This window comes from Ursus arctos, unplaced genomic scaffold (genome assembly GCF_023065955.2).
Source record: "Ursus arctos isolate Adak ecotype North America unplaced genomic scaffold, UrsArc2.0 scaffold_16, whole genome shotgun sequence".
Classification (NCBI taxonomy): domain Eukaryota; kingdom Metazoa; phylum Chordata; class Mammalia; order Carnivora; family Ursidae; genus Ursus; species Ursus arctos.
This window is the reverse complement of record NW_026622830.1, coordinates 26518051-26588233: the sequence shown is the minus strand read 5'-3', so window position 1 is coordinate 26588233 and position 70183 is coordinate 26518051. Positions and strand designations below refer to the sequence as shown.

The 70183-nt window shown below is 49.3% G+C and overlaps 3 protein-coding genes across 3 annotated transcripts; 1 reads left to right on the top strand and 2 right to left on the bottom strand.

Moving 5' to 3' along the window:
* Positions 1 to 4177: 4177 nt before the first annotated feature.
* SOX12 (SRY-box transcription factor 12) lies at positions 4178 to 9072 on the bottom strand. Its single transcript, XM_026503214.4, has one exon. The coding sequence runs from the start codon at positions 8687 to 8689 to the stop codon at positions 7745 to 7747; it is 945 nt and encodes a 314-aa protein (XP_026358999.1). The 5' UTR covers positions 8690 to 9072; the 3' UTR covers positions 4178 to 7744.
* Positions 9073 to 30151: 21079 nt separating this feature from the next.
* On the bottom strand, positions 30152 to 32965 carry ZCCHC3 (zinc finger CCHC-type containing 3). The gene has a single exon (XM_026503215.4). The coding sequence runs from the start codon at positions 32868 to 32870 to the stop codon at positions 31653 to 31655; it is 1218 nt and encodes a 405-aa protein (XP_026359000.1). The 5' UTR covers positions 32871 to 32965; the 3' UTR covers positions 30152 to 31652.
* Positions 32966 to 32991: 26 nt separating this feature from the next.
* CUNH20orf96 (chromosome unknown C20orf96 homolog) lies at positions 32992 to 58513 on the top strand. Its single transcript, XM_048222355.2, has 11 exons — positions 32992 to 38896; positions 39165 to 39213; positions 39796 to 39913; positions 48476 to 48588; positions 51917 to 52075; positions 54283 to 54382; positions 55236 to 55393; positions 55473 to 55574; positions 55736 to 55822; positions 56517 to 56635; positions 58161 to 58513. Exons 1-11 carry the CDS (start codon positions 38877 to 38879, stop codon positions 58219 to 58221), a joined length of 1086 nt encoding a protein of 361 aa, XP_048078312.1. The 5' UTR covers positions 32992 to 38876; the 3' UTR covers positions 58222 to 58513.
* Positions 58514 to 70183: the final 11670 nt, after the last annotated feature.

Below are 70183 nucleotides of genomic sequence, written 5' to 3'. Positions count from 1 at the left end.
CACTGAAAGGTTTTTAGAGGTAGTCACGTTTGTTTTCTTTTTCTTTCTTCCTTTTTTTTTTCTTTTAAGATTTATTTATTTATTTTTAGAGAGGGAGTGGGTGGAGGGGCAGAGGGAGAGTATCCTAAGCAGACTCCCCTCTGAGGGCAGAGTCAGACACCAGGGCTCGATCTCTCGATCCTGAGCTCATGACTTGAGCTGAAACCAAGAGTCAGGGGCTTAACCAGCTGAGCCACCCAGGAGTCCCAGTTGCATTTGTTTTCAAAAGACCTCTCAGGCTTGGGGGCGCCTGGTGGCACAGTCCACTAAGAGCCAGACTCTTGGTTTCAGCTCAGGTCGTGATCTCAGGGTCATGAGATCCAGCCCTGTCCCAGCTCCAGGCTCAAGCTCCGAGTGTGCCTGAGTTTCTCTTTCCCTCCTCCTCTGCCCCTCCCCCACACGAGCGCCCACACATGCCTACGAGCTCTCTCGAACTCTCTCTCTTTATCTTTATTAAAGACAAATAAATCTGGGGCACCTGGGTGGCTCAGTCAGTTGAGTGTCTGCCTTCGGCTCAGGTCATGATCCTGGAGTCTCGGGATATAGTCCTGTATGGGCCTCCCTGCTCAGCGGGGAGCCTGCTTCTCCCTCTGCCCTTCACCCCACTCTCTCTTGCTCTCTCTCTCAAATAAATAAAATAAAATGATTAGTAAATCTTTAAAAAGAGCCCACAGGCTGCAGTGCGGAGACTCAGAACAAAGTCCCAATGCCCACCAGGCCCTTCCTGTTCTTGCCAGTCTCTGTGCTCTCTCCCCACCACCCCCTCCAGCCACAGCCAACTCCCTTCCATGCCCTCTTCTCCTGCAGAATCTTCCCACTTGCCGTGACTGGTGTCTGGAAAGCTTTTCCCTTCATCTGAGTCGGCTTAGTCTTATTGTTCTAGTAATAACTGCTGCCTAACAACAAACTGCCCCAAAACTCAGTAGTGTGAATGACCACTAGAATCACCTGGAGGCTGCTTTCTCATGTGGCTGGCACCCGAACAGGGGCCTGCATCCCCTGGAGCACTACGTGGAGTCTCTCCACGTTTTGGGCTTCCTCAGTGCACGATGATCTTGGGAGTGCTGGACGTCTTACTTGGTGGTTCGATGTAGAAACCTATGGCACTTTTCTGCTACATTCTTTTGGTTACAAGTGGATCATGAAGGTCAGCCCAGACTCAAGAGGAAGGAAATTTATGGAAAGAATGTCAAAGAACCTGTAGCCGTGTTCTGAAACCTCAACAACCTACTGAGGTCTCGGTCACAGCTTAAACATCCACTTCTCCACGAAGTGATCTGACCATGCCCTGTTCCATGTCTGGATTAAGTGCCTCCTCTGTGTGCCCCCCAGCCCCACTGTCCATCTCCATCAATGCATTTCTATCCCTCTGTTTATGTGTCTTTCTCCTCCTCAGGAGTGTGAGTTCAGTGCGGACAGGCCATGTCTCTCTTTTTCACCCTTGTATACCAGCACCGAGCACAGAGCCTGGCAAAAGCAGACCCTTCATAAATGTTTGTTGAATGGGTGAGTGAACGAGTGATTGGATGAGCTAAGGCGAGGTGTCCCATGTAGAAGCCATTCCTTCCTTGTGAAGCTGACATACTAATTAGAGAGAGAGATACAAAATTAAAACTGTATATGATGAATATCACAGTGATAAGTGCTATTAAGAAAAATAGAGCAAAGGGGCGCCTGGGTGGCACAGCGGTTAAGCGTCTGCCTTCGGCTCAGGGCGTGATCCCGGCGTTATGGGATCGAGCCCCACATCAGGCTCCTCCGCTATGAGCCTGCTTCTTCCTCTCCCACTCCCCCTGCTTGTGTTCCCTCTCTCGCTGGCTGTCTCTCTGTGTCAAATAAATAAATAAAATCTTAAAAAAAAAAAAAAAGAAAAATAGAGCAAAGCAAAGGGATAGTGTAAGGGTGTGTGTGTGTGATACTTTATAAGAATGATCAGGGAAGACCTTTTTGAGGTAGTGACGCTGGAGCCAAGACCCGAAGAAGGGAGGGACTAAGCCGTGTGGGTAGCTGGCCGAAGAGCACTTCCAGCAGAGTGAACAGCAAAGGGCTGGCTGTTCAAAAGGGCTGAAGTGGGCATGTGCTTGGTGGTTTTAGGGAACAGCAAGGAAGCCAGTGTGGCTACAGTATGGCAAGGGAAGGAAAAAGCAGGAGATGAATCCTGCGGGGGCCACAACCCATATCACATAGGATTTTACAGGCCATGCTGAGGACTTTGGCTTTTCGTCTGAATGAGATGGGCACCAGGGGGAGGGTTTTGAGCAGAGGTGGGACGTAGTCTGATTTCTAGTCTAACCAGATCCCTCTGGCTGCTGTGGACAAGACTGATTGAGGCAAAGGAGAAAGCAAGGAGTCCAATGAGGAGGCTGGGTCAGGATACCAGGCAAGAGATGGGGGGGGGGGGGCAGGAGCACCAGGAGGGGGCCATTGAAAAGGTGATAAGTGATAGGACACAGGACACATTTTGAAAGTAGAGCCAACAGGGATAAGGGATATGAAGCTATGGGGGAAAAGAGGAGCGAAGGAGGACCAACAGGTGGGGTGGGGATCAGACTTGGAAGCACCGTGGAAACAAGAATTCATGTTTAGGCATGCCAAGTTTGGGATGCCAATTAGACATCCCAGTGGAGATGACAAGGAGGCAGCTCAACATAAGAGTCTGGCAACATCAGGATGGAGATACAGACTTGCGAATCCACAGCTCTGTCAAGCAGAATTCTAAGACAGCCCCAAGATTCCCCCCCACCCCACCCTCTCAGTGTGCATGCCCAACATAACCTGTCCTCTGTGTGGGTGAGGCCAGTGAGTATGATGGTGTCATTCTTGTGATTAGGTTACATTATATGGCAAAGGTGAAGGGACGTTGCAGCTGTGATCAACGTCCCAAATTAGTTGAGTTTTAGTTAATTAAAAGGGAGACTTTCCTGGGTGGGGCTGATCTAATCAAGTGAGCCCTTTAAAAGAGACCCTTCCCTGGGGCGCCTGGCTGGCTTAGTCGGTAGAGCAAGGGACTCTTGACCTTGGGGTCAGGAGTTCCAGCCCCATGTTGGGCACAGAGACGAATGAATGAATGAATGAATGAATGAATGAATGAATGAATGAAAGCCTAAGGTGCCCCTCTGTGAGAGAGCCTGGGAACACAGACACTGGGAGTGGCCCTCAGGATTCAAGAGCGGTACCAGCTGACAGCCGGGAAGAACACAGGGATCTTGACCCCAAGGAACTGAATTCTGCCCACCACCACGTGACTTTGGAGGAGGACGCTGAGCTCCAGAAAGGAATGCAGTCCGGCCAACACCTTGCTGCAGCCCTGTGAGCTCCTGAGCAGAGAAGCCGGCTAAGGCATGCCTGAATTCCTGGCCCACAGAGACTGAAACAATAAACACGTGTTACTTTAGGCAGATGTATTTGTGGCAATTTGTTACCGAGCAATAAATAACCAACACCTCAGTGTATAGGTGTTTTTAGAGCCTTGGAACCAAGATGGTTCAAATAGCCCAGGTCTGGGATCCCACAGGGATGAGTCCATGACTGCGGGAAGCCAGCGAGATTGGAGTGGGACACACCCCACCCCCGCCCCCACCCTCAAATGCTTCCTATTCCTTCCAGCCTCTAGATGTCCCCAGAGTCCACATAAGCAAGTCTCTCCCCACCTTTTCCAGGTCAGAATCCATTTCCTTCTGAAATGGGAACAACCAAGTAACAATAAATGGTCTCTCTTCTGTTCCTACTTTCCCCTCCCAAACTTTACATATGGGGAAACTGGGGCCTGCAAAGGAGCCCTGCCCTAGGTGCCACAGCCATCTAGGACTATCCCCAGCCAGGCACTTCACCCTCCCACGGCATTCTGAAGGGCAGGAAGACTGGCAACCTCCCTCTCTTCACCTTTGACCAGGGGAGGAATCTGCAGTCACTGGTAGGCTGAGGCTGCGGTTTTGAATTGATCCCCACTGGAAAGGATGCAGCCATGAGGCGGGGCTGCCAGCCTGTGTGAAGGGAAGAGACCCCCCCACCCCGGAGGTCAGGGGCCATCAGAAGTGCCCAGCTGTGGGTACAGGGCCAGTGACCCAGTTCCCTCTGTCCGCCCCCTCGCCCCCTCCGTTGGAGACTGAGTTCCCCAAAAACTGACGCTGAGACGGAGTCTGGGTGGAAGATATTTATTAGGTATAAACACCTGTGAAAAGAAGAGGGAGGAAGCAGGATTGGGTACAGGGGGCCAAACTGCACTGCAGGCCTGGCAGAGCCTTGGCCACCCTGGAGGGGCCCTGGGTGAGTGTCCGCAGCGGGAGGTGAGGGCCCCCACCCTGAATCAAAACGGCCAGGCATTTGTTTATACATCCGATCTCCCTGGGACACCAGATGCAGCTGCCCTGGGTCAAGGGGCTCTCAGCAGCTGGAGGCTATCCACTGACCATACTTGTCACAGCCGGGGAAGTCCTTCCTTCAAGGGGGTTCTGGTGGCACCTATCTATGTCTTTCTCACCTTCTCAATTCTTTGCTAGAGGATTTTGGGGGGGGGGGGAATCTTGCTTTCAATCAGAGGCCGAGAGAGAACGGTCACTGTAATTCTTACACCTCCTTCAACCAGACCCCCTTTCTGTAGGCACCCAACCCTCCCAAACCTGCTAGTCTTCTTCTAAATTGTCTATGGGTATCCCAGTCCCCAAATACCCTCTCTGAATGAGGTCTGCACACTTGGCCTTGGTGCTTACTGGGGAAACAGGCTCTGTTCAACCGTAGGAATTTACTGGATCTGGCAGGTGGAGGAATTAGGGGCTGGGGGGCTGGGGGACAAAGAGTTTTGAAAAGGCCTTCCTCTGTTTTCAAAACATGCTGGGAAGAATCTCAAGGACACAATCGCTGTGGCTGCTGTTGCCCTTTCTCAGTTATTCTACAAATCTACACTGCGGGCCAGTTTTGTGCCCGACACTGGGACCGACCCCACCGCTCCAGGCCCTGACAGCCTAACCCCACCTGCGATTCATACAGGGAAGGAGAAGCAGCGCCCTGACGTTACACTCCATAAGGAGAGAGAACCAAAATGTGGGGCCCTGCCTCTGACCTTGGCTGCTTGCAGGCCCTCCCACAGGCTGCTTTGCCACCCTGATCCTGTTTCCTCCTCTGGACAATGGAGTAATACACTTTAGGGAGCATCTTATTAAATGCTTCTCACCTCAAACTTCATTTCACCCTGAAGCAGGTACTGTTACCATCCTCATGTTACTCCTATGAAAAGAAGAGTCAGGGTGAAGTGAATTTGCTCAAGGTCACACAGGTTCTCAGTGGTGGTGGTACGGGGGCTTCTGAGGCCAGACAATGTGGCCCGACCCTTCTTACTTCTCATTAAGGGCAGGGTCAAACTGGCCCCCTTGGACCAGGTAGGGATGCCTGCACACTTGTCTCCTTCGGTCCACAAGGATTTAAAAATATTTGAGTCAACTTTCATTTCACAATTGAGAAACATCCAGATTTCTACCTTCTCTTGAACATCTGGCCACCGTGGGCTGCATTCTCACAAGGTCACAACTGGCATGAAGGGAGCTGCTGCCCCCGTTGAGGTCAGTCACGAAGCCAGTGTCTACCCAGACTCTCTCATTTATGTCACATGCCTGGCCCTGCGGGGATGAGTTTGTCATCCTTAATGAAGACCGGGGAGTCCTGAGATAGAGGGAGACAGAGGACCCCCGCTCTTCCTGCACGGTGCTAAGTCACATGGACTTCCCCCTGGCAAACTGTCTGGGGGAGGGTTGAGGAAAGGCACAGACATGTAGAACCACAGGGCAAGGTCGGGGCAAATACACTTTATTCAGTCCTGGCATCAGACTGGCAGAAGTCCTGCTGTGGGTGCCAGTGCCCCAGATCAGAGGGACCCCTCCCCTCAGCTACTAGACTAGTTCTCCAAGACCACAGACAGTGACATCTCTTCACTCACATGACGTTTTCTGGGTTTTTTCATTGTCTTTTTGTTGTTGTTATTTTTCTTAAAAAAAAAAAAAAGAAAGAAAGAAAAGAGAGAGAAAGAGAGAAAGAGAAAGAGAGACAGAGAGAGACAGAGAGAGCGCGAGAAAGGCCCAGAGCCGGAGCACCAAGCTTAAAGGAGGCAGCTGGTGGCTTTGTCAGCGACGGGAACGCGTGGGGCAGAGACCTGCGGAGACCCTGGGCAGGGGTCCAGGAGGACTCTGGGACCGTTTGTTCCTGAGATTTGTGTGTGTGTGAATGAGAGTGTGTGCACACCCGGGAGGGTGAACACACGCCGGTGAGATACAGGTAGTGAGGGCAGAAGGGGGCGTGGGGAGGCCGGAGGGGCGGGACTTGAGCGGAGACTTGGGGAATAAGAGGGGCAGGGTTCCCGAGGGCACCCCGGAACTGAACACAACCTCCTCCGACAGCAGCGCTATCCCGAGTTTTCACATGGAAACATAGGCGCAAACGGCACACCTCCACTACTCTGACCGTCCCTTCAGTCTCACAGGCCCAGTCGATAGTCTCTCTTAAGCCAGCTGTTTAAAAGTGGGGCTCTTCTTGCCACACCGGCTGCTATCATGCCTCAGTCTCAACACCCACCCTGTACCAACGTGACTCAGTTTCTCCCACTGAATACTGTCACCGTGGGCACAGCACTTGAATGATAGAAAGGAGTGGTGGGTGTAGGGAGGAGCCCAGGCTAGGACTGTGCCTTGACGTGATGGGGCACTTGGAAAGGGTGTGGGGTGCAGCAAGAACCCTGTCCCCAAATAGACTGATAAACGCCTTAGTTCGGAGTTTTCTTGGGCAGTCTTCTCGTGGTGCGGTTCCAGATGAAGGCCCTATTCCCAGTTCCCAGGTGGGGGAAAGACAAGGGAGGTTTCTGGCACCAAGGTAGACTGTAGAAGCAGTCTAGCTGTGTGTGTTTAGGCGGGGGAGGAGGGGGGAGTGGAGTGGAGAAGGAGGTGCGCGTCAGTCTGGGCAATCCCGCAAGGAAAAGGGGCTATGCCACCAGAGAGTTCCAAGCTCCAAACCAAACCCTTCCGGGCCAGCTAGTCTTTCTCCCCCTTCCTACTGCTCCTCCCATTAAGGCAGTGACGCCCCGTCGGGTTGAAAGGAAGCCGCGGCTCCCGGATCAAAAGATTTCTCAGGATCGCTCAATACCCGCCCCACTTCTTCCCGGAGCGGGCCACAGAGGCGTGCGGTTCGACTGGGACCGGCCCCCTCCTCCCAAGAAGCATCAAGCATGCGCGAGAAGGGGGCGGGCCCCTGCGCTCGCGGAGGGGGAAGAGGGGGGCATGGGAGGAGCGCGCGGTGCCGCCCAGCCGCAGCGCCCCCCTGAACAAGAGAGGAGGCGGGCTAGGCGAAGGCGGAGGGATTCAGGAGCAAGGGCAGGGGCGTGTCCTCCGGCCACGAGGAGGGGCGTGTGCGAGGTGGGGGAGGGGTGCAGGTCTGTAGGAGTGGACGGGAGGTGCAAAGGAGGGGGGCTGGCTGCTGGTGGCTGTGCGGGAGGGGGCAAGACGGGGCGGGGCTTGGATGTCAGGGAAAGAATGGGGGTTGGGCTGCCTTGGGGTGTGTCTGCGGGGGAGGGGCATGTCTGGATTTGAGGGGGATGGGCACGTCTAGGAGGGGGGAGGCTGCGCGGGAGATGGGGTGCCAGCCTCGGCCTCCGAGGGGCCCCAATACCTGATTCCTGTATGTAAACAGCTGGTTTGGGGGCGTGCGCGCCCCGCTGACGGTGGGCTCAGTAGGTGAAAACCAGGTCGGCGATGCTAGACGGGCGCCAATCCCCCGCGATCATCTCGGTAACCTCGGGGGTGCAGTAGTCCGGGAACTCGAAATGCGACGTGCCCGAGGGGGGCGGCAGGTCCGGGTCGCGGTCCAGGGCGCTGCAGTCCAGGCCAGCGGGGCCGGGGGGCAGTCTGGACAGAAAGCCCAGCGGCTCCTCCCCCGACGCCACCGTCTCCTCTTCGCCTTCCTCCGCCGCTGCCGCCTCCTCCTCCTCTTCCTCTGGCTCCTCGTCCTCCGACGGAGTGGGGGAAGCGGCGGTGACAGCCGCCCCCTCGCCCGACGGCCCCTGGGCGCGCTCCGCTGGTCCCCGGGCAGCCCGCCCCGCCGGGACCATCCTCCACAGCTCCCTCCCGGGGGTCTCGACCAGGCGCACTTCCAGCAGCTCCTCGTCGTCGTCCTCGTCGTCGTCCTCGGGCGCCGCCGCGCTGCCCCCCAAAGGCCCGCCTGCTGCTCGGCGGCCCCCGCGGCCAGGCAGCTGCGGCCCGGGCTTGAGCCGGCTGCCGCCACCGCCACCGCCGGGGGGGCGGGGCCGCGCCTTGGCGGGCGCCCCCTTGCTCTTTTTGCGCGGCCGGTACTTGTAGTCCGGGTAATCCGCCATGTGCTTAAGGCGCAGCCGCTCCGCCTCCCGCACAAACGGGATCTTCTCCGAGTCCTGCAGCAGCTGCCAGCGGCGGCCCAGGCGCTTGGAGATCTCGGCGTTGTGCATGTCGGGCCACTGGTCCATGATCTTCCGCCGCTCGTGCTGCGACCACACCATGAATGCGTTCATCGGTCTCTTAATGTGGCCGCTCGGCGTCTTGCACCAGCCAGGCTCACGCGCCCCCTCCTCGGCCGGCCCGGGCCCCGGGGGCGGCGGCCCGCCGTCCCGCTTGGCCCTCGCGCCCCGCTGCTGCACCATCGCGCCTGGGCCCGGGGCCGCTAGACGCCGCCGGGGACCGTCCGCATCCTCCGCGGCTGGGGGTGGGGGAGGAGGCAGCAGCGACGGAGGGGCGGCCCCGCCCCGCAGCTCGGCCCGGCCCCCGCGAGCTGGGGAGCGAGGAGCTGGGCGCTCGGGCCCAACGGACGGCGGGGGGAGAAGGTCAGCGGCGCGGTCTCAGGCGGGCTCGGCGCGCCCCCGCCGCCTCCGGCAAGTTGCGCCCTGCCGCACGCTGCACATTGTTTTGCGGGGGCGGAGGAATCGCACCCTCCGGCCACCGCGGGCTCTCCTCGCAGCCTCCTGCTCCGCCGCGGCCCGCGCGCGCCGCTCCCCGCCCCGCCGCCTTCCAGTGTCTTTCTCCCCGCGCGGCCCCGCCGGCGCGCGCGCCACCCCTCCCCCTCACCGTCTGCGGGCCGCTGCGGCGCGCGCGGGGCCGCCCCGTGTAAACACCGAGGTGCCCGCTTGGGCTGCGGCCGGGCCACGCCTCGCGCTCGGGCGGCGCGTCACCCGTTGCTGGGCAGAGAAGCTAGTATTTGCATCTCCCAATCGCTGGCTGCCGGGGCGGGGCGTGGCTCGGGCTGCGGGGCTGGGCGGTCTCGGGGCTGGGTTGGAGGGTGTCGGATGAGGTCGGTTTCTTTTCTTAGGCTGGGGACTGGAAGGAGGGTGGGGGAACGCGGAGCGTGCTTCCCATCTGCCTCCAAAAGCTGGTCCCGCCCCACGTTGCCTTTGAAATTTTAGCTTATTCAGGGACACCTGCCGCCAGGTGGGACCTCCGCCCCTTCTTCTTTTGGAGGCGTCTTTCTGGACCATCCCAGAACAGAATGTGGTGGGGACTCAGGATCGGGAAAGCTCTTCAAGGGGGCAGACTCGTTTCATAGATGTAGCCCTCGCCTAGTACACACAGGGTCCAGCCACACAGGGGCTCGACAAATGCTTTTGTCACAAACCCAGTGAATATGTCTTTAAGTCTCGTTTGAGGTGCCACAAGAGTCCTGAGAAAGAAGGGAATATGACGCCCATTTGCCGAATTCGGAACAAGGGAGACAAGCAGACGGGCTCGAATCCCAGGCTTGTGGTCCCAGCTCTCTTCGCAGCTCAGCGCATCTTGCTGGGGCATCTCGCCTAACAACCAAGGGTCCTGGGTAGGGCTGACTTCCCGCTTTTCAGTCCTCAGGCGAGGTTCGAGGATGCGGGAGTGTCCCATCCCAGGTCCCACCCCACACCGCGACCAGCCCGTTGCGGGACTAGGGCGCGACGTCCCTCCCGAGTCCGGAGAAGCGTGCGCGGGCACGGGGGCGGAGCCAGGCCAAGGGGCGTGTCCGCGACGCATGCTCGAGGCGCGTGGCGGGGAGGGGCTGCGCGCTCCCCGCTCACCACGTGTGAGCCCGCTCGGGTACCGCGGGCCGTGTGCTGCCCCCGGGGGAGGTCACCTTCACGGCGCCATGGGCATGGGCGATGGGAGGGGGCGATGAGGCCTCGCCCCTAGGAATCAGGAGCTCGGAGGGGTCGGGATCAGGGTCTCTAAACTGGCATTCTATTGAGGTGTCGTGGGCACTGTGCGGGGCGGAGGGCGGACGGTGAGAGCCTGGAGGCAGACCTCACCCACCACCGGGCGGGTGGGGGCAGAGAGACCAGTCAGAGGGTGTGGGGCGGGGAGAAAGGGCTGAGGTGCGGCTCTGCAGACACGGGGGGCGGGGTGATGCTCTGGGTGCCCGGGAGGGAAATTGGAGCGTGGCGGGCGGGAGGGGGCGACTCTTAAAGGTACAGGGCTCTCGGAAGGAGAAGGCCCTGCTTCTGACCAAATGGTTCTTCCGCAGATTTATTGGACGCTGAGATTTGGAGATCCCCCAGGTTTGAACCTTCAAAACGGGAGCTTGGCCTGTTCAGTCCTCCATGGAGTCAGAATTATTGTATTCGTATCCCAGTATCTCCCTTTCCTTCTCCTTGAAATGGGAAAAAGCAGTTTCTCCCTCATATGGTGGTTTTACAAGTTAAATGGGATAATGGCTGTGAACAAATCCCTGACACCTAGTAAATGTTCAATAAATATTAGTTATCTGGGACTCTGAGCACCAACAACGTAGAGAAAACAACATAATAAAAATAAAATTGACGGGGTGGGGATGTACTTATTTCAAAAAAGGTATCAAAAGTAATCATGGGAAAATTAAAGCTTTTTTAAAAATGTTGTAACACTTTCATACATTTCCCATTTAAGATGCGTTTTATTTTAAATGACATGTGAGGGCATGGCCGTCTTTTCAGTGCTTAAGAACTCTCAGAGGTCTTAACTCTGGCCCTGTGGCTGCTGCTATTATTCTAAAGGTTTCAAGGGCCTGGCCTCCTGGCTGTTGCTCAAGCACAGAAGGCTTGAGCCCGCCTTAGGGCCTTAGTACATGCTATCTCCTTTGCCTGGAAACATTTTCACCCCCATCCCCAAACGGCTAACTCATCTCATTCTAGCCTCGGCTTGGGTGGATTCTCTGGAGAGGTCTGGCTTGGGTGGATTCTCTGGAGAGGTCTGCCCTGACCACTCTCTGCCGTAGCCCACCCAGTCCCCTACACCTCAGGTGCACAGAATTGCTTGTCTGTGGCACATTTTCATCATTGTCCATATTTAACTCATTTATGTTTGTTTGTATTTATTTACACATAATATAATAAAAACCAGTTAAGGGGCACCTGGCTGGCTCAGTCAGCTAGCAGCTGCCTTCAGCTCAGATCATGACCTCAAGGTCCTGGGACCAAGCCCCTTTTCCGGCTCCTTGCTCAACCAGAAGTCTGCTTGTTGCTCTACATCTCTGTCTGCCCCTCCAACACTTGTGCTCCCTCTCTGTCTCTCAGATACATAAATAAAGTCTTAAAAGAAAAGAAAAGAAAAGAAAAAAGTTAAATCAGCAACCAACACAAGAACTGGAACATTGACAATAACCTACCTTCTATGAACTCCTTTCCCAACCCATCCCCTCCTTTGCCTTGCCTGAGGTAATGTCTATCCAGAAACTTCTTTTACATGAAAAAAAAGAAGAAGAAGAAAAAGGGGCTCCTGTGTGGCTCAGAAGGTTAAGCCTCTGCCTTCGGCTCAGGTCATGATCTCTAGGTCCTGGGATTAAGCCCCACATGGAGCCCCATGTTTCACCCCATGGTGGGCTCCCAGCTCAGCAGGGGAAGTCTGCTTCTGCCTCTCCCCCTGCTTGTGTTCTGTCTCTCTCTCAAATGAATAAATAAAATTAAAAAAAAAACTTAACAGGTTTATCGAGATATAATTCACAGACCATACTATTCAGTCACTTAAAGTGGGTGACGCAATGGCGTACGCACAGCGTTGTGCACCCCTCACCTCAATCAGTTTTAGACTATTTTCATCAGCCCCCAAAGAAACTGTGCTTGTTATCCATCTCTCCCCCATCTCTACCTCTGCTCTAACCCCCGGCTCTAAGCAACCATTTCGTCTACTTTCTGTCTCAGTGCATTTGCTGCACCGTTTTACATCGCCACCGGCAGTGTGCGAGGGTTGCGATTTCTCCTTTCTCTTACTTTTTGAAAATATATTTTCTTAAAAATATATTCTCTCGCCTTTACCTTTGTCAAAAAGGTATCATGTTGCATGTAATATTCTGGTATTTACTTTCTCACTCAGTATTATCGTGCTAAGATTCCCCTAAAGTATTGCACCTGTGTGGGGTTGGTTCATTTTCCACTGTGGGAATATACTACAGTTTTCCTATCTGTTGTCTCATCCATGGACAATTGGATTAATGCCAGGTTTTTGCTCTTATGAAGTCTGTTACCATTGCCAATCCTAACTGTGTCCCTGGAGCTCAAGGGCAGGGTCTCCAGAGTAGATCATGGAAACTGTGATGGCTACATCTGAGGACATGTGAATGCTTTACAAGGTAATGTCAAACTTCCAAGTTACACCAATTTACTTTTTCGCCAGCAGCATAGAAGGGATCCTTTCCTTTTTTTAATTTTTATTTATTTATTTATTTATTTATTTATTTATTTATTTATTTATTTTTGAGAGAGAGAGAGAAAGGGAGCATGTGTGCACACTTGTGCAAGTGGGGGGCTTGGGGGGATGAAGATCGAGAGAATCCCAGGCAGGCTTCATGCTCAGCCCATGGAGGGGCTCAATCTTAGGACCCTGAGATCATGACCTGGGGGGAAACCAAGAGTCAGACACTTAGCCTACTGAGCCACCCAGGTGCCCCAGAAGAGATCCTTCTCAGCCACATCTTGTCCAAAGTTTGGTGTTGTCGGATATCCTCATTTTTGCCTATATTATTCTCATTATCTTTGAATTTGCTTCATGGCACTTTTCACATTCTGGAGTTATTTTATTTGTTCACTTGATTTTTGCCCATCTTCTCTCCTCTAGAATATAAGATCCAAGAGGGCAGAGATTTTTGTCTGTTTTGTTTTATGGCTCTATCCCTAGGAGAGTGCCGAGCGCATGATAGGGGCTCACTCAGTATTTATTGAGTGAATCAAATGCAGTGTTCTATCAGGAGTACACTCAAATTCCTATGGGAGCCCAGAGAAGAAGGTAAAAATTTGGAAAACAAAACCTAAAACTCTAGTTACTTACGATTTGACCTCCTCTCCTGCTTTTTTGTTTTGAGCCAGTTTCCAGCCATACTGGCCTTTTCAGTTTGTAGGCCAAGCTGGGCTTCCTCCCCATACTGGGTGTTCTGAAGTCCATTTCCTCACCCTTTCCAGCACTTCCACCTGTCTCCCTCCTTGTAGCTCTGCTAGTCCCATGTCCCTTCCCTTCAGTGCACCAGTGGCCTACCTGGCTCATGTGACACTCAAGACAGACAACTTTTTTCTTTTTTCTTTTTTTGGAGACAGTGGCAGAGGTGGGGGTGGGGAGTGGAGGAGCAAAGGGAAGAACAGAGAGAATCTTAAGCAGGCCCCTCGAAGAGCCCGATGCAGGGCTCAAATCCCACAACCCCAAGAACATGACCTGAGCAAAAATCAAGAGTCGGATGTTTAACTGAGTGAGCCACCCAGGTGCCCCAGGACAGATAACTTTTTAACACCTATATCCTCTAAATGACAATATTTTTTTTCCTTTCTTTTCTTTTTTTAAAAAATTTTCCTTATTTATTTGACAGAGAGAGAGCACAAGCAGGGGGAGCTGCAGGCAGAGGAAAAAGCAGGTTCCCCGCTGAGCAAGGATCCCAATTCAAGGCTGGATCCCAGGACCCTGGGATCATGACGGGAGCTGAAGGCCCATGCTTAACTGACTGAGCCACCCAGGCGTCCCTAAATGACAATATTTTCAATAATAGTTGTAAAATGCAATAAATAATACTAATGATAATGGCCAGAAAAGAAATGTAGATGGTGAAAATATTCTTTCTTTGAACTTTTTATATGTAATCATGTCAGCAAAAGTAAACATTACATTACAAAAAAGAAGAGTATCGAATCAATAGTTTTCAATTACACTAATATATTTCTTCGAAAAAAAAAATACCTACAAAGTGATCTTCTGCAATGACAATTATGTCACATTATGGTTTAAAAACAAGAAACACTTTAAAAATAAGAATCAATTTTAAGATGGAAAACATTATTCAAATTTGGTAAAACATAATTTCATCAGGGGCGCCTGGCTGGGTCCATCAGTAGAGCCTGTGACTCTTTTTTTTTTTTTTTTGACAGAGAGACAGCCAGCGAGAGAGGGAACACAAGCAGGGGGAGTGGGAGAGGAAGAAGCAGGCTCATAGCAGAGGAGCCTGATGTGGGGCTCGATCCCATAACGCCGGGATCACGCCCTGAGCCGAAGGCAGACGCTTAACCGCTGTGCCACCCAGGCGCCCCAAGCCTGTGACTCTTGATCTCAGGGTTGTGAGTTCGAGCCCCACAGTGAGCATGGAGCCTACTTAAAAACAAAACAAAACAAAAAACCCACATAATTTTATCAAATGAAAATCGTAACGTAATGTAATGTAATATAGTATAATAACACAATTTTACTAAATAATAAAATTTGCAGTTACCACCCTGCCGTTCACGCTTTGTTTCACTATTTTAACTTAAATACAAAAGCTTCGAGTGTTCATATTGAACGACAGAGTCGAACCAACTCACCTTCTGGATCTTCAGCTTCATAATCCCTGTGCTACCATTGCGTAGTTTGAATCTATTGTTTAAACAGAGACATATGTTGCGCCAGAGGGGCTGGAGACACGAGCGCTCAGGAAGCTAGCTGGAGCAGTTCTGGCCTGCTACGGACTTCCTTTCAAACCTGAGTAGCGGCATCTGACTGGCATGGCAGGGGCTCACTGAGCTGGGAGTGCTCTAAGTTACCTTCCTTGTAGAATATCATGGTTATTAGTGCATAAGTAATTTCAAAAGACTGATTTGATGCTTACACACATCTTATTAAGATTCCAGTTAGACCAAAAAATTGATCTTTGGGGAAGAGTATTTTACCACTGACAAGGTTTAGAATTGTGGGCGCATGGAGATAATAAAACGCAGGCTGACTTTCCATCAGTTTTATTATTGTTTTTAAATTCTCTGCGGACAAGACACCTCTCATCGCCCGCACAGCCCTACTTGGTACTACAGCAGAGCAGAAGCTCCCTGAGATCAGAGGACCCACCTAGTTTCTGCTCTCACCATTGTATCCCCAGCACCTACCAGATATCGACAAGACAGAGACTCTCGGTAGCTGTTCCAAGAAGGGAGGAAGGAGCCAACCCAGACACCGTCTTGCAGCTCCACCCATCCCAACGGTGTCTTGCTCCAAGACATCAGTCTGCGAACTGGCACAGTCACCAAGGACATTCATAACGGAGAAAGAGAACAGTAGAACAAGGTAATTCATTTTTTGATTTATCTAAATGTCTTCTTTAAAAATTCAGAGATTATGAGTGTCTCTGTGTGTGTGTGTGTGTGTGTGTGTGTGTGTGTGTGTGTCCGATGGCTTTTTCTTTTACCAAATAATAGTGTAGAACTACACATGGGGCTCTTGAGCTCTCAGAAATGGCTAGTGCAAATTGCAATGTGCTGTAGTGCAAAATTGTCACTGGTTTTCAAAGACGTAGCATAAAAAATGTAAAATATTGCTTTAATATTTTTTCTGTTGATTATATGTTGAGATTATAATATTTTGGATATATTGGGTTAAATTAAATATGTTGAAATTAATTTCACCGGGAGCACCTGGGTAGCTCGGGTGGTTGAGCAGCTGCTTCTGGATTACGGCTCAGCTCATGATCCCAGGGTCCTAGGACCGAGCTGCACATCTGGCTCCATGCTCGGTGGGGAATCTGCTTGGGGATTCTCTCTCTCCCTCTCCCTCTGCCCTTCCCCCTGCTTGTGCTCTCTCTCTAAAATAAATATATCAGTCTTTAAAAATTTGATTTCACCTTTGTTTTGTTTACCTTTTTAACTGTGGCTTCTAGAATATTTTATTTTATTTTTAAAGATTTATTTATTTATTTATTTATTTGAGAAAGAGTGAGAGTTAGAAGATGGAGGTTTTTCCATTTTAGCAAAATAAAAAGTTGGCAATCTTTTGCCTATGTCCAAATTTTTAAAATGTGTATTTTTGTTTTGTTTTTGAATGGGCAGGATCTCCCCCCGCCCCCCACTTCTTTGTGAAATGCCGGTCTTAAAAATCCTGCATGAATGCTGCATGGCCAATCCATGAGATGTAGTTTGAGACTCAGAGAAGCACAAGACAGAAAGGAGAGACCAGAACTGGGGACATGTTTATGGGGAGAGGAGCCGAGTGGCAGAGTCATTTTAACAGCACCAGCACGACTGATGGAATGGGGATTAATCAGATTAGGAGAAAGAAGGGGAAGGTGACTGAATGGGGGAGGAGATTTGATCTGGGTAGCGCGTCCTGCCTGGTGACTCTGAAATCACACCCCACCGGTACATCCCCTCATCTCCTGGAGCATAATCTTTACCCCTACAACCTGACTCTAAAATTCATTAGACTTTTTCCTTTGGCAGTGATCATATAGTTTATGATGAAAGGGACACTATTAATAATTTCGCTGGAACAACAAAAATAAACTGAGACCACTGGGGTAAACCGGGAAGTAGGTCATCCTCATCTTATTGACTAAATGTAGTAGACTGTTCCATGACTCAGAGGTCAAGCATCCAAATACTGGGGTTTTAAATAATCAGTGTATCCAGGATTTGAAGTAAAAATGTATTCAATGTAATTAGTCTTTAGGGACTTATTTCAACGCATTAGTTTCCATTTTCTAATCTGCAAAATGGGAGAATGTAATAGTTCAGGGCATGGGACACGGTAACGGTTCCGTGAGTGGTAGCTATAACAAAAGCAACAACAAATATACTCTTGTGTGTCTTCTCTTTAAAACAAAAAGGCACAGGGGAGCCTGGGTGACACAGTTGGCTAGGTGGCCAGCTCTTGGTTTTGGCTCAGCTTGTGATCTTAGGGTGGTAAGATCAGACCCAGGTCAGGCTCCGCACTCAGCGTGGAGTCTGCTTAAGCTTTTCTTTCCCTCTTCCCCTCCCCCTCATGCTCTCTCTTTCTCTCTCTCTAGAATGAATCAATTTTAAAAAAATTATTTATTTATTTGAGAGAGAGTGACGGTGAGAGAGATCACAGAGGCAGAGAGAGAAAGAGACTCGCCACTGAACAGGTAGCCAGATGTGGGGCTTCGTCCTGGGACCCTGAGATCATGACCCGAGCCGAAGGCAGCCATTTAAATGACTAAGCCATCCAGGCAACCCAAATAATCTTTTTTTTTTTTTTAAGGCACAAAAGGGAAAACTATAGAGATGATAAAAAGACCTGTGGTTGTCAGGGTTTGAGGGAGAGGGGGTTGAAAAGCGAAGCACAGCAAACTTTTTAGGGTGATGAAATGCTTCTGGATGATACCATAATGGTGAATACATTGTGCATTTGTCTGTGTGTACCACACAGAGTAAATGCTAATGAGTGAGAATTTTTAAAAAATCATTTAAAGCATCTGGAGAATCTCAAGATGGAATGCAGACTGCGATGAAACAGTAGAATTGTATTACAAATGTCCGAAACAATCCCATTGAAGAGGGTGGGGAAAGGGTGCTGACTTAAGTAACTTTAGAAATGAGTGGATCCTGTAAAACTAAAAGCAAAAGAAAGAGGGAAGAAGTACTGCACTCTAGTCGATAAAGTTCCCCACAAGGGTATGGGTCAACAATGCTGGTACTGCTGTACATGTACCCTGGAACTGAACAGTTAGATAAACGGATGGTGGATAGGGGGATCCAGGTGGCTCACTGTTGGAGTGGGAATTTACAGATAAACACGGAGAGAAGGCTCTAATGACTCGTGTGGTAATGGATTAGAGTTGGAAATATAAATATGAACTCATAAATTAGTTTAATATAGGTACAGGTAGGTATGTACAGAAATATTTATAGATAGTGTTTACACACAGGTTAGTATATACACATATATTTCTTTGTTCTGTTAGTTGAGAAGGCTTTAAAGAAATGACACCTCAGTAACAATGCACACACTTAGCATCCAGATCTTGGTGTCTAATACCATTCTCCAATAGGAGGGATGGGGCTTTTGAGAAACGGCTGATTCTAGACTGGGGCAGGATTATGCAAAATAAGCCTTGCGGCATCATATCGAGCCGGAAAGAAGGAATGCCCAAGAACAACAACAAGAAGAAGAAAGGACACAGAAAGATGGGGGTATGTCGAAGGGACACAGGAATCAACTAAAAGAGCTCCCAAATGCCAAAGCTGGAACACTTTGAGCAACAAAATTAAGTAGTATTGGATTATAGCCTAAAGTATGAAATAAATATCTATGAGTCCATACTGATATAAATAAATAACTGAATAAATAAATAGAAAAGACAGGTGTCGGGGCGCCTGGGTGGCGCAGTCGTTAAGTGTCTGCCTTTGGCTCAGGGCGTGATCCTGGTGTTCTGGGATCGAGCCCCACATCAGGCTCCTCCGCTGGGAGCCTGCTTCTTCCTCTCCCACTCCCCCTGCTTGTGTTCCCTCTCTCGCTGGCTGTCTCTCTCTGTCAAATAAATAAATAAATAAAATCTTTAAAAAAAAAAAAAAAGAAAAGAGGTCTTCACTGCAGAAAAATTACTTATGTAGACACTCTACCCTCAAGGGGGTGGAACATAACTCTCTACCCTTAGGTGTGGGCTGAGCATAGTCACTTCCTTCCAAAGAGGACAGCATAAAAAAGGGTAAAAGAAAAGTAACTTTCCAGTGGAGAAACCTGACAAACTCCTCTTTAGCCAGGTAGTCGAGGTCAACGCCAATAGTGATAAATCATGTTGATGTCTGAGAAACTGCCACAGCCCAGAGGAACCAAGGGCTTATGAGATAAATGAAATCCCATCCTGGATGGGATCCTGGCATAGAAAAAAGACATCAGGTAAAAGCTAAGGAAATCTGAATAAACTATGAACTCTAGCTACTAATATTGTATCGGTATTGGTTTATTAATTGTAACAAATTTATCATGTTAATATAAAATGTTAATAGAGGAAACAGGGTGGATGGGGGATAAAGAATTCTGTATTATCTTCTCAATTTTTCTATAAACGTAAAACTGTTTTAGAAAATAAAGTTTATTTTTGGGGCGCCTGGGTGGCTCAGTTGTTTAAACTTCGCACTCTTGATCTCAGGGTCCTGAGTTCAAGCCTTACACTGGGCTCCATGGTGGGCATGGAAACTACTTAAAAAAAAAAAATTAAAAATGTAGAAAAATAAAATAAAGTTTATTTTTAAAAAATGACATAAGGTTTTAAATACACATTTAGTTTATTTAGACTTTAGAATGTCAAAGCCATTACACAACCCACCTTGAAAATGGGATTTCTTCAATGGATTAAAATAAACGTTCATTTATCCTACAGTTTTACTATGTTTTGAATTCAGGCAGGAGTTAAACTGATTAAAAGTCGGCTACCAGTTACTTAGATCGATGTCTCACGAACTCAATACCAAAAACTCCGCATCTTTAATTTGTATGTATTCGAAATGCAAGGAAAGATGACTGGTTCCTTGATCATTTTAAATTAAACGAAAACACCTATAATGAAAGAAATCCACATGGAGCAGATATCATCCCCATTGCCTGCATTTTCATTGCCTCAAATTGTTTAGTACAGAATGACATATATTGTTGTGTAATTGGAACAATTTTGTTCTCCTTAAATAAAATACCAGCCAAAGATCATTCAGGCTGCAACTGACAGAGGCGTTACTACTAGTTCCTTCTAATTTAGAGAATTCCTTTTTTTTTTTTGAAAAATCGAGTCTTGTTGCTACATTGAAGCCAGAGGGAGAGCGGGGTCGAAGCTCATTGGTGGTGCGCCTGGGCCGAGGGCAGGGCTCTAAGCCAAGGGACCTGCCCATTGGTGGGCTGCCGGGCAGCGGCGGGGCGGGGGCTCCTGGGATGGAGCTCGGAGCCCATTGGCTGCGTCGCTGGAGGATGGTGTAATGGACGGCCAAGGCCCGTGCAGCCGGTTTCTACGGCAACGGAGGCTTGAAAGAGCCACTCAGATTTCGGTGTTCGCCCCCAACTCCCCCTTCCGGAGGGGGCAGGGCGGCCTGGATTTGAGGGCCGGAGGGGAGGCGTGGGGGCTGGGAGTTAAGGGGCCAGGGCCTTCCTTCGACCAAAGCTACCTAGCAAAGCAACATTGGAACTGGGTTCGAGGAACCTAGGCTGCGTGCTCACTGGAGGAAAAAAAATCAGCCAAACAGAAAGCCATAAAGAAGAAAGAGAAAAATGACATAAAATTCCATCCTCCCCTGATTTTTTTCATCGGTAATATTTTGCATGTGAACGAGCACAAAGCCAGGCACAGAGTAGGAACTCAATATGTAATGGAAGGGAGGAAGGGAGGAAGGAAGAGAAAGGGAAGACGGAGGGAGGATCCATGATGTGGGCAACGTGGCGTGAGACAAAGTGCCCGCCCTATTGGTCTGAAATTCCACAGACAGACCCCGGAGAACTGATGGAGTATGACGGCCTTAGAAGGAGAGAGGGGTCGCCAGGGCGCTGGCACGAGGGAGGGGGTGGCAGGCAGGATCGTGACTGGGTATTTGGAAGACTTGACTCTGCAGGGGGACTCCCTGGGTTCACATTCCCGCTGCCTCTGCCACTCGCCAGCTGCCAGGGCTTCAACTCTCCAGATCCCTGTGTCTTTGTGTTTGGGGAGTAATAATACTTCATTGAGTTGGTGTCAGAACTGAGTTGAGATAAAGCATGTCAAGTTCTTAATACAATGCCTGAAACATTCTAAACGTGCAATCACCAGTAGCTGTTTTCATAATTGAAGAGGGGTGGGATCCGCCCAGGCGGAGAGAATGGGGTGCTTATATTATGGTTACTGGGTAAGGAGGGAGAAGGAGGATCTGTATGGAAATCCTACAAAAGAGACCAGTTTGGAAGTCATAGAGAAAATCATGGGAGATGATAGCCAGAGGGCAAACAAGAGAAAAGTAAGGAGGGTGGCTGCTGTTGGCTGAGGGCCTGGCACTCTGCCAAGCCCTTTGCATGAATTGTTTCATTTCATTTTCTCACCATCCCTGATGAGGCCGTTATCATTAAACTCATTTTTTCTGGTAAGGAAACAGGCCCAGAGAGGTTATGTGGTTTGTCTGAGCTAAGAAATGACACAACCAAACCGGGGCATTTGTGCGGCCTGGGACAAGAGTATAGTCGGAGGTCCATATGTCTCTAAATAGAAGTTATGCATCAATCTGTTGTGTCGAATGAAAGATGTTTTCTTCTCCTTCTTGAGGAATATACCCTCAGAAAAACCTGGAAGGCCAGGTTCGAATTAGAATTCCAGGACCCTTGGAGTTCTGTGCCAGAGTGTGTTGGCCCAAGGAGAGCTATTGCATCCTATATCCTGCCCTTGTCCAGCTACCTCCCATCCCATCAGGGAGGAACCCAGCATGCATGAGTGGACAACCCAGCCCCCACATCCAAGCTGGCTCTTGCAAACAGCTACTTTGAGAACTAAGCCTCAGGTCTTTAGGGTGTGGATCGGGCAGTGTCGTTTGCCCTCAGCTGAGATGGACCCAGGGATGAGACCCATGAAGGCTCTGTAAATGTGCTTTGGGATATTCTGGAAGGGAATTCTTGGGTCTCAGGAAATGTTCTAGAAAGGGAGGACACAAACTCAGGTGGGAAGTTCCCCTCTTGTAGCTATAGAATCCTCGCTCCACCTCCTGGGAAGGAGAAATCACGTCTCAGGGCAACAGGTACTCTTGCAGTGATGAGGGAGGGTTGAAGCCAGGCATTTGGAATCCAGGAACCTGGTGCTCTCTCCTGCGCCTCACTGTGCCAGGGGACATGAAGGCTGTCTCGGTGACATGCCCTCGGAGAACTAGGGGAGGATGGGCCTGGCCTCTCAGGCTGAAGGAAACCCTTATCAAAGCTGAGCACACTGAAGGAGTGAATTAGCTTTTTAAAGATGGAAGAAGAAGGCCTTTTTCAGTATAGAATCAGTGCAGGTGTGCTAAGGGATATTTTGAGTATCATTAAAGAAGGACAAGTAGAGGGGTGCCTTGGTGGCCCAGCTGGTTAGGCGTCCATTCTGTTAGTGATCTCAGGGTGGCAAGGTTGAGCCCCACCTCCAGGCCTTGAGTCAGGCTCTGTGCTCAGCTGGGAGTCGGCTTGAGATTCTCTCTCTCTCTCCGTCTCCCTCTGCCCCTCCCCTCCCCACACTTGCTCTCTCTCAAATACATAAATAAATAAATAAATAAATAAATAAATAAATAAATCTTTTTTTTTTTAAAGAGAGAGAGTGCATGGGGGGAGGAGCAGAGCAAGAGGGACAAGGAGACTCCCTGCTGAGCACGGAGCCTGACATGGGGCTCGATCCCAGGACTCTGAGATCATGACCTCAGCAGAAACAAAGAGCCAGACACTCCACCGACTGAGCCACCCAGGCACCCCAAGAAATAAATCCTACAAAAAAGAAAAGGACAAGTAGACACAATGTCTTGATCTGCAACCTCAACCAAGTAATTTCTAGATCATTCATGCAAATGAATACTTATTTGGCTTTTACTGTGTACCACACATAGTGCTAAATGCTAGGCGACAACCAAGAGCAAAAAAAGTCGTGGTCCCTGCCCTCTGGGAGCTCAAAATTGAGAGACAGAGACAGATATTAATAAAGCCATGACAGAAATAAATGTATCGTGGTACTTGCAAGGAGCTGCTGGAAGGAGGGGAGAGTGTAAGAGGGTCTGGTCTAGCAGGTTAGGGAAGGCTGCAGTTCGGAAGTGGCATTAGAACTGAGCGCCAGGAAAGGTAAGAGTTAACCATGGTGAATTCCTGGAATGACTAGCAGGAGCCCAGCCTGGGTGAGGGGGTGAGGCCCAGAAGAGGCAGGGCGCTAGCAAGGCCTGGTGGGCCCCAGGGAGGACACAAAGTCTTTGAAGGTCTTTAAACTGGGGAGTAATATGATCAAATTTCCTTCTGGGGACTGTTGTCCTGGATTGAGGGAGACCAATCTAGGAAGCAGGGAGACCAGTGAATTGGCTGCTCTAGAGTCTTAAACTTTCGCATCGAAATTTCTGATTTTTAAAGATAGAGGAAATGGACTCCAGTCTCTGCAGAGTCTACAGGAATTGCTTTGACATCTTGTGTTGTATTTTACATTTATTTTTGTTGTTAATTTTTTTTTGCCAGAGATAACACATGAAATAATTAAAACAAAACAAAACCTCTAGGGATATACTGTAGAAAATAAGTTTTCCTTTCATCCCACACCCCAAATATCCAGTTCTTCTCAGAAGCTACAATAGTTGGGGCACCTGGGTGGCTCAGTCAGTTAAGCTGCTGACTGTTGATTTTGGCTCAGGTCATGATCTCTGGTTCCTGGGATCAAACTCCCAGCCAGACTCCATTCTCAGTGGGGAGTCTGCTTGGGGATTCTCTCTCCCTCTCTCCCCCTCTCCCCACAGGCATGCTCTCTCTCTCTCAAATAATTTTTTTTTTATTTTTTAAGATTTTATTAATTTATTTGAAAGAGAGAGAGAGTGAGAGAGAAAGCAGGGAAGAGGGGCAGGGGGAGAGGGAGAAGCAGGCTCCCTGCTGAGGAGCCCAATGCAGGGCTCGATCCCAGGACTCTGGGATCATAACCTGAGCTGAAGGGAGCCATTTAACCAACTGAGCCACCCAGGTGCCCCTAAATAAATAAATCTAAAAAAAGAAACTATAGCAGTTACCAATTTCACTAATAGCTTTCCAGAATTACTCTCTATATAAATAAGCATATGTATATATTAATTCCATAATTTTAAAATATAATATGTATATCAAATCATTACATTGTACACTGTAAATATCTTCCAATTTTATTGTCAATTATAACTCACTAAAAAAATGAAAACGTTAAAGTTAGAAACTTTAAACAGTAATATACCATATCTTGCTTTGTTCATTTTATTTTCTTTTGAAGATTTTTTTATTTATTTGAGAGAGAGAGAGAGAAAGGGGAGGGGCAGAGGAAGAAGAGCATCGTTAAGCAGACTACCCGCTGAGCGCGGGGCTGGAAGCAGGGATGGATTCCAGGACCCTGTGATCACGACCCCAGTGAAACTAAGAGCCAGATGCTCAACCCACTGAACCACCCAGGCACCTCACTTTGTTCACTTTGAAATACATCTTAAGAGAATTCTGCATTAATATATACAGAACTGTTCTTTCAAACAGCTCTAGAACGTTCCACTATTTGGATGTGCCATAGGTCATCTAACTGGTTACCTACTGATAGACAGTTACGTGGTTTCCAGTCCTCAGGACCCTTAATAATTCTTCAGTGAGCATCCTGGTACACTGGTATTGTTGTGCACGTGTCCGAGCGTAGCTATAGATTCATTTCCTATAAGTGAATGCTGTGTTAAAGATTATGTGAATTTTACATTTTGGAAGACCATGCCAAATTGTTTTCCAAAACTGTTAGTTCATATTTTATTTTATTTTATTTTATTTTATTTTATTTTATTTTGGTGAGGGTGTGCACAGAGGGAGAGAGAGTATCCTAAGCAGGCTCCACGCCCAGCTCAGAGCCGGACCCGGGGCTGGATCCCACAACCCTGAATTCATAGTCCCAGCCAAAATCAAGAGTCAGACGCTCAGCAGACTGAGCCACCCAGGCTCCTCCCATGTTTTACTTCAAAGCTCTGTAAAGTTTGAATTCTCCTCCATATTATATCTGTGTTTATTTTCATGAAACGTATCCTCCCCCAAATAGTTTCAGTCAGGTTGACAATCCAGTCAGTGGCACTGTATGGACCCATCGGCTTTGCACCTGTCTGGTTCATTCTCATGAGACTCCACCTTCAACTTGGTATAATCTGAGCCCTGTCCACCCATAGCTTCCTCTTGTACCGCTCCACCCTCCACCATACTGAACTCCTACCTGGAGCTGACATGGACAGATGGACACTGGTTGAGAATGAGGTCCCAAAGGAGCCTAGGAGCCTCTTGCGAAAGGAGCTGGGTGCTAGGCTGACTCCCTAGCGCTATAGGGAGCCCCAGAGCACTGGATTGGCATTTTAGGAAGATTATTCGCTCCTTGGTTTGTCTCCTGCTGCCACCACTCTGCCTCTAAAAGGCCCTCACCAGTGACCTCCCCATTACTCAGTCTGCGGGGCACTCTTCAATCGTGACTTTGCGTGACATTTCTCAAAGCCAATTTTACCTGATCTCTTGCAGCACTCAATCCAGTTGTTAATCCTTCTGATTGTAACTTTCCTCCCTTGGTTTATATGTCTCTATACTCTTGTTTCCCTTCTCCCTTCTGGCTGTCCTTTATTAGTGTGTCACAATATCCTCTTCCATCAGGGAAAACTCAGATGTCAGAGCTGCTTAAGGTGTGATCCGAGTTGCTATAATCTTTCTCCCTTATGCTTTCTTCTCATGACTCATTAGGAGATTGTAAAATCAATTTAATGGTCATGTACGCGTTTATAAAAGAATGAGGCAATAGAATGGAAAATGTCAGGGCGCACCATTCACAGGGTTAATGTTATTTCTTTTTATACATATACACTTGTTTCTTCATACATAAGTGCATATATGCGTATGTCTGACAGCCACAATATAAAATGTCTATCTTATTGTGGGATGTGGTTTAAGAGTTTGAAGGCCATTGTTATAGGACTTCTGTTTATTTCTCTAGCCCAGAGCTCTCCTTAGAATTTAAGACCTGTGTTAAACCACCTATTGCATACCTTCTCTTAGACATTCTCTGTGTCCCAAATCTGGCTCAAGACCTTCATCTCAGGGGCGCCTGGGTGGCGCAGCGGTTAAGCGTCTGCCTTTGGCTCAGGGTGTGATCCTGGCGTTATGGGATCGAGCCCCACATCAGGCTCTTCCGCTGGGAGCCTGCTTCTTCCTCTCCCACTCCCCTGCTGTGTTCCCTCTCTCGCTGGCTGTCTCTCTGTCACATAAATAAATAAAATCTTTAAAAAAAAAATAAAAAAAGACCTTCATCTCAAACTTGGATCTTCTCTGTTCTGCATGTCAGGGAATGAAACCACCACCTATCCAACTGCAGAAGCTGGAAACCTGGAGTCATCTTTGGTACCTACACTTCCCCCAGCCCATGTCTAAGTCTTGCTGATTTAAACTCCTAAGTATATCTCTTTACCCTGTCTACTTTTCTATGTCCATCTTCACCATCCAGGTCCACGGTACCCTCATCGCTCACCTGGGGAAACTGGCTTTCTTTATACTTTTTTTCCCAAGATTTTATTAATTTATTTGAGAGAGAGATAGAGCTCGAGAAAGAGCATGAGCAGGGGGAGGAACAGAGGGAGAGGGAGAAGCAGACTCCCTGCTGAGCACAGATTCCAATGCTGGGCTCAACCCAGGACCCCGAGATCATGACCTGAGCTGAAGTCAGCCGCTTAACTGACTGGCACCCCCGCCCTTCTTTATACTCGGGCTCCTGCTGACCCATTCTCTACAAAGCGTCCTGAATGATCTTTTATTTTTATTAAACAGGCTCCGTGCCCAGCATGGAGCCCAACACAGGGCTCGAACTCATGACCTTGAGATCAAGACCTGAGCTGAGATCAAGAGTCAGATGCCTAACTGACTGAGCCACCCATGTGCCCCCTGAATTATCTTTTAAAAATACAACCCTGATCATGTCTCTTCCTTGCTTAAAAATCTTTCAGTGGTTCCTCATCATCATTCTTAGACTCAAATTCTAAACATGGCTGACCAAACCCCCAGGATCTTCAGCCTTATTTTGTACCATTGTCTCCCTTCCCTCTCTGCATTGGCCACACTCGCTGTTCTGGATAGGGTTAGTTGGCAGACAGCACCCATTCCCACTGTTTTTTGTTTGTTTTTTAACGCTACCCCCAATGTGGGGTTTGAGCTCACGACCCTGAGATCAAGAGTCACAGGCTTGGGACGCCTGGGTGGCTCAGTCGGTTGAGCGTCTGCCTTTGGCTCAGGTCATGATCCAGGGGTCCTGGGATTGGGCCCCGCATCCAGCTCCTTGCTCAGCAGGGAGCCTGCTTCTCCCTCTGCCTGTCGCTCCCCCTGCTTGTGCGCTCTCGCTCTGTTTGACAAATTTTAAAACACTTACAAAGAGTCACAGGCTCATGGGGCTCTTGGCTGGCTCAGTCGGAAAAGCGTACACTCTTGATCTCGGGGTCGTGAGTTAGAGGCCCACGGGAGGTGTAGAGATTACTTAAATAAATAAAACTTAAAAGAAGAAGTCACAGGCTCTACCGACTGAGCCAGCCAAGTGCCCCGATTCCCCCTGTTCATGGGCCTTGCTGTGCTACCCGTACTGGAAAGCTAAAACACTTCCTGACTCCCCTGCAGCTTGAGTTCCAGCAAGTGGACACACTTGCATGAGGTTTGAAGGTGGAAGTCAGACAGCAGTCAAATAGTTTCGGCTGTTTCTGCTCCTAAGTAAGGTTGTGGAGACACTAGTGTCCTGTCTCTGGCTTCAAAAACTCATTTCATTGTCCTGGCGGTAGAACTGGCAGTGGCCTTCTGATCCCAGCAGCCTGTCCTTGGATGGTGGCTTCAGTAGTGTGTCCTCAAACTCAACCTTTCTAGGGACAGCTTCCTGGCTGCTTTCTGTGAGAATCCTTCTGTGAGAGGTAGTAGCTCCTTTAGTGGGTCGGTTCAGTCGTGTTCTTGGAGTCATTTCTAATACCCAACCTAGGCTCCATCACCTTCTTCAATACCTAGAGTGGTTTCTGTTTCTAAACCTGGGCTTCATTTGGTTTCTAGAATCTACCATGCCTCCTCTCACCATAAGGTTGTTATACTTGTTATCCCTTTTGCCTAGGCTAATATACGCTTGCCACCTGTTAACCCCCAACCCCATCTCCCAATGAACTCCTTATATATCTTTTCGATTTCGGTTCAAACGTTTTCTCTGGGAAGTTATCCCTGACCTCCAAGACCAGATCCGTCTCTGTAGGTTTCTTTCAGTGCTTGATCATAGTTTGTAATTATGTCTTTGTGTGCCTCTAGAATTTGAGCCCCAGGGGACTTGACTCTGTTGCTGTATTTCATTGCCTAGAAAGAGTTGGTGCTTAATATACACGCTAAATAAGTGGATGGAATGGAGGTGGGCACACTGGAGGGGGTCAGGACAAAATAAAGCCTCTTAAGTAACACCAACAGGCCCTGGGTCGCCTCCTCTTGGCCTTTTCCCAACACATCTTTCGGTGACTCTACCGCCAGACTGAACACCCTGCGTGCTCTGGCCTCCGGGTCTCTGCATGTGCTGTTTGTGCTGCCTGCACAGCTCTGCACTCTTCACCGGGCTTCTTCATCTTGCAGGTTTCATTCATGACGTCATCATCCCTTCCAGGAGACCTGTACTTCAGACAGTTTTATATTCTTTGCATATTTTTTTCAGAGTATTTAAAAATACTTAATATTTTTAAAACTGCTGATTACTTATCCGTATCTAAGTAACTATCTTATTCCTGGGTGTACAAAGTGCCTTGCAGGAGGCTTTGGCTCTAATGGGCCTCGGTATGAAAGCCGAAAGAAAGAATGTCAGCTAGTCAGCCAGCCTCAGTCTGGGGATCTGTGCACACTCCCTAGGAGCCCATGAACAGTGAGGGATTGTAATTTGGGGGTTGCTAGATCAGGAGAGGAAGCTGGGGGAGGTTTGTTCCGTTCCAGCCCATGGCTCCGTCCCCAGACGGCCAGGCAGGAGGCCCTGGAGCAGATCCTGTGGGGGATGGGCAGGGAAATAGTTTCTTCCTCTGCTCAGTTCAGGAGAGTTGAGAGGGGGAGGGGGGAAGAGTAGAGAGAGGGAAGATTCCTTCCAAGGAGGCTCCTTGGCACAGTGCCTGCTTAGAGGGAGGGCGGGTATGATGAACGCAGGATGAATGCAGGCTTTCTCCCCCGCCTCTGGCCGGTGAAGGAGGGAAACCTGAGGCAGAGAAGGGAGAGATGAGGGGGAGGGATCGAGGAGGGAAGGGTCTGTTTGCTTTAGGAGACAAGAGGGAGGGGCTGAGAGGGCTAGGAAAGGCAGGGCTCCCAAGAGCCAACCAGGCCTCAACTACACCTTAACAGCTCTGGAAATATCCTCAACTCTCTGAGTTAGAGAATCAAAACACTGGGAACTTTAGTTCTTACGATGGATTATTTTAACGTCTCAGAGCTGAAAATCCTTCAGTCAGTTGTGTCTGGGGTCTCCAGGGCTGGCGTGGAGGAGTGTGTCAGCTCTCTGGGAAGTTTCCTGGACTCTTTCTTCCTCCCTTAGTACCTGAAGGGATGGCATTTTATTTTTTTTTAAAGATTATTTATTTATTTATTCGACAGGATAGAGACAGCCAGCGAGAGGGAACACAAGCAGGGGGAGTGGGAGAGGAAGAAGCAGGCTCATAGCGGAGGAGCCTGATGTGGGGCTCGATCCCAGAACGCCGGGATCACGCCCTGAGCCGAAGGCAGACGCTTAACCGCTGCGCCACTCAGGCGCCCCTGGGATGGCATTTTAAAAAGCCCATAATAAATACTTTGCAACCAAATCGTGGCATTTACCGTAACTCTAAAATGATGAAGCTAACATCTTCTGCCTTCTGCATTGTAACCTCCTGAGGCCAGATCCATCACTCTCATTTTAGTACCATTCAGAACTGTGGTCTCAAACCTGGCTGCCCATCAGAATTGTTTGGGGATGCTTACTGAAAATATTTTCACTCACACCAGCAATTTTGATTCCTTGGAGCAAAGTCAGGGCTTAAAAGTTAAGTTTTTACAATGTGCTAAGTGAGTGCGGTGCATACCTAGGATTGAGGTAACAATTCCAAAAGGCCTGGCACAACATAGTAGGTGCTAAGCATTGCCTGCAGGGGTTGGAAATGTATTTGTAGGGTAAACAAATGATGTGTAGAAATATGGACTGAACGAGAGTCTGTGTACCTTTGAAAGGAGATAGGGCAACAGTGTTAGCAATACAAAAGATAAATATTTATTCAGAACAAAACTTTTAACAATCGATTTTACATTCTAAGCCACAAGGAAATAGCAAAACATAAAGCAAAGGAAAAACATCAACTAAAAGAAAAGCAGTGTACTGTCTTTTCTACTTTAACTTGGTAACACTTAGTTGACCCAATGCCCTCTTGCTTGACCTATTTTGCAAGCACATTTTAGAGTTAACAGCTTACTTATGATTCCAGGTTAAAATCACCTTTCTCCTGTGAGTCAGGAAGTTGTAGAGGAGCTCCAGTTAGAGACTTCTCTGGGATTTCTAGCTATTGAGGCTAAGGTGCAAATGTAAACCTCTGGTAGGTTTCCTTATTCAGGAACACCCCCGTTTCTAAGTGGTGGCAATGAACGATGAAGGGTAAGGCCCCAAAGGACTTGGCACTTTAATCCAGATATGATAACCCAGGGAGCAATGAGTACACCCTAGATTATGTTCCTTTGCCCCTTCCCTATTTCCCAAGTAACAGAAGCCCCTGCTAAATCCCTTTCTGCTTCCTCCCCGAGATGATTTCTTAGCATTCCTCTGGGCTCATCATTCTGGAGATATCAGACTTTCCGGGCCCTCAAGTGTTGAGGAAAATGTTGTGAAGTGTGAGAGGTAGTGGAATGAGCACCGGGCTTGGGGTCAGGGAACTCTACTCTAGGCTAGCTCTGGCACCAGACAGCTATGTGATTTTGACCCATTTAACGTCTCTGGGCCTGTTTCATCTGTTGGAAATCCAGGGAATTGGTCTAAACCAATTTTAGGTCCTTTCCAGCAAGAAAATTCCAAATTCCATGATTCTGTGAAAAATGGCTTCTGAGCCACTGAACGAACAGCTGTCCCAAAGTCCATGCATTTTAATGCCATAAGAGAGGCCCTTGGCCACCATTCAGAGCTTATTGACTCAGATTACATACACTTCTAACAACACTGGTTTCACAAATTCTCAGACCACATAGATTAGAAGCAGCAAATTAAAAGGGGAGGGGGAAGAGCTGCAAAAAGTAGCCACCCTGACAGAAGCCACAGTCAACAATGTTCTCAATTCAACAAACACTGATGGAGTGCCTACCATGTGGTGGGCCCCACACCTAGTGCTGGGGCATAAAGATGAGCAAGGCAGCCCAATGGGTGAAAATCCCGGGAGAAGACAAAGCGTGGGGAGTAAAAAGTACAAAAAATCCCACACAAAAAACACAAAAAAACAAAACAACCCAGATACAAAAACGAAAACAAAATTTTAAAAAGGGAGAGGCAACACGTCTGCACACTACAGTTCTCGGTAGTTACTGATGACAGAGTCACCAATTCAGAAAAGGCTGAAATGGAGTAAACTCGGTTTAAGAAGGCAGAGAGAGATGTCTCTTGCAGGTTTAGAAAGATCTCCTTCAAAAACGTAAAAAATGGTTTAAAAAAAAGTTTTGGCACTTAAGAGGGGTAAGCTGGCTCTGTATTCACCCTGGCAGGCAGGCGGGTGTTCAGTGCCCAGCCACCCCGGTTAGCTGAGCTGCCACGGAATTGTGAACTGCTTTGGGACACTGGGCAAAGGCGTGTCCTCTCTTGCCACAGAGGTTACACACGATGCCCTTCCGGCAGTAAGGGCTCAGGTGCCCCTCCTCCCCGCACCTGAAGCACCTGTCCTGCGTGCAGCTGCCGCTCATGTGGGTCCGGGAACCACATTTAAAGCACGTCTTGGGCTGCCCCTTGTACCAGCTGTAGCCCCTCTCAGCCCCCAGGAAGAAGGCCCCCGGCAGGTGCCTGACCCCGCCCTCCCCCTGCCGCAGCTCGATCTCACACTTGTACTCCCCGGTCCAGATCCCAAACCTGTCGGTCACTTTCACGGGCACGGCCAGCACATCGCAGTGGCGCTTGAGCCAGGTCACGATGTCCTCCACGTCCACCGTCTCGTTCCGGAAGAGGATGAAGAGCGTCTTCAAGCTGGACTTGCTCCGCCCCAGCACCACAAAGTTCTCCCAGCAGTCCTCCTGCTCGCGCTTCTCCTCGTAGACGCGTAGGAACAGGGCCAGCTTCTCCGCCGAGCGGAAGCTCACGTCGAACTCGCGGCTGCCGGGGATCTGGATGACCGCGTAGATGTCGCTCGGGTCCATGCCGATGGAGCGCAGAATGAGCGCGCCCACAACGAAGTCCCGGGTCGGGCAGGCGCCCTCGTCTCCCTGGAAACAGATGCGCACCAGGAAGCGGCCCTTGCCCGGGCCCGCAGCTGGGCCCGACGCCACTGCCTGCTCGTCCTGAGCGGGCCGCTCGGCCGCGTCCTCGGCCGCGCCAGGCCTGGCCGGGCCCGCCATGGCCGCCGCCGTCTCGGCCTTCTTCCTCCGGCCCGCCTCGGCCGCACCCTTCTTCTTGCGGGGGTCCGCCGCCTCGCCGGCCGGGTCTCTCCGCCGACCCTTCGGGTCCCCGCGGCCGGCCGGGGGGAAGTCGCCGAGGCCCGGCGCCGCCAGGCCCGCGGGAGCGCCGAGCCCGCCGCCCACGCCGCTGCCTCCCTCCTCCTCCCGCCGCGGCGGCCGCGACTCGCGGAACTCGCCCTTTTTTTCGGCCAGGTTCTTCACCACCTGGGCCCAGCCCATCTTCTCGCGGCCGCCCTCGGCCTCCTCGCCGCGAGCCGCGGGCCGCGCGGGGGGCAGGAGCTGCGGCCGCCCCCGCTTCCTCTCCTCCTCCGCGCCGCCGCCGGTGGCCATTTTACCTCCTTCCCAGCATCCTCCACTCGCTCCCGCAGCCAAAGGGCGCCCATCCGCGCGCCCGCCCGCCCGGGGCTGTGGGGGTTTGGTGTTGTGTGTGTGTGTGTGTGTGTTGTTTTTTTTTTTTTTTTTTTTGAAATTCGACGCTTCTCTCCCCCGCCCCGCCGAAGGTATTTACCCGCGGCGCGCAGCGGCCAGCGCCGGCCCCGAGCTCTTGGGTAACGGCCCGGCCGCGTCTCCGGCGCGCGCTCCGGCCCCACCTCCTGGCGCCGAGGCGGGATGCGCCGTTTGGAGCGCGTCCCTGTCCCTTGCGAGGGCTTAGCAGCCCCGGGCCACGCTCTCGAGGATTCGCCCTTTCGCAAGCGGTCCTCGATTTCATTCAGGCAGCATCACGAACGGCTCTCGGCCCGGAGGCGGGCCCGAGCTGAGGAAGATCTCGCCCATTTTGTTTTCTTTTCTATACCTTTTCTGTTTATCAAGAAACAAAACGAAACTAACTCTTCCTCCTCCCAAAGCACACGACAATGCATTATTTTTCCAGCGGTGGGTTATGGACATGTTCAAACGTAGAGAAAGTTGAAAGAATTTTACAGTGGACGTTTTACCTTTAACTTTGGACTATTTTAACTTTCTATCATTAGAATTTTTACTATGCCTTATCACACGACACCTCTATCCATAAGTCCTTAGTTTTTTGATCCATTTCTAAGTAATACTGCATTTTTAAAAAAAGATTTTATTTATTTGACAAGAGAGAGACAGCCAGCGAGAGAGGGAACACAGCAGGGGGAGTACACAAGCAGGGGGAGTGGGAGAGGAAGAAGCAGGCTCTTAGTGGAGGAGCCTGATGTGGGGCTTGAACCCAGAATGCTGGAATCACACCCTGAGGTGAAGGCAGATGCTTAACCACTGTGCTACCACTGCGCTACCCAGGCACCCCATACTGCATTATTTTTTAAAACACCCTCCATCATACTCATGATGACAATTATAATATATTGAGCTCTTCAGTGCCCAGTACTGTTCTAAGCACATTAGGACATTGCAAGCTTTATCACATGGAATCTTCCAAAAGCACGCTGTAATTACACCCATTTTGCGGGAGGCAGGGGCTTGGAGATAGGGTTAAAACACTTGGTGAAGTGGCAGAGTTAATAGGTGACCACATGAGGCTGGTTTATATTTCTAAAATCACTTGCTTCTGATTTTGTGGATCAAGGCTGTTTGCGTCAGTCTCTCCAGAAAAATCTGGTTAATACAAAGATTCTCAGCTAAAGTTAGCGCTGGACAGGATTTCTGTTCCTCCTTCATCTGTTCCAACTGGTGCTTTGGAAGCATTGATAAAATCTGGGTGCTTGAGGGGATGGGGTTAACAATACTTTTTGTTAGCTTTGTTTTCTTAATGCAAGTCTGTGTGCATTTCGGGGTGCTTCAATGACCACTGTGACTTTAGTGAAAGAAGGGGTGGATTGTGGAGACAGGGAGATCCTAGTGTGAATCTGACTGCATTGAATCTCAGCCTTGTCACGTGGGGCTGATGACCTCAGTTTTCATAGCTTCAGTTTGCTCATCCATAACAAAGGGATATTAATGTCTACTCTCAGAGGACTAATGTTGGGGTTCAAGGAGATAGCCTGTGTCAAAGAGCTTGGTCCACAATGGGTTTCCAGGAAAGGTTATTTATTCTTCCCTCTGTTGGTGTTGGATTCTTTCCTATTTCTCTGCCACATCTTCTATTTCTACTTAGCATTATGGAGTCCCTGTGAGTTCTTGTCTTAAGATCCTTCGCTTCACCCAGTTCCACATATTGATCTCAGGGAAGCCGACATCTCCAGCTTTTGTGCCATTTGGACCTTCCACTTCCCTCACAGTATAGCCTCTGGTGTGCTTTCCTCCATCCCTCCTCTGCCATACATTCCCATGATCATACTCAGATCACTACCAGAAGCATCAAACTCTTGGAGTCACGTGATCCACTATTTCTTCTTTCTGCTTGCCAGCTCACTGGGACCAAACAGAATCTATACACTTTAAAATAATCTCTTCCATTTCTCTTACCCTATCCTCCCACCCCAGGTGGGAGGCGATATCATACAAATATCTACAGGATCAGACAGGTACCTTAAATAAGGACAATGTGCTGGGTGAACTGGAGAGCAGGTATTCTCTGAAGGGGCAGTCGCAAGCCAACTCTAGCTGATCATTGCTCTCCATAAGTAAGAGCCCGCTGTAGCCAGATACTCCAAATTCTAAAGAGAAAACCGAACTCTATTTTATTTATGGGAAACATTCTTCCTTCTCCTTCCACAAGGCTGTCTCAGCTATATTTGGATCCTCTGTACAAAATTTAGAATCAGTCTGCTAAGTTCCAGGAAATCATTTTTTGGATTTCAATTGGAATTGCATTGAATTTGAACAGAATTGCCATTTTATTTTGTTTATTTTATTTATTTTTTAAAAAACATTTTATTTATTTATTTGAAAGGGAGAGAGAGAACATAAGCAGAGGGAGCAGCAGGCAGAGGGAGAAGGAGAAGCAGGCTCCCTCCTTGCCAGGGAGTCCGATGTGGGGCTCGATCCCAGGACACTGAGATCATGACCTGAGCAGAAGGCAGACGCTTAACCAACGGAGCCAACCAGGCACCCCAGAATTGCCATTTTATAATACTAAATTGCTCCATCTATGACCTCTACGATATTTTATAGTTTTCTTCATAAGGGGCTTGCATAATTAAAAAAATATTCCAAGGTAAGATATGATTTGATTGCTATTGTAAATAATATGTTAGAAATTACATATTTGTTATTGGTATTTAAAGGGAACACAATTGGGGCACCTGGATGGCTCAGTCGGTTAAGCATCTGCCTTTGGCTCAGGTAACGATCCCAGGGTCCTGGGTTCACCCTGCATCCTGCATCTGGCTACCTGCTCAGCGGGGAGCCTGCTTCTCCCTCTCCCTCTGTCTGCCGCTCCCCCTGCTTGTGCTGTCTATCGTTCTCTCAAATAAATAAATAAAATCTTAAAAAAAACCCAGAGGACATATAATTGAATTTTGTGTAGTAGCAACAATGCTGACATCTTTTAAAATTTCCAGTGGTTTTTAGAATCACTTTGCTTTTCTGTGTTGACAGTTGTATTGTCTGAATAATGAAGGCTTTGCTCTTTCTGCTCAGATCTTACACTTTTTCTTGTCTTACCGCACTAGCCAGGACCTCTCACAAAACCAACATATTGTAGACTTTTTTGTTTTATCTCTGACTACAAAGAGATCTGTTTGTATTTTGAAAAGATTTGACTTGTGGTTTGGGTTCTGGCTCCATCTGAAATTTTAGGAACAACATCTCGTATCGTAAGGTTTGTTGGTATGTGTATGGCCATTCTTTCCATCAATTCCATTTTTCTCAGGTCAAGTTTTGAAGATCCAAGATTTCTGTATCCTCTTTTGGTTATTTTTGGCTTTATTTTTTGTTGATTATCACTGCCAGCAATTTTCCCTATGAGTTGGATAAAAGACTGAACATTTATATTTATTTCTTGGTGAATTTCTTTAAAAATTGTCAGTCATTCTCCTTAGCAGTGTTCTAGCCGTCAGACTGGCCTGTTGTGGAGATCACTGAACCAGGAGCTACAGGGGCCAGGCAGGTACCCTGTGAACAAATCAGTCCAGATGGGCACCAAGGCCATCTACATAGGGGAGCCTTGACTCATTTCTGGCAAATTATTGCCATGGAAGGATACCAGAATTGGTCAGTTTGCACCTCAGTCTAGGTTCTTATTGATAGACTTTTGGAATTGCACTTTTAAAAAATTTATTTATTTAAAAAATTTTTTTAAAGATTTTATTAACTTATTTGAGAGAGTGAGTGAGAGAGAGCACAAGCTGGGGGAGGGGCAGAGGGAGAGAGAGGAGCAGACTCCCCGGTGAGCAGGGAGCCCCATGTGGGACTCAATCCCAGGACCCTGGGATCATGATCTGAGCTGGAGGCAGGCGCTGAGCCGACTGTGCCACCCAGGCACCCTGCACTTTTTTTTTTTTTTAAATATTTTATTTATCTATTTTAAAGAGAGAGAGAGAGAAAGCAGGGGGAGGGGCAGAGGGGGACCGAGAGGAACAAGCAGACTCTGGAGCTAGGTGTGGAGGCTGACACAGGGCTCTATCACCACCCTGGGATCATGACCTGAGCTAAAACCAAGAGTCAGATGCTCAACCCACTGAGCCACCCAGACACCCCGGATTTGCACTTAAAAAAAAAAAAAAAAAAAGGCTAGTTTAGGAGACTGTGGAGAAGGAATTAATTTGAGATGGACCTTGAAAGAAGAAACAGGTTTTGGAGCACAAGAGAGAAAAAAATCCGTGGGCCAAAATTTGGCAGGCAGGTCTCTCTGTCCTGCAAGGTGGTGGTAGTCTGGGTGTGAGAGCAAAGGGAGGTGTGTGTATGTGTGGGTGGTGATAGTAAGCAGTATGATTCCAGATGCCCTTTGAAGGTATTGCTGACAGACTTGGATGTGGGATGAGAGGTGAATCAAAAGATGAATCAAGGGTGACTCTAGGAAGAGAGTTGCCATTTTGAGTTGGGGGAAAGAGGGAAAAGAGTTGCATGTTAGAGTGGCCTATTAGGCACCTAAGTAGAGATGTTGAGTAGTTGAATGTATGTGGCTGGAATTCAGTGGAGACGCTGGAGATATGAGTCTGGGAGGCATCCAGGTAGAGATGATATCTGAAATCACAAGACGGGAAGGGAACTTGAATGGAGTGTGAGTGCATAGAGGAAAAGAGAGGGTCTGAGCCCTGAGACACTCCAATAATAAAGGGAGAAGAGGAAGAACCAGCAAAGGAGAAGAGAAGGGGTCAGGAAGCCATTCAAGAGAGTGGTTTCCGGGGCACCTAGTTTAGAAAGTATTTCAAGGAGGGAGTGATCTGCTCTGTCAAATGCTGCAGATAGGCCACGTAAGATGAGGATGGAGATGTGACTGTGGTGTTTAGCAAAGTGGAGGGCACTGGTGGTATTGAGAAGGACAGTTTTAGTGGAGATGTAGAGAATGAAAGTCTGTTTGAAGAGGTGGAAAGGAATGGGCAACAGTAGGCAACCTCTCTAGGAGTTGTGCTGTAAAGTGAAGCAGAAATGGCAGGATAGCTAGATGCGAAGTGGTCACTTTTAAAGTTTTTTTTTTATTATTTTTATTATTTTTATTTAATTAATTTATTAACAATATTTTATTTATTTGACAGAGAACGCGCAAGCAGGGGGAACAGCAGACACAAGGAGAGGGAGAAGCAGGCTCCCTTCAGAGCAGGAAGCCCCATGGAGGATCAATCCCAGGACCCTGGGATCATGACCTGAGCCGAAGGCAGACGCTTAAGCAACTGAGCCACGCAGGCGCCCCTGGTCACTTTTTTTAATAGAAGAAATTAAAAAATGTGGTATACCAATGGGAATAATATAGAGAGGGTGATAGGAGAAAACGGGGATTGCTGGGGCGGTATCCTAGAGAAAAACGAAGAGGGTAGGATTGAGCGTACAGTTGTCGAAATCGGTCTTAACAGGCAGTTTACACAGTACAGGAGGGAGACAATTAGGTGGGTAAATGAGGTGATGTGAAAATGTGAGTTTACTGATCCCCACGATTTTCTTAGTGAAATAGGAAGCAAAGTCATTAGACAAGAGTAAGGATGGAGAAGAAAGTGATGGAGGTTTGATGGGAAGAGAAACATGACATAATTCTTTAAGATGATGGGTGGGGCCAGCTGAAGGATAGTATTTAAAGCCGCGTTGAGCAGGCTGTGGAGCTCCGTTTCTCCTTGAGAGATTAGTCCCTCTGGGCGCTCTGTAGTCTGCGTCCGTTTCCTTGGAGACGGGGATGAGGGACTGGTCTCGCTGGGAAGTTCCAGTGACCTAGGTTACCACGCGGTCTCCGGTGAGACCAGGAAGTCGGAGAAGCTGAATAATAAGTATCGCAAGAGGTCAGGGCTCCAAGAACTCACTACTCTTCTACCATTTTCCCCAATGGCGCGCGTCTTTCCGAAGTAGGTATAAGAAGAATCGAAGGGTGGTGGAGTGCGCATGCGTGCCCCCCTGCGCTCGGTCCCGGCCTGGGTGTCTTTTGACCCCGCCCTCTCCCCCCGCCCCCATGTCCCTAGCCCTGCCTCCCCTCGCGCTCTCCCAGCTCCCGCTCACTCGGGTTCCTAGTGAACTGTGGTCTCTGTGGAGACTGCACGCTTGTTTCACGTTTGCTGCTTACTGTCCCAGGGGTTGGGAATGATGGAAGTTCTTTCCCGCCCCATCTCTTTCCAGACCCAACCCATCTGGGATTCGCTCCGCAATCCACAACTTCCAGAGTCTGGTGAGTCCTGGAGGGCTAGGGAGGAGATGGGGACTTGCTGACCCTGGGTCTGCAGTCCTCTTGCCCCCATGGCCGTGACTGTTCCGGCTAATAGAATCTGGAGACCTGAATTCCAGGCCTAGCTGTGTCACACATTTGCTGTAGGACCCGGAGCCAAGCCCCCGAACCTGTTTTCGCATCACCTTATCAGGATGTGAGGGTGTATTAGACTGCTCTCTTACTCATCTCTGATTGCTCCTCTGGTTTCTTCTTGGGTCTTTTCCATGCCTTGTGTTTAAGAACCGTGTGCCACAGTTCTTAGCACATCACAGCCTGGATGTGCTTAGTAAATTATGGCTGGCTGATAAAACAAGTGATAGCTAACATTTATGGAGCACTTACCACATGCTTTACAAGTATCATCTCTTGGAATTCTCCCATCAATCTGTGGAGGTAGTTTTTATAATTAGATCTAGTTTACAGATGTGAAAATTGAGGCTCAGACCTCAAAAGTCACTTGCTCAAGGTCGTAGATATCTGTTAGGGGCGAAGCTGGGATTTGAATCCATCAGGCTGTGTGACTGATTGTGTTATTTCTGGTAGGATTATGTTCCATGGCAGCAGTCCAAGCAGAAAACCAAGTCACCTACTCTGCCTCCCATCCTACAAACCAGAGGCCACCAGAAGAGCAAAACGAAGACTTTGACTAGCGTCCTGCCAGGTGGGCAGAGGCACTTGAGGGCGAATATGGGGACTGGGGACAGGATAGAGTGTAGCCATTGGCCTTTAGTGACATTAGTTATATTAGAGGAAGTTAATTGCTGTGACAAACAATCCCCAGGTTTCAAGTATTAGAACAGAAGCTTATTTCTCATTTATGTCAAAATATATTTGTGGATCTGCAGGGGAGGAAGTAATCTTTTCCACATGATCATTCAGGATCCAGGCTCCTTCAACCTTGTGGCTCTGACAGTTTGTAAGGCTTTGAGCTTCTGCTAGATACTTCTGCATTCAGCTGGTAGAGAGGGAAGAGAGAAGGAGCAGGAGTATGGGTAATTTTGTGGGCAATTTTTTTTTTCAGGGCCTAGACTTGACATGACACGTATCACTCCTGCTCATATTCCAGTGGTCATAACTCAGTCATATGACCACCCTTAACCACAAGGGAAGATGGGAAATGTCCTGCTGTGGGTCCAAGAGGGAAAGAAAACAGGGTTTGGTCAGCTCCGGATAGTCTCTGTCACTTTGTTGTCATGCCATCCAGGGGAGTTCTCAGGCCCTTGGCTGAAGCAGACGCAGGTTCACATCCTGGCTGTGCCGTTTACTGTCTTGGAAAAGCCATTCATCTTTCTGAGCTTTAGTTTTCTCATTTGTAATATGAGGACCTGATAGGATTGTTGCAAGAATTAAATGTAGAGCATTGGTGCTCTCAACCTTATCAGACCCACTATTCCTTTTAATAACAAATATTTGTAATATTTCTTTAGTATCTGAAATAAACTTCATAGATAATGTATCCTACCTATGTATATAATTTAAAAACTTAATATAATGCCCGAAGTGTAAAGTACAGGAGAAGGAAAGTTACCTATTGTTGAATAACATATATTTCAGTATGTAAATGCCCAGGATGAGCTCTACCAGAAGACAGGTCAGAGTGGTCAGAAGCTTACCCACAGATGGAGTCATGGTGAATGTAACCATTGCAAATGCAGACTGACACATGGTGGGATATCAGGGACTCAAATATCCAGAGGGATGTTTCACGGTGGGCATGATTTCCAGAGTGGTGCCCATCTCTTGGTAGAGTTCTAAACAGAACAAAGTACAACCTTCCCTTGATTGTAGCTGCTTTCTTGGAAAATTTAACATTACTGTAAAACCCTGCAAAATATTCTTTGTGTTTATATGTGAAAGAGAGTCAGGTTCTGGGATCAGATCATTTATAAATAAGGTTTTTTACTACATCAGTATCTGTTGGGGCTTTGGAAAGTCATGCGGGACATAGGAGAATTCTGTGTTCCATGGGGCTGTCCTGTTCTAGGGGATATCTAGTGTCTCTGGCCCCCACCCCCAGGTGCCTGATGGGACCCCCAATACTTGAGAGAAGCACAAATCCTCCCTGCCAATGTATCTAAAACACCCCTGTCAAGAGTCTTTGATGTAAAGTGCTGAGCACAAGGCCCGGTGGTAGTGACAGAATTTTTGTCTTTGGCTCTAGACCCTATTCACACAGCATCTACAAGGAAACTTTTTCCTTTCCTTCACTGGGGTGGCAGTGAGGTATGTAACAGGTACAACCATGGTAAGAACAAGAGCAATTAACATATACCAAGCCTTTAGGTACTGTTCTAAGCACTTGACCCATATCGCTTCATTTCATCTTCTCAATAACCCTGTGGGGTGGTGCTGTTATTACCCCCTCCTCTTAGAGATGAGGTATGGGCAAGTGTAACTTTGAAGGTCACATAGGTAGGAGGGGGCAGAGCCAGGCTGTGACATTTGGCAGTTTGGCTCCAAGAGGAACAATCTTTTTTTTTTTTTTTTACATGAGTGAGGGGAGGGTCAGAGAGAGAGAGAGAGATTCTTTTTATTTTATTTTATTTATTTATTTATTTATTTATTTATTTATTTATGTGGGGGGGTGTAGAGAAAGAGAGAGTGAGCATGAGTTGGGGGAGGGGCAGAGGGAGAAGCAGACTCTTCGCTGATCAGGGAGCCCGATGCGGCACTCAGTCCCAGGACCCTGAGATCCTGGGCCAAAATCAGGAGTCGGACACTTAACCAGTTGAGCCACCCAGGCGCTCCTCCAGGATGCACACTCTGTTTTTTTTGTTTTGTTTTGTTTTTTGTTTTTTGTTTTTGAGAGAGAGAGAGCAGGAGGGGGGTTGGGGGCAAAGGGAGAGGGAGAGAGAGAAACTTTTTTTTTTATTATATTATGTTAGTCACCATACAGTACATCCCTGGTTTCTGATGTAAAGTTCGATGATTCATTAGTTGCGTATAACACCCAGTGCACCATGCAATACATGCCCTCCTTACTACCCATCACCAGCCTATCCCATTCCCCCACCCCCCTCCCCTCTGAAGCCCTCAGTTTGTTTCTTAGAGTCCATAGTGAGAGAGAGAATCTTAAGCAGGCTCCACACTCAGCATGGAGGCTGATTCAGGGCTCGATCCCATGACCCCGAGACCATGACCTGAGCCGAAATCAAGAGTTGGACGCTCAGCCCACTGAGCCACCCAGGTGCCCCTTCAGGATGCACAGTCTTAACCACATATCAGTGGGGAGAGTGTGGGTGCTGGAGAAACATAGACCTGAGCTGGTGTTCCGGTTTCCCTTCTTGCAATTCTATCGAGGTTACTTGTCACAGCCCCGTGTCTACAAGGATTCCTGCCTTTAGGCGAAGTGAAATCATCTGTGTAAATTATAATGACGAAAATAGCTACCGCTTGCTCAGGACTTATTTTGTGTCAGGCTCTGTTGTAGAGGCATCATTCATTCATTCATTCATGTATTCATTCAGCAGCATCCATTCGCTGAGCACCCATGTGCTGAGCATGGGGCTGGTTGTTGCTGACTCATGGTGAAGGAGACGGATTGGGTTTCTAGCTGTGTAGAGCTCATGGTCCCGACCTCAAACTGTAACTACACAAAACTTTAAATGCACTTGAGATAGATGAATAGAAGGATGTCATCGTTTCATTCATTCCTTATGACCTGGGAGATGTTCTCATCACTATTTTACAGATGGAGGAACTGAAGCTTAGATTGGTAACATGTCTTATGCAAAGTCATGTCCTTGAGGGCAGCTTTTGTGTATTAAAAGAGATAAATCAGGGGCGGCTGGGTGGCACAGCGGTTGAGCGTCTGCCTTCGGCTCAGCGCGTGATCCCGGCGTTCTGGGATCGAGCCCCACATCAGGCTCCTCCGCTGTGAGCCTGTTTCTTCCTCTCCCACTCCCCCTGCCTGTGATCCCTGTCTCGCTGGCTGTCTATCTCTGTCAAATAAATAAATAAAATCTTAAAAAAAAAAAAAGATAAATCAGCTGATTCCCCCGAGATGGAGTAGCCCCCTTCCTTCTCGGTCCTGCATTTGACAACAAAATAAAGCCCTAAACTAAACAACGCAGTGAGCATAAGAGGACACTGAAAACTGGACGTCATGCTACATCTTGACAGGGGACTGGCTGAAGTAGGATCCAGACCCTTATTTAAAACATCAAGGATACAATAAAAATCACTTGTCATACCAAGAATAAGGAAAATCACAACATGAGTGAGAAAAGACAGACACCAACATCGACATGAATCAGATAGAATGATTTGACTGTTTTTATTTATAGGTGACATCCCGTCTCTGTAGAGAATCTTAAGGAAGCTACTAAATTTAAGAGAAACTGGAATTAATGACTGAGTTCATCAGAGTTGCAGAGTACAAAAATTGATCACATTTTTAAAGCTTCTTTTATTTATTTATTTGTTTATTTAGAGAGTGTGAGCATGAGCTGGGGGAAGAGCAGAGGGAGAGGGAGAGAGAGAATCGCAGGCAGGCTTCACACACCCAGCGTGGAGCCCCATGCAGGGCTCGATCTCATGACTCTGAGATCATGACCTGAGCCAGAATCAGGAGTCAGATGCTTAACCAACTGAGCCACCCAGGTGCCCCAATCACATTTCTATGTACTAACAATGAATATGGGGAAACCAAAATTAAAAATCCTTTTGTAATCCAAAGAAAAATATTTTTTAAAGATTTCATTTGTTTTTTCAGGTAACCTCCACACCCAACTTGGGGCTCAAACTCACAACCCTGAGATCAAGAGCTGCACGCTCCACTGACCTAGCCAGCCAGGTGACCCCAAAAATGAAATATTTAGGTCTAAACTTAACAAAGGAAGTATAGGACCTATATGCTGAAAATCACGTAATGCTAATGAAGAAATCAAAGAAGACCTAAATAAAAGGGGAGGCATGCTATGTTCATGATTGGAGCACTCAGTGTAGTAAAGATGCCAGTTCTTCCCAATTTGATTTATATGTTTATTATAATTCCTGTCAAAATCCCAGCACGGTGTTTTGTAAACAGACAGGTTTATTCTAAAATTTATATAGAAAAGCAGGTCCCTGGAGTAGATAAACTATTTTGAAAAAGAAGAGTAATGTGGGAAGATTCACTTTACCTGATACTAAGTCATACTATTAAAGCCAAAGTAATCAAGATAGCACAGTATTGGCAGAGAGATAGACGGAGATCAATGGAGCAGGCTAGAGAAACCAGAAATAGAGCCACGCAAATATGCCCAGCTGATTTTTTTTAAAAAAAGGTTTTATTTATTTATTTGACAGAGAGACAGCAAGGGAACATAAGCAGGGGGAGTGGGAGAGGGAGAAGCACGCTTCCCCACTGAGCAGGAAGCCTGACAGGAGCCTCGATCCCACGACCTTGGACTCATGACCTGAGCCGAAGGCAGACGCTTAGTGACTGAGCCACCCAGGTGTCCCTGCCCAGCTGATTTTTGACAAGGGTGCAAAAACAGTTCAGTGGAGGAAAAGACAGCCTTTTCCACAAATGGTGCTGGAGCCATTGGACGTCCATGGGCAAGAAAAAGAACCTTGCCTTAAGTCCAAATGTAAATGTAAAATGAAATAAAAACTAAACATTAAATGTAAAACTGTAAAACTTTGAGAGAAAAACATAGGAGAAAAAAATCTTGGGGACCCAGGGCCAAGTGAAGAGCTCTTAGACTTTCTACCAACAGCTTGATCCATAAAAGAAAAATGAAATAAGTGGATAAGCTGGACCTCATCAAAATTAAACACTTGTTCTGTGAAAGACTCTGTGAAGAGAATGGAAAGACAAGCTACAGACCTGGAGAAAATACTTGCAAACCACCTCTGACAAAGGACTGCTATGCGGAACGTATCGAGAACGCTCAAAACTCAACAATTTCTTTTTTTTTTTTTATTTTATTTATTCAACAGAGATAGAGACAGCCAGCGAGAGAGGGAACACAAGCAGGGGGAGTGGGAGAGGAAGAAGCAGGCTCCCAGCGGAGGAGCCTGATGTGGGGCTCGATCCCATAATGCCGGGGTCACGCCCTGAGCCGAAGGCAGACGCTTAACCGCTGTGCCACCCAGGCGCCCCAAAACTCAACAATTTCTAACAATAGAATGGAAAAACAATTCGGTTAGGAAATGGGCCAAAGAGCGGCACCTGGGTGGCTCAGTTGGTTAAGGGTCCGGCTCTTGATTTGGGCTCAGGTCATGATCTCAGGGTCATGGGATGGAGGCCCGCGTTAGGCTCCGTGCTCAGTGCTGGGGCGGCTGGGGATTCTCTCCCTCTCCCTCTGCCTCTTCCTCCCACTTACTCATGCATGCTCTCTCTCTCTGAAATAAATAAGTAAATCTTAAAAAAAAAAAAATGAGCCAAACATATGAAGGGACATTTCCCTGAAGAGGATATCCAGATAGCACACGGAAAGATATTCAACATCATTATCCATTGAGGCTATGCAAATTAAGCCATAATGAGTTGTCACCACACACCTATCAGAATGGCTAAAGTGAAAAATGGTGAAAACACCAAATGCTGGCAAACAGGAGAAACTGGATCATGCATGCATTGCTGGCGGGAATGCAAAATAGTGCAGCCGCTCTGGAAAAAAGCATGGCAGTTTCCTTTTCTTTCTTGAGAGACACAGAGAAAGAGAGAGTGAATGAGAAGAGGGGGAAAGGGCAGAGGGACAGGGAGGGAGAGACTCCAAAGCAGACTCTAGGCCCAGCGCGGGAACCTGACCCAGGGCTCGATCTCATGACCCTGAGATCATGACCTGAGCTGAAATCAAGAGTCAGATGCTTCACCGACTGAGCCACCCAGGCGCCCCAGTATGGCAGATTCTTTTTTTTTTTTTTTAAAAGATTTTATTTATTTATTCGACAGGATAGAGACAGCCAGCGAGAGAGGGAACACAAGCAGGGGGAGTGGGAGAGGAAGAAGCAGGCTCCCAGCGGAGGAGCCTGATGTGGGGCTCGATCCCATAACGCCGGGATCACGCCCTGAGCCGAAGGCAGATGCCCAACCGCTGTGCCACCCAGGCGCCCCAGTATGGCAGATTCTAATGAAACTAACATGCAGTTCTCATCATCCTCCAACAGTTGCGCTCTTGGGCATTTATTCCAGTGAAATGAAAACTTATGGTCACACAAAAACCAGGGCATGAATGCTTCATAGCAGCCTTATTCGTAATACTCTCCAACTGGAAGCACTCCAGAGGTCTGTTAATGGTTAAATAAGCTGCGGTACATCGGTACCACGGAATACAATCCAGTAATAACAAGCAAAGAACGATTGATACAGTCAATAGCTTGGATGAATCCACAGAACTTTGCTGAGTGAAAAAAACCAATCTCAGAAGTTATATACTGTCTGATTCCATTTATATAGCATTCTGGGAATGACAAAATTCCAGAAATGAACAGATTAGTGATTGCCAGGGGTTCGGGACAAAGGTGGGGGGAGCATGGTAAGGGGAGGGAAGAGAGTGTGGCTATAAAAGGCAGCATGAGGGATGCTTGGGGTGATGGAAATGTTCGCTATCTTGTCCATCAGTATCATGATTCTGATATTGTAGTTGGTTTTGCAAAATGCTACCATTGGGAGAGACTGGGTTAAAGATACATAGGAGTTCTCTGTAGTCTTGCTTTTTTAATTTTTTTTAAAATTTAAAATCTAGTTAGTTAACATACAGTGCAATAATGTTTTCAGGAATAGAATTCAGTGATTCATCTCTGTATTATTTCTTTAAACTTCATGTACTTGAACTTGTCCCAAAATAATAAGTTTAATTAAAAAAAAGATAAATCAGGGCTACTACCACTAATGAAAATAAATAGTCATTATAAAAGCTTACAAATCTCCTTAAGTATTTAAATTCAAATTACTTATCTTATAATTTTTATGAACACTTCTAAGGGGAATTTTGGAACTTGGTTAATTAGGTTCCCCTAATCCCTTTGAGCCACATTTTAAAATTTAATACATTCATTTTTCATTTTCAAGTAGTTCACTTGTCTGATTAACAAAAACCATTGAGCATTTAAATAATTCTTGTACATCTCTGATAAATAAACTTCTAGACATGGGTAATCTATGTTCTCGTAAAAGTTTCGGTAATTTATACACATTTCATAAAAATGTCTTAAACCTTTATCTTAAAACAAATCTAAATCAAAATCTCATTTAAATTAGAACCACAAGATTAATCTATTAATCATTCCATCTTTTAAACAATACAATTAAATACCCGATATATACAGATAATTCATAACTGTAACACAGAATTAATCATCACTTCAATAGTTAATACTAAAACTTTCCCGGATTAGCTGTATAGATTCATTAAAGAAATCATATTTTCTGAAAAGTACTGTGTTGTACTTGGAGTGGGGATTTTGGTGGGCGTCGAGAACGTGGCCTCAGCATTTGAGATGATTTGGGCCATTTGTCTCAGGCTGGTGCCCGAGAGGAAGCAGGGGTTCTGAGAACATGCCCTCCGAATGCCTTATTCCGATCTGAACTCTTTCCATACAGTCCCTCTCTGGAAGGACCACAGCTTTTACAGGTGTTTCAGATAGCCAGTGGGAGTTTTGCACAGCTCCTGTGCCTTTGTGCGGGGCTGCGGTCCTGATGTCAAGCCTAAGGTCATCAGTAATGACAGTGACAATGAGGATGGCATACTCAGCGCTGAGTATGTGTCAGGCACTATTCCAAACATTTGAAGGTATAGTGACATCTTATTTAATCTTTGGGACAACCCTATGAGGTAGGCATGATGATGACTCCTGTTTTATAGGTGGGAGAAACCGAGGGGCGGAGGGGTCAGGTGACCTGCCCAAGCTCACATGGCTAGTAGAAAGCGGAGCCTGGAGTCGAACCCAGGCTGTCTGGCTCATTAGTTCTTGCCCTTAACCCCTGCCCCAACTGACCTCGCTACCGGCCAGGCTGGTGGGAGAGACTGTGGGCACCTGGCCATCTCCTGTTCCTTCTCCTCTCCTCCCCTCTGTCCATACCCACGGTCACGTGGAAGTCCCCTGCACACAGTGGGGCCTGGGAGCTTCTTGATAGATGTGAGTCCCATGCTCTGTCTCACTGTCACGTGTTATAAGGTCAAGAGTGGGTGGGGCTGGCGCCTGGACCATCTCCTGGATGGTGCATTCCCTGAGACCCGCCGCCAGGCCTGCCTGTACCCTCACTCCCTCTCTGCTCTTTCCCATGCCCTAGGGTTGCATTCCAAGCCCACCACGTTGATGACAAGCCAGCTGAGGAATCCACAAGAAAAGCACAGAGGGAGGTTGGACTCTGGGAAGACACAGGCCAAAATCCGGCTATTGAAGGTATAAGCATCCTCCCCACAGGCACCGGGGCCTGGGCTAGGGACAGCGGGGCAGGGGTACGGTGATAGCAAACATGCACTGAACACTTCGCGGGTGCCGGGGTTGACTCATTTCCTTCTCAGCAGTGCCATGGGCATTATCATCACCCCCGTTTTACAGATGGAAAACTGAGGTGCAGGGAGATCAAGGACTTGTACAGGTCGCATGGCTAGAAAAACGGCAGTACCAGGGATCAAAGCCGGTTAAGCTAGGTGTTTGCCTTAGTGTTGAAGACCAGGAAAATGATCAGAATCACTTTTCTGTTTCACTGCATTATGAATCCAATCTGGTGGCTTGTTCATTTAGAAATTTCCAGTAAATTAACCCTTCATGGAATACAGTGGACCGCAAAGCAAAGCTCAGAAGCTCACTATTACATTTTTCGCGTCGTCTCATACAGCTGTAGATAATTAGTGTTCCCACCATCTCTTGCTTTTTTTTTATAGCTTCTGAACGATGTTTTGAAGTATTTGAAATGACTAAAGGAGGAGGAGTCTTTTGTAGAAAGTAGAATACTAAATACTCTAAATGCTACAAAATACTGGAGAAGAATTCATACTTTTTTCAAGAAAGTCTTTAAGAGCTCCGTGAACAACGACTACTATATAAAGAAATAGGGAAGAATGTATTTGCTTTGAAACCTTTTCTTCCCTTTCACCTTCAATTTTGCAGAACGGTTCAGAGGCAGCCCAGTGTTCTTAAAGGAGGAACTCCTATTTCTGACGTTATTTTTATCCTGACTTTAAAACTTGGACAATTTGGCTCTGAATCCTGGGGTCCCAACCAATGTTGTCTCTTGTGATTATTCATTCATTTAGTCGATTTATTGAATGCCTGCTATGTGCCAGGCCCTGTTCTAAGTGCAAGGATTCACCAGTGATGTGGCCTCTGACCTTAGGGAGCTCACATTCGACTTTGGGAGACAGACAATAAATAAGACAAATAAGTATATAATATGTGCCCTGATGTTAAGAGCAATGAAGAAGTGTAAAGGTAATGTTAGGGGCTGGAGAGGCACAGAGGAAGAGTGGCCATGACCGTTTCAGACAGGGTGGTCAGAGAAGGCTGCTCAAGTGGTGACATTTGAGGGAGGAATGTTCCAGACAGAGCAACAGTAAGTACAAAGCTCCTGAGGTTGGTGTGGCTAGAGCAGGAGATGAGGCAAGCTGGTGGGTGTGAGGGTGTGGGTGGTGACTTGTTTGCACCTCTGTAGTCCGTAATTAGGCTTTGTGTTTCTATGCTGAGTAAGACAGGAAGACCCTGGAGGATTCTGAGTAGACCAGGGATGTGATATGACCTAGGTTTTCACAGGAGTCCTTGGGCTGCTGTGGCTGGTGTGTGGAGAGTGGACCATGGAGACAGGGGGAAACAGGAAGGGGCAGAAATTGCTCAGTTGGTTTGCTCTTGGAGTTGGAACAGGATCCTGACTCTAATTGGTCTCAGGACAATTATTTGTTCAATCTACAACTCTTGAGAGCGCCTACTATGTGCTGGGCACTATGCCAGGTGTTGGGGACACAGCTGTGAGCATGGCACTCAGAATCTGTGCTCTTATGGGGCTTACACTGTAGTGGGGAGACCTATAATAAATGAATTAAAAAAACCCAAAGAATAGCTACTCATGAGTTTATTTAGCTCATACTTACGGAGCTCCAGGCACTGTCTTATGTGATGTGTCCTACAGCCAGTGCCCCTGCCCTCCTCTGTGCCATTCTACTGGGGGAGGCAGATAAGAAATCAGAAAAACAAGAAGGTAATAAGAAAAACATATAATAACAAATGGGGTGAAGGGTCAGGAAGGAAACAAAGTAGGGTTTCTGCACTGAATCTGGTGGTCAGGGAGGATCCATTTCTAGAGCAGAGGTCCTGGATTCTACAGTTTCTCCACATCCCCTGGGAATGGGGTGTGTGCTAAGCATACACATTCCTGGTGCCAACCCCCAGCGATGCTGGCGCGTGGGCTTCTGGGAAAGGAGCTGAGAAGAGTGCCAAGTGAGGTAGTGCGTGTGAAGTGCTGAGCAGAGTTTTGGGCCCATAATAAACACTCTGTACGTTCGCACTTTTACTGTTATTATTACATGGGGAATGTGGGAGCTGAGGGCCAGGAAAGGGTAGCTTCTAGCGAAGGACAGAGATATAAGGAAGAAGAGGAATGAAGAAGGGAGCGCGCAGGTAGGGCAGAGCCGGAGGGCCGGAGCCGGTGGGGACAGTTATCAGCTCCGGTTCCTGCGTGCGCACTGAGGGTGCCAGGGACCGCCACTCAGTGGCTTGATTGTGAACATTACCTCATTTGTTTTCCCCAGCAGCTCTCCAAAGCGAGTGTTGGCTTCCTCACCTTTAGGATGAGTAGAGCCGGGTGCCGGGGGGGTTAGCTCGTGTGCCCAGGTTCCCTGAGGGAGGAAGTGGCAGAGCTGGTATTTGAACCAAGTGGGTCTGGGGCTAACATCCAAATTTGAATCCGCTATGAGGCTCAACCATGCCTTGCGCTTTAAGCCCGTTTGCTTCCTTGTCTTGGGGTGGTGGGAAGACGGACATCGGGAGTCAGAAGGCTGGCTTCCTGGTTCCGGTGCCATGACTTTCTGGCTGTGTGACTTTAGGCCAGTCACTTAACCTGTGTGAGCCTCCATTTATCAATAAAATAAGAGTCAGTAAACATAGGGCCTCTGGATGAACCAATACCACGTACCATGTGCCGAGTAAGGCCCAGTGCCCGACACATAGTAGGCCCTCAACAATTCTTGTTGTTGTTATTGTAGATTTTATGTACCTGCTGGAGAGGCCCTTAGCAAGCCCCTTACCCTCTCAGCCCCTCCTTGTTTCCGCCGGGGCGATGTGTGAAAGGAGAGAGTACTCGTTCAGCTCAGCTGTCTGATCACCCACTTGGCTTCCCTGCTTCTCCAGACATGGCCCATCACCTCCGCCCCTTTCTTACCTACCTGGGGTGTTTCCTATTTTTATTGTTACTACTATATTTTATTGATTCTAAGAAGCCAGTGATAATCAGGTGCAGCCTTATTTCCCACGAACAAATTTTGTCAATTAGATTGTGATATGCCATCCGTTGTAAGAGGCGTCCACCCCCGAGATGTAAAATTCGGGGAAAATGGGCGTTTCAGAATGGATTAAAGAGTTCTGGGGCTCTGACCCGCAGACAATGGGGCCGCATTTACCAGTCGAGACCACAAGGGGGCGTGCGTGCGGCGGGAGGGAAGTGGTCCCCGGGCTCCGGGAGGCTCCGGGCGCCCCTCGCAGCACCGCCTCCCATCCTTGCCCTCCCCTCCGCCTGCAGACGTTGCTCAGGAACCGGCGAACCACACTCCAGGAGCTCTGCAGCCATGAGGTCTTCCTCACCAAACTCAACGGGGAGCTGATCAAGGCCATCCAGGACATGGAGGACAGCTCGGCCCTGAAAGTGCGCACGATGCTGCAGCAGCAGGACATCCTTGAGGTGACGTCCAATCGCCCCCTCCCCAACCTTGGTCTCCGCCCCCTGCACCTCGGTCCTGCCCACGGCGCCGCCCCCTTGAGCCCTCGGACGCCCTCTCCTGGCCTCTCCCGCCGGTTGCAAAGCTGCTCTCTGGAGCTGCGTCTCTCCCACACTTCGCTCCACCTGGCTGGGCTTTGGAACAAGGAGATGGGGGCTCATCCCAACGCCAGCATTTATTAGCTGGGCGACTTCGGGTTAAGCTCTGAGCTCTGTAAAATGGAGCACAAAGCACCCACCGCAAAGGGGGTGTTGTACTTGGCACACAGTGGGTGTAGCTGCCACCACCGCCACCGTCCGTACCCACGGTGCTCTAGAGGTCCACATAATCCTTATGACATTATGGCATTATTCTCTTTATTTTACATAAGAGAAAATGGAAACAGGCAGGCTGGGTGACTTGCTCAAGGTCACCCTCAAGCTCACTCACCTAGCAGGGGTCGGACCTGGGGGACCCAGGACTTGAACACGGGCCGTCTGGCACCAGGATCTGGCTTCCTTCCACCGGGCTATGATTGCCACCCTCAGCCAGGGGTGGTTCTTGTGGTCTACGGATGGAGCCACGGGTGGAGCCACTCTTCCGAGAACCCAGGGGGCATCCTCTGCCTCCTCTGGGAGAGGCTTGGGAAAGCCACCAGAGGAGGGGACCCAGGGGTTCGGGCTGGAGGAGAGTCCGAGGAAATGGTTTCATGGAGCCGTAATGCCCTCTGGCTGCGGTCTGCACAGGCAGAAGAGGGACTGAGCTCACTGGAGCCTGTGAGATGAAGAGAAAGCTCGGTCTTGGGGACTTAGTCTGCTCAGGCGGCCATCACGAAGCACCATAGACCAGGCGGCTTACACAGAGCAGTTTACCTCTCGTAGTTCTGGAGGCTGGAAGTCCAGAACCAAGGCGCCAGCAGGGTTGTTGTCTGGTGAGGCCCTTCTCCTTGGGGTGCAGATGACTGCCTTCTTTCTGGGTCCTTACACGGCCTTTCCTCTGAGCTCACACGGAGAGAGCTCTGGAGTCTCTTCCTCTTCTTATAAGTACACTACTCTTACTGGATCCCGCACCTTTTTGACCTTGTTTAACCTTAATTACCTCCTAAAAGGCCCTGTCTGCACATACAGCCATACTGGGGGTTAGGGCTTCAACATATGAATTTGGGGGGGTACACAATTCAGTCTACAACACAGGCCAAGGACGGCGGAGTCATTCAGCCCAAGGGAACGTAGTAGAATATTCTCCAAATTTAGACAAAATCATTGTTGATCTTCTGGCATTGATCTATTAATATATTTTTTGTTCATCCTGAATGCTTCCTGTGGGTCCTTGGGAAACAGTGATGGGTGGGACACTGTCTACATTAAGCTCTCATTCTAGTGGGGTCACAGGCAGTTAGAAAGCCATTTGTGTGTACTGCCATGGGGCCGGGGGATCTGGGGAGCGGAGAGGGGCCTCTCACCCAGACATAGGAGGGTCAGGAAGGCTTCCTGGAGGAAGTGATGCTTGGGTTGAAACCTGCAGAAGTTGGTGTTAACTGGTAGAGAGCAGGAGAGTGTTACAGGCAGAGGAAATGGGTGCAGAAGGCCATGGAAAGAGGGAGCGTAGGCAGCTCGAGGAGCCACATGTTGGTCTAGGCCAGCTCAGGTAGGGCCTTGTCAGTCACGGTAAGGAGTTTGGACCTTATTTACAGGGCGGAGGGGAGCCCCTGGAAAGTTTTGAATAGGAGAGGGATGAGGTCAGGTTTTTTTTAATTTTTTTATTTTTGAAGAAAGATCATCCTGACTGCGGCACAGACCAAAGATCAGAGGAGGACTAGTTAGGGGTAGCTGCAGGAGACGAAGAAAACTTGAATAAGGCAGTGGCAGTGGGGGTGAAGAGAAGGACATGGCTTTGAGGGCTATTGGGGGTTAAATCCTTTGCACTTGGTGACATTTCGAAGGAGGGCAGAGTGGGACCACTGCCTGGGTTTGGGCCAGTGTCTGGGTGTGTGGTAGGGCCACCCGCTGGGGTGGGTGGTAGGAGAGGGCCCAGTTTGGAGCGGCTGGGCCAGCCTCCGGTCAGGTAGCTGGGTCTGGGAGTGGGTTTGGCTCTGGGAACTCCTCTGAGGAAGTGCCGAGTCCCCCGAGAGCCCATGCTTCAGCCCCGCCGGGACAGGTTGCGGGGCGAGCTGACCCTGCCACTCCCACAGACGGTCAGGGACATCTTGGAGCACTTGAACGAGAAGAAGCTGCAGGAGCTCAAGCGTGAACTCGAGGAGTGGGAGGAGAAGGAGGAGTCCAAGATGAAGTGTAAGAATCCCTGGCGTGAATTCCTTGATTCCCCTCCCTGGCTTCGGCCAGGTCAGCAGGGCATTCATCTCGCACCTACCTTTTGGAAACCAGTAGGCCCAGCATCTCGCCTCGTAGGCAGATGGAATTGCTAAGATGCAGAGCCAATAGCTTACTTCTTGAGCACTGAGCACTTCCAGGCCCCCGAGGCTTCATTTATATGGGCACGCTCTCAGTCATGGCAACTCCCCGTGAGGCCGCGACTATTCGCCCATTTTACAGATGAGGAAGCTGAAGCTGAAGGAAGCGCGGTAGCCTGCCGCAGGTCATAAAGGCTGGGAGCCTGCCTCTGCTTCCTGCCACTGTCTTTCTGGGAGTCAGGGGCTTGGCCAGGTCCCAGGTCTTCTGGCGTGCTTTCTCTCCCTGGAGCAGACTGGAAACCTTCCGCGGGGAGGGTGGTGTGTCAGCCCACCTCAGAGCCTGGGGCCAGCGCCTGTGGAGGGCATCAATACAGACTTTGTCTTCATGGTCGTTTCCCAGGAGTCCGTGTTGCCCCGTCTCCCTGGGCTCATTGCCTTGGGAGTACGTGCGTGAGGGGACTGAGGTCCAGGGAGGGACAGTCTGGCGAGGTCCACCCCGTAAGTCGGCGGCCGAGCTGGGACTCATCTAGGGATCTGGCCCTGGTTCAGTGTCTCTTTCCTACCGAGTGCTGCCTCGTCTCCCGCGGGGGTAGAAGACTCTAGGGACTTGGCCCTGTGTGAGCTTGCTTCAGCCAGACGCCAGTCCATTGGCCAAGGAGAGCTTTGCCTCCCTGATCTCCTGGGAGGGGTCCTTGAGGGAGGATCCTGCCTCCTGTCCCTCCTGACCTCTCCAGACCTGGCGCAGCAGGTGGACCGGCTGAACGCCAAGATCGAGAAGACCTACAAGGAAGTGAGCTTCCTGAGCTCGTACATGGACCATGAGTATCCCGTCAGGTCGGTCCAGATTGCCAGCCTTGTGCGCCAGCTGCAGCAGCTAAAGGACAGCCAGCAGGTAGGTGAGCCCTTGACCCTCCCCGCTGGACCATGCCGGAGACAGGGCTGGTGGCCAACACGCTCCTGCTGGCCCCTAGGATGAGCTGGATGACCTCAGTGAGATGCGCACAGTGGTCCTGCGGTCTTTGTCGAATCAGATCCAGAAGAAGAAGGAAAAGTTCCTGAAAGCTCTGGTGGTGGTGAGTGGCCAGCTGCCACGGTGGGTGTCCAGGTCGTGCCCCGGCCCCGCGTCCTTCCCCGTCCTCTGCCTCCGGGCCCCCTGCGCCCCCCCAGTGGTCTCCACGAGGCACGGCTGCCCAGGAAGAGGCGTTTGGGGGCCAGAGCTTTTTTTCCTCCGCAGAAAAGCCAGCAGCCCCGTCAGGAGGCTCTTCTGCGGAAGATGCAGGATAGCCGGGACGTGCTGAAGTGCACGGACAGGTTCAGAGAAGTGAGTGGGCACGGAAGGGGACGGCCCCTCTGTGAGGGAGCAGAGGGGTGGGCGTGCCCCAGGACCTGCGGGAGGCAGGCTTGTCCTGATCTGGCATTCAGGAGGCCTTCAGCTCTGGTGTTGGCCTCCTCCTAGCTAGTGCTGTTACTCTCCCTTGTCATTCATCCGAGAAGGAGGTTAGTGCGGGCCCCAGCCGTGCCTCCTTGACCAGCACCACCGGTGATGGCCCGTTAGCAGCATCACCAAGGGTCGCCTACCCACCCATCATTTTACTGTCATTACCACCTCCTATCCTCACCGCTTAATTCTCGCCACTGACCATCACTTGTTAGCCGTGTTAATGAACTTCACCGTCACCCCCTCTCGCATCCATTTTCATTATCATCCTCCATCCACTGTCAGTGTGAGTGGCCTTCACTGGCCCTGCCAGCCCCCATTCATTCTCAACATCCCCATCATCAGGTACTGCCCCCCTTTGCCACCTGTCTCCATGCTCCACGATCTCCGCGCCATGTTCGGTACCATCAGACGTTGGCCCTAACTTGCAAGCTGCCCTCTGGAGCCCAGGAGGCCCCTAGGACCAAGCTGTGCCATCTCCCTAGATGGCCTTCCTCCTCGTCTGGGTTGCCCTGTTCTCCCTTCTGTTGGGGGACGTTGGGCTCCTCACTATCCCCTGCTGTGCTGCTCCCCTCAGTTTATCAACCAGTTTGAGGAGGAAATACCCATATTGAAGGCCGAGGTGGAGCAGCTCCGGGTCCAGGTCCAGGAGCCCCGAGAGATCATATTTGCGGACGTTCTGCTTCGGAGACCCAAGTATGTGATCTTTTTTGTAGCTGCTTCTTAAACTCGGCATGCTGTGCCCTTGAAGAGGCTCTCTGTTGCCAGGGAAGGCAGCCCGGTGAAGAAGACAGAACCCCGGGTGGGGGGGGGGGCAGGGAGACCTGGGTCTCGCCTCGGCTCTGCTGCTGACCATGTGGCAGACGTGACCTTTCCCGTCTCTGGGCCTTCGTGTCCCATTAGTACCCAGGAGGCTGAATTACATAATCTTTCTGGACTCTTCTGGTTCCCAGATTCCATGTTTCCACCAAGTGGGTGTACCCTAAGCCTCTGGTTGTTCAGGAAGATGGACTTGAATGGGGTGCTTGGCTGTAGGGAAGAATGGCCTGGAAGACACTCTGTGAGGAGAGAAGGATGTCTTCTGTGCCTGGCAGACTCCTGGGCCCCAAACGAAGAACTTCCTTCCAAAGCCAGTTCTCCGCCTGACTTTCTTGGGTCAGGCTCTTTGTGGCAGAACTTGGGGAACCCACGAGGCCAGGCCTCTCCGTGATGGCACACGGGACCTGGGGCACCTCAGTGCAGGCCCCTCGGTAGACGGTTGACCTCAGAAGACAGATACTGGCTAGAGATGGAAATTTGGGCATTGTCCGTATAGCGATGCTTTTTCTTTTTACTGTCATTATGGAGACTTTCAGATACACAGACAGTAGAATATTTTGGTGAATACTCAGTTGCCCGTGTAGCTAGGAGTTGTTACATTTTTGCCATATTGGCTTCATCTTCGTTCCTTCGCTCTTTCTTGGGAAGTCCTGGAAGTTGCAGGCGTCCTGACATTTCGTGCCTAGATAGCTCAGTGTGCGTCAGGAGAGCGTGGAATCCACGAGAGTGGATGAGAGAATTGGGACAAGGTGGAGAGAGCATGTAATCCTGTGGCGCCCTCGGCATGCTGGTCCCTGCGACGGGGGCTATACTGCAGACGGGAACCCTTGCTCTCGCTCCTTGTGCGGAAAGAAGGACACCTGTCAGTTACTGAGCACTTCCTCCCCGTCAGCACAGGCTCCCTTAGTCCGCCTGCCAAAGATCGAGGTTGGAATTATTACCCCATGTGAGCAGTGAGGAAACTGAGGCTGCTCTGGGCTCTGGCACACAGTGAGTGCTTGTTTCACGCGTGCCAGCCGAGGGAGGGGGCTCTGAGGGAAGTCGTACGCTCCTGGTGACACACAGCCAGTGTCCCAGCCGGCCATTCTGACCGCGAAGAGAGCGCTGGTCGTGAGAGGCCCCGGCATTTCAGAGCTGGGTTCCTGCTCCCTCTTGACCTCAGACCTCTGGAGGGGAATGTTACTCATGCCAAACCCATCCCTTTCTCATTTTGGGTGTGTGCCTGTGTGCGCGCACACCCACGTGCACGCTTGGGCTGCAGTCACAAGTGTTTTGGGGTGGGGCTCCCCAGCTGAGTGGCAGTGTTCTGAAGAGCAGGGCTCTCCGGAGGGCGTGCTCCCCCACTCTGCAACTCTGGCGCCCCTGCTTGGCTTCTCATACCCTCTTTGCTCTTCCCTACCAGGTGCACCCCAGACATGGACGTCATCCTCAACATCCCCGTGGAAGAGGTGCTCCCCTTCTAGATGTTGGGGCCAGGGGCCAGCCTTCCTCTCTGCTCTTTTCCCCACACCTGGAGCCTTCAGTCGTCTTCTTCGATGACGGTGCCCACTCAGAGCCCCTCCCCTCCCTCCTTCCCTCCCTCCCTTCCTCCCTTCCTTTCTTCCTTCCTTCCTCTCTCTCTCCCTCCACCCTTCCTCCCTCTCTCCCTCTCCCCTTCCTCTTTTCTTTCTGGTTGGTGTGGCTGCTTGGGCCAGGTGGGCATTCCCAGTCAAGTCTGCCGTTCCTTTTTACCAATAAAGCTGGATTTGCATTTGCTCTTTTGCTTGGAGATTTCTAGTTAGGCCTTGAGAAGATGTGGTAGGAATGGACTTTGTCTTAAGATAAGGGGCGGATAGGGCGCCTGGGTGGCTCAGTCCGTTAAACTTCTGCCTTCGTCTCAGGTTATGATCCCAGAGTCCTGGGATGGAGTCCTGCATTGCGCTCCCTGCTCCATCGGGAGCCTGCTTCTTCCTCTGCTTGTGCCTCCCCCCCCCAGTCTCTCATGAATAAATAAAATCTTAAAAAAAACCAAAGATAAGGGTGGGTAACTGCGCTGACTGTATCTGGGGCACAGAACTTCTCAAGAAGTGCTGAGAGAGCCCCTCTCTGAACGGGCTCTGGGCTGCGTGTCCCCGGCGCCGTGGGAGCCCAGCTTCCCTCCTGAGGGTGCTTGGTGCTGTTGAGGCCAGTGCCAGGGCAGAGGGCAGACTCCCCGAGTTGATGCCCTGGGAACTTGCCGGGATTTCCTCGCTGATGGCCATCTGTCTTCTGGTCCGGCTGTCTGTCTGTCCAGTGCCTTTCCCCCAGCTGGGCGTGGGTGTGAACACACACTCGTACTCAGGTGCAGAGTTGGGCACGGCCCCCACCATGTGTTCCTCTGCGCTGGACTTGGAGATGTGCTGCCGCCTGGAACCCCCCCCCCCTTCAAGCAAGGACTGTTGCTCCAGTTACTGGGGGTGCGTGGGCACGTACCCTTCGGCCGTCAGACCCTTCAGGGTTTGCCTTGGCTGCAGAGAGCCGCCTCATCCAAGGTCAGCCCCCTCCCCGCATCCGATGACTGCTCCGTGGGCAAATACCAGAGGCCCAGCCACGTTGGCCTCCCTCGGGACGACTCCGAAGGCCTGTTTGGGCCCCGCACTCCCTGTAGGGTCAGCCGAAGCTGTCCCTGGGCCTGCATGACGGCCGACTTCTCCCTCTGCCCGGTCCTGCCTGCTTCTCCCTTTCTCAGTTGGTCCCCCGGTGCCGCGTCATCCACACCCTGCTGCGGTTGGCCTCAGAGCGGCTTCCCCGGCCCCAGGCCGCTGCGGCTCCTCAGACCCTCTGGCTGCCCACCGATCCTCCTGTGTGCGGACAGACTTACAGGTCACAGAACAGCGGACCAGACTGTCCTAAACGGTAAAGGGCTCAGGGAAGTACGTGTTCTGGGCGAGGCGAGACTTCATCCAGAAATCAGGTGACGGCACCGAGGACCCAGTTTGTGTTTCTCTACTTCGTTCTGCAAGGTGTTTTCCTCCTGAGGCTGGCACTACGGCTCCCAGCGTCTCCTGGGGGGTTGCGATTCCTTGTTCACGTCCTGCTGGGACAGAGTGTCTTCGTCCCAGAATTTTCAGCTGAAGTCTTCATATTCACTGTGCCTGGCCTGGCTCATACCGTGTGCCTACCTTGAACTAGTCTCGGACCCGGAGAGCACCTACTGGTTTCGTCTGGGTTACGTGCACTGCCCTTGGAGTAGGGGAGGGTGCTTGGGGTGGAGCCCGTGACCTGGGTTAAGCCAGGATGCACCTTCAGAGCCGTAGGGATTGCAAAACAGAGATGGACAATTTTTTAAAAAAAGATTTTATTATTTTAAAATTATTTTTTAAAATTAGTATTATTATTATATTTTAGCGAGGGAGGAGGAGCGAGGCAGAAGGAGAGGGAGAGAGCTGGGCGGGGCTCAATCTCACGGTCCTGAGATTATGACCTGAGCCAAAGTCAAGAGTCGGATGCTTAACTGAGCCAACCAGGCACCCCTAAAGATTTTATTTTTAAGTAATTTTCACACCCAATATGGGGCTGGAATTTATAACCCTGACATCAGGAGTCGCATGCTCCACGGATGGAGCCAGCCGGCACCCCAGAAATGGCCAATGTTGAACATAAAATAAGAGCAAACACTTAGCACTTACTGTATGCTTTTCGTATACCCCGTCAGTAAGTCCTCAGAAGGTCCACGTTATGAGGTGGGTATTGTTACCATTTCCATCTTACAGGTGAAGAACCCAGTACATGAGGAGGTAAAATGATTTTTCCAAAGTCACCAGGCATAAGGTAGCTCACTCTTTTTTTTTTTTTTAAAGATTTTATTTATTTGAGAGAGAGAGAGAGAGAGAACGAGTGGGGGAGGGGCAGAGGGAGTGGGGAGCCTGAGGTGGGGCTCGATCCCAGGGCCCTGAGATCATGACCTGAGCTGAAGGCAGACGTGTCACCAACTAAGCCTCTCAGGAGCCCCGAGGTAGTTCACTCTTACTGAAGTGTCAGAGCTCAGCTGAGCTGGAGAGCTGAGCTGCCAGGTGTGAGAGCAGCCAGTTAAGACAAGTCAAAACTAAGTGACAGTCCAGCCTTTCATGGCTTCCCCAGTGCAAGGAAGAGGCTACACCGAAGTGAGACATTCGTTCCATTTTCCCTAAGGAATGGCACCCAAGGTCAGGAGGATGAGCCCCTGGGGTGGTCTCACTGCTGAGGGAGGCTTGAACAAAAGGCTCAGTTTCGTGAATCTAGGGCCCCCCCCAGGGGGGTTGGGGTGGGGAAGGGAGAACGGGCAGTGCTCGGAGAAGGAAAGTGCTGGGTCCTGAGGTAGTTGGGAGACAAGTGTCTTCAGGGTCCCCCTCCCCCTGCCAGGGAGGTCTGGGCAGAGGCACCCGAGGGGGCGTTGGTGGCTGAGTCCTTGGCTGCCCCCCCCCTCCAGAGACTGCCAGGCAGTGGCCGGACACCCAGGCTGGGACGTGGAGGGCAGCTTCCTGGGAGGACTGCCAGGGCATGCCTTTGTCATGGCCAGTGGTTGGGCCTAAAAATCAAACAGGCTTTTAGCTAGGAGCTGGACACCTTAGAGTGAAGGACAGGTGAGTTCTGGAAAGGAAAACCAAGAAAGGAAGCCTGAGCATAGAGATTCCCTCACATCGCACGACGCGACAGTCACGCCCATGCGTGCACAGCTGTCCACGGATCTTCCGCACTTGCCAGAGCTGATCGTGGGTCAGTCCTCGTGTGCACAGTCCTCCATGCCCGTGCACGTGGATACACACCAGGACTGTCTTAATCCACAGAAGGAGGAGCCTCGCTGCATGACTTACCAGGAATTCTATGTACCGGTCAGCTTTATTGTGTATTTACATAATGCTGCATGAGAAACAACGGGCAAAACTCAGTGAACTGCGGCAAGAAGAGTTCTTTGACTCTGGGCCCTCAGGTCAACAGTTACTTGGGCTGACCTTGGTTGGCTGGCTCTGCTTCCGGTTGCATATCAGCTGGGCTCGGTTCCAGATTGTGGGTTAGGCTCAGGGGTGCTCCTGGGCTCCGGGGTGACCTGGGGCGTGCTTTTCTCAAGGAGGACCCGGAGCAAGCACTTAAAACCTCTGTGTGCATGCGTGCCACCATTGCGCCGGGCAAAGAAAGTCACAAGTCCAGGCTCTGCAGCCATTAGGCGGGGAAGTGCTCCCCCCGGGAGGGCAAGGGGAGTGAATATTTGTTCAACAGTGACTCAAGCCACCGTGCTTTTCTGCCCGTAGAGCCAGGGCCTGAGCTCTGGCATTAGTTTTCTATCGCTGCTGTAACATGACCACTACCTTCAATGAAACAACACAGTCAAAAAAATTTTTTTAAAGATTTTATTTATTTACTTGACAGAGAGAATGTGAGTTGGGGAGAGGGGCAGAGGGAAAGGAAGAAGCAGACTCCCTGCTGAGCAGGAGCCTGGTGGGATGGAGAAATGGGGGGGCTCGAACCCACGACCGTGACGTAAGCCGAAGGCAAAGACAGGCTCTTGACCACCTGAGCCACCCAGGTGCCCCAATACAGATTTTTTTTTGTCTTACCGTTCTGTAAGTCAGAAGGCTGACACAAATCTCAAAAAGCTAAAATCAAGGTGTCAGCAGGGCTGCGTCCAGAGCAGAGGCTCTCGAGGAGAACCGATTTTCGCCAGCTTCTAGAGTCTGCGTGAATTCCTTGGTGTGTGGCCGCCGCCCCCCTCCAGCGCCAGTGACTGCAGGTCAAGTCCATCTCCTGTCCCTCTGCCCTCCTCTTCCACTGTTAAGGGCTCTGTGACCTTGTATCCACCGGGAGAATTCCCGGAGATCCGTAATTCCTTTATGTCATGTAACAGAGCACTCGAGATCTGGGGAGCGGATGCAGACATCTCTAGGGGCTATTTTCTGCCTACCACAGTCTGCCTTCTGGGCTCCAAAGATTCACATGCAACCCACACGCAAAATACATTCCCTCGTCCCCAGGTCTCACCCTGTGACAGCATCAGCTCGAAGCAAACAGTTCTTTTTTTTTTTTTTTTTTAATATTTTATTTATTTATTTGACAGAGAGAGACAGCCAGCGAGAGAGGGAACACAAGGAGGGGGAGTGGGAGAGGAAGAAGCAGGCTCATAGCGGAGGAGCCTGATGTGGGGCTTGAACCCAGAACGCCGGGATCACGCCCTGAGCCGAAGGCAGACGCTTAACCGCTGCGCCACCCAGGCGCCCCCAAAGCAAACAGTTCTTATCTGAACCTCATCAGCTCAAAGGCCCCTGTCTCATCATCTGAACTAGGTAGAGGGAGGGTCTGAGAATAACTCATTGTAGGGCACAATTTCTTCCCACCTGTGGATCTAAGAAACTCAAGAAACAGGTTACCTGCTCCCAAAATACAATGGTGTGTGGACATAAGGTACCTAAAACTTACAGACTTCTCCATTCAGAAGGGAGAAAATGAAAGGAAAACAGGAGTCACGAGTCCCAAGCCATTTCAAAATCTGTCTGCTGTCTAGGCCTAGAATAATCCTCTGGGCTTGAGACTTCATCCTCCTGGTCATTTTTCCTTTTTGATGCCAGCTAGTAGCTTCTTGTAGCTTCTGTAGTTCCACCAGCCTGTTTCCTGCCTAGAGGATTTCGGAGGTTGACGTCCTGCTCTCATTTTTCGTCTTCTTTCAGCTCTGTCCCTTTCATCCCAAGCTGGCAGTGTTTCTGCTGACATGACACGCTCTGTAAGCCTGTGGGGCTCTGGTGCGCGTCCCACAAGGGACAGGAATAGGAATTCACTCCATCCGTCTTCTCCACATAGCTTTCGTAGAGACTCCCATCCCTTGAGACTTGGGACTTCTGCTCAGCTGACCGAGGGAATCTGTGATCCCATGCTTCCTCTCTTCAAAGGGCCTTTAAAAATTTTGGTGAAATATATATAAAATTTAATTTATAAATTATTTTTATACTTATATATTTATATATAAAATATATTTTATATTCATATGTTATATAAAAATATTACATATTTTTATTATTATAAAAAATAAAATTGACCATTTTAACCATTTTAGGTGCACGATTCAGTGGCCGTAAGTACCACACAGTGTTGTGTAAGCATCACCACTGTCTATCTCCAGAACTTTTTCATCTTCCTAAAGAGAAACTCTGCACCCATTAGATAATAACTTCCCACCATTACCCGCCCCGTCCCAGGCCCCTGTCACGTCTGTTCTCCTCTCTGTCTCTGTGAATTTGCCTGTTTTGGTACCTCATACAAGTGAAACCGTACAATAATTCTCCTTTTTGTGTCTGGCTTATTTCACTTAGCACAATGTTTTCAAGATTCATTCATGTGGCAGCGCGGGTCAGAATTGCGTTCCTTGGGGCGCCTGGGTGGTGCAGTCATTAAGCGTCTGCCTTCGGCTCAGGGCGTGATCCCGGCGTTCTGGGTTCAAGCCCCACATCAGGCTCCTCCGCTATGAGCCTGCTTCTTCCTCTCCCACTCCGCCTGCTGTGTTCCCTCTCTCGCTGGCTGTCTCTCTGTCACATAAATAAATAAAATCTTAAAAAAAAAAAAAAGAAAAAAAGAATCGCATTCCTTTTTAAGGAGTGATATTCCATCGTACGGCTACGCCACATCGCGTTTATCCATTCGTCTGTTCATGGACACTTGGGTTGTTTCCACCTTTTGGCTGCTGTGAAACATGCTGCTATGGACTTCGGTGTACAAGTATCGGTTCGAGTCCCTGCTTTTAGTTATTTTGGGTATATACTTACGAGTGGAATTGCTGGGTTCTATGGTAATTCTGTTTAACTTTTGAGGAACCACCAACTTTTCCCCAGTGGCTTCGCCCCTTTACATTCCCTCAGGCAATGCATAGGGCTCCGATTTCTCCATATCCTCACCAACACTTGTTATGTCCTTCCTTCCCCCCTTCCTTCCCCCTTCCTTCTCTCTCTCCCTCCTTTTTTTTTTTTGTAAAGATTTTATTTATTTATTTGACAGAAAGAGACAGCGATGGAGGGAACACAAGCAGGGGGAGTGGGAGAGGGAGAAGCAGGCTTCTTGCCGGGCAGGGAACCCGATGCGGGGCTTGATCCCAGGACTCTGGGATCGGGCCCAGAGCAAAAGGCAGATGCTTAATGGCTGAGCCACCCAGGTGCCCCTCCCTCCTTCCTTTTTAGTCATTCTAGGGACACCTGGGTGGCTCAGTTGGTTAAGCAGCTGCCTTCTGTTCAGGTCATGATCCCAGGGTCCTGGGATCGAGTCCTACATCCCCACATCGGGCACTCTGCTCAGCAGGGAGCCTGTTTCCCCCTCTGCCTGCCTCTCCCCTGCTTGTGTTCTCTGTCTCTCTCTCTCTGACAAATAAATAAATAAAATCTTTAAAAAAATAGTCATTCTGGTGAGTGTAAGGTGATATTTCATTGTGGTTTTTATTTGCATTTCCCTGATGACTAATGATGTTGAGCATCTTTCATGGGCTCATTTCAAAGAGCCTTTTGTGTGACTGAGTACTCTGAACTTTTGATCTTTCTGAGGTATTAGCAAAAGTTTGTACAGCCACTCTCAGCGTCTTTCCTAGAACATGCTTTCCTTACAGCGAGTCTCTTCACGTTTGTGTCCTTCGTCATTGCGGAGCCGGGGTATTTCCCAAACCGGCGAGTCCTGGCTGCTTTTGGGTTACCAGCCCTTTCCCTCACTTCATCTCTCTTCTCTCCATTTTACCATCAGCAGCAAGAAGAAAGCAGGCTTCACCTTCAACACTGATTCTAGTTTAGGACACGAGTAGGAATTAGGAGGGCTTCGAAGGTCCTGGACGGCGGCGTCCCCCAGAGTATGCGGTGTGTGCTCCTATTAAGCTGGTGTGGACCATGGCGTGGGCATGCCGAACACCGCCAGCAGATGGCGGCAAAGGGCCAGTAAAATTCACCTGTCAACGACTTTAAGGGCGGGCTCCCCGGGAACGGATCCCGGGTTTGCAAATCACCAGTGGCCCGCTTTATTGTCGAGTTCACAGTTGGAGCAGATCGTTTTGACCACTAGCGTGGCAAGCGGGGGTCCTTTGTTATGTGCCCATTGCTATTGCCGGCTGCATGCCTCCCCCGTCTTTCCTTCCCTTTCTTCTCCTGTCCCTGTTTCTAGTTCCTGAGCTTTCCTTCCGTCTATCAGACAAGCTCATTCCCAGCTCAGCCTTTGCCCTGGCTGGTCCCCTGGTCGGAATGCTCTTCTCCACGTCGTCAAGAGGCTGCCTTATCATGCGTTGGTAGTTCAAATTTCCCTTCTCAGAGAGATCTTGCCCGACCACAGTTTCTTTCCCATCACATCGCTCTGTTTTACTGCATTTATAGCACCGATTACTGCTGGACACTACACATTTTTACTTCTTTTTATGTTTGTTATCTGAGTCCGTCAACCATGAGGTATGCAGAATGAGGGCAAGCAATTTATCATTCTGGTTTATGGCTACCCCTGGTGTGGGGAGCAGTTCCTGGCACATAGTTGGTGCTCAATAAATATTTATTAAATTATCGAATGGGTGAACTGGCTCTGCTAGTGTAAAGCTAGGTTTCAGCCTGACACTTACATCGTCATGGAAACGAAGGCTGGGCCTGGGGGAAATGCTCCAATGAGGAGGCAAAATGGAGTATCTGGCTAGCATTCTGTATTATGAGACTATCACCAGCTTTGAGCTTCTGAGGACAGGACCAGGTGCTTGGCTGTGCCCTCCCATTGAACCGAGGCAATGAGCAGAACGTCTGGAACCCCCAAGTTGTCACAGAGGCATGTCCCTGTGTCGAACATTGCAGAATCTTTTTGTGCAGCTTTTTTACTGGTTGGATTGAAACTGCCAATGGTCTCTTAAGAATGCAGCAGCATTCACTTAAAAAAAAAGAGGGGGGGGGGGAGAAAAAGAATGCAGCACCACCAGGTGCCCAGCCCACCTGCCACCTGGGCGGGGTTCCATTACCTCCATCTCCTGTGAAAGTGCATCATTGTTACCAGCTCTGAGTTGGCCCCTGTGCTCATGGAATTTCAGCAGAGCTCTGTCTTAGGCAAATTAGGATTTGCTAGGGGGATGAGTAGGGGAGACCTGCACGATGGAAGGTCAGCAGATGCAAACACTCACGGCTGAAGATGGTGGTTTGGTTATTACTAGTCGACATCTTAGGGCTGTGTGAATTTTTTATTTTAGTAGAAGCACATTAAAAATATGGATTAAGGGGCGCCTGGGTGGCACAGCGGTTAAGCGTCTGCCTTCGGCTCAGGGCGTGATCCCGGCGTTCTGGGATCGAGCCCCACATCAGGATCCTCTGCTATGAGCCTGCTTCTTCCTCTCCCACTCCCCCTGCTTGTGTTCCCTCTCTCGCTGGCTGTCTCTATCTCTGTCAAATAAATAAATAAAATCTTAAAAAAATATGGATTAAAAGTAAGTGTTGAAATAGCTATTTACACAAGTTTCATGTGGACGTGCAGTTATGGGCAGAGTCATTTCAAACAAGTCAGTGAGAGAATACTGGTACAATATCGACTGAATAATTTTCTCTTTTTAGATGTTTACAGTAAAAACAATTCTAAATTAAAAGCAAATCTGAACAGCACTCACAGTCGTGAACCATTTTTGAGACCTGCAGGGTGTATCCCATCCGGAAGCATCTCGGTTTGATAGACTCACGTACCCAGTGCTGACTCTCAGCTTTAATTTCAGGTGTTTAACAGGGGGGAGAAAGGCGCTTTCAGAGACTCGCTTGGACCTGTAACCCGGAACACTGAAACGTAGCCAGAAATTTCAGGATGGTTCTTGACTCGTATCTCATGTCTAAGTTTCTGGGGACACAGTATCGTCATGGTCGGGGTAGCTGGCTTTCTGCTTGTGAGGGGCCAGCAGGAGGCTCCTCTACTTCCTGTGATGACAATTCTGAAACTTCCAGTTGGGGAATCCACCCCGGCTGCATTCTCAGGCCCTGCGGAAGCTGGCTCTATTTCTGGATTTGGGGGTGAGGTTTATGACCAAGACTAAGACACTCGGAGTGTTCTATCCCCCCAGCCACTGACCGCTTTAGAGATGGGCACAAGACCTAAGTGAGGCCAATCGGGTCTACTGAGGCTCAGGTCTTAGACTCCTATTTGTGCTGCAGGGGGAGTGAGCTCTCTTTGCTTCTGGGTTTCCTGTGGCGGTTGAGGCGGAATTGCTGCTGCTTGAAGCTGCCATGTACACGTAGCCTGACAAGGACTCCCAGCGCAGCAGGAGGGGGAAGGAAGACGGGTTCTGATGACAGCCTCCGAGCCTTACCAACCGAGCCCTGGATGATTGTCCCTGGCCTTTCAGTTGGGTGAGCCCATAAATTACCTGAAGAGTGTTGACTGATATGTAGCCTAATTGCTCCTTTTTGTATTTAAGTCCAGCGTTTACTTTGAAATACATCAAGAAAATAAGATGACTGTTAATAGCACTTTCTAAGGTTCGCCTCTTAGGAAAAGGAAGATGCGTAAGCTTAAAACAGAATTCTTATTGATCAAAATACATGACTGAGTTCTGGAGATGTGGCTTTACAGTTTTTAAAATCTGTGACTAATTCAATCGATTTTGCATGCCTGGGGGCGCCTGGCGGGCTGAGTCGTTAGGGCGTGTGACTCTTGATCTGGGTCCTAAGTGTGAGTCCCACGTTGGGAGTGGGGCCTACTTAAAAAAATATAGCTTGCCTACTGTGTCTGTGCTAAGTGCCCATTCTAGCAAGGTCAGAGAGCTCAGCAATGGGAAATAAATGCAGTCCCTAAATGTTTTTATTTGCTTAATTGGCACACCTCGCTTAGTGGGAATATAAGTACTGCCTCGAAGAAAGAAGCAATTCTCATCATCCAACAGCTTCAAGTTCAAATTATTTTGATGTTTTGTCACCTCAGTAAAAATCATTACTTTCTTTACCATGGGAGCCAGGGCTGGCTTCATGGGTGTGTGACCTATGCAGTCACACAGGCCTCCCTACTCCAAAGAACTCTTTGCTTGGTTTAATATTCAGCTGTAACTGTCTTGAAATTCTTATTTTATTTTATTTTTATTTTTTCTAAAGATTTTATTTATTTATTTGACAGAAACAGCCAGCGAGAGAGGGAACACAAACAGGGGGAGTGGGAGAGGAATAAGAAGGCTCCCAGCAGAGGAGCCCGACATGGGGCTCGATCCCAGAACGCTGGGATCACGCCCTGAGCCGAAGGCAGACGCCCAACGACTGCGCCACCCAGGCGCCCCGAAATTCTTAATAATTCTTAATAATTTTAGAACAAGGGAGCTCACGTTTTTATTTTGCACTGGGCCCCACGAATTATGTATTTTACACTGACTGCAGTTTACCAGGTTGAATCTCATATTCCTTAAATCCCCCAATTTTTTGATTTGCAGAAGCAGCTGACTGCGTCCTTCTTCAGATTTATGCCACCAGCCTGAATCTCTACCATCTGATTCTATGAAAATGAATGAATTTCTGTACCGCGTTTCATTGCCTCAGGACACAGCGGATGATGATTGAAGGCACGAAATGGAGAAATGTCACATCTTTCACTTCTTTCATCATGTTATTTGACTGATAAATGATGCAGTGGGAGAGGAGCTTGAATAACTGCTGGAACATTCTCTTCTGGTTTGCATTGCTCTAGTGAGCTCGGCTTTTTCATATTCGTGCCAAATTTTAAGAATTATTTACCAGCAAAAGAGCCCGAAGAGTTACAGGGGCTAAAATTAGGCCCAACGTTCTTTGCTAAAAATATCAAGAGGAACACAAATTGTTCACAGGTCACAGGTTGGATCCTTCTTGGAAGGGCCCTAAGTAAAAATGGCTCCAAGGATGGGACCTGGGAGAGATTGAATGCCGGGTGGGGAAAAGTTTCTTTCTATCTATAAGATACAACGACAGCTTTTCCTCCTTCACGGCAGCCATGACATCTTCACCCTAAATAAGGTTTAGGGGACAGTGATCAAAGGCAGCTGTGCAGGGGGCAGAGGGAAAGCACCTGAAGTGCCTTGGGAGAGCTTCGAACTCCCTCTGACTTGAAAGGAAGAGATACTCTCCAGCGAGAAACAACCCACGTGGTTAGCTCGTTCCAAGTCTTCATTTAATACGGGACTCATTTCCCCAACCCTTTCTGAGGAAAAATTTCAAACACGCAGCAAAGTGGAAAGAACACCCTTTCCCCACCACCAAGATTCTACTCTCAACAATGTACTTTACGTGCTTCATCACGTCTGTTCATCTGTCCATCTCCCATCCATCCAACCGCCCATCTTACTTTCATGATGTTTTTCTTATTTTTTTTTATGAATTCTATTTTTTTAAAGATTTTATTTATTAGAGAGAGAGAGAAAACACAAGCAGAGGGAGCAGCAGAGGGAGAGGGAGACGCAGCCCATCCCCCCCCGCCCCCCACCCCCCGCCTGCCGGCTGAGCAAGAAGCCCGATA

Excerpts from the sequence above, each read along its gene's own strand:
- SOX12 (XM_026503214.4), bottom strand. The coding sequence starts at position 8,689 with ATGGTGCAGCAGCGGGGCGCGAGGGCCAAGCGGGACGGCGGGCCGCCG.
- ZCCHC3 (XM_026503215.4), bottom strand. The coding sequence starts at position 32,870 with ATGGCCACCGGCGGCGGCGCGGAGGAGGAGAGGAAGCGGGGGCGGCCG.
- CUNH20orf96 (XM_048222355.2), top strand. The coding sequence starts at position 38,877 with ATGGCGCGCGTCTTTCCGAA. Across the intron at positions 39,914-48,475 it reads TTTGACTAGCGTCCTGCCAG|GGTTGCATTCCAAGCCCACC; the intron begins GTGGGCAGAGGC and ends CCCATGCCCTAG. Across the intron at positions 55,823-56,516 it reads GCACGGACAGGTTCAGAGAA|TTTATCAACCAGTTTGAGGA; the intron begins GTGAGTGGGCAC and ends TGCTCCCCTCAG.